General features: G+C 36.3%; 1 pseudogene across 1 annotated transcript; it reads left to right on the forward strand.

Annotated features, from left to right (window-relative positions):
- The first annotated feature begins 25412 nt into the window (after positions 1 to 25412).
- Positions 25413 to 42393, forward strand: LOC308278973 (WW domain binding protein 1-like; annotated as a pseudogene). Its single transcript has 2 exons — positions 25413 to 25529; positions 41332 to 42393. The product of its transcript is annotated as a WW domain binding protein 1-like (transcript).
- The last annotated feature ends 29696 nt before the right edge of the window (positions 42394 to 72089 follow it).

Below are 72089 nucleotides of genomic sequence, written 5' to 3' on the forward strand. Positions count from 1 at the left end.
TGTAATCCCCGTGCTTGGGAGGCAGAAACAGGAAGATCGTGCAGGTTCGAAGTGAGGCTTTCTGGCTTAAGACACCCTGTTTCCAAATAAAAAATATTTAAAAAATAAGAATGGGAGTGTAGGCCGGAGGTAGAATGGTTCCATCCCAGGTACCACCAAAAAATAAATGTAGAAATACAATGAGCCAATAAAAAATTAAAGAAAAATAAAAACCTGTTCCAAGATTGGCAGACTTTAAAATACAGATTTCATAGTCTAAACATGTAGTTTCTTAGTGAAAGGAGCTAGTCCTACTTTAACTCATCCCTATAATTTTTCAACTACATCTCTAGAAACATGTATCACTTATTGATTACAAACACTGAATCCTGGAAGATGGTGCTTTTACCCTTAGTAATTTTTCTATAGTTGAACCTTTAATATACCATTTCTTTGTCAGTAAGTCTAGTTGCTTCCATTAGTAATTTCAACAGATTTTGTAATTAGGCACCCCTGTCATAAATCTTTTACTGTAATATGGAAACTTTAGTCTTGATCTGACATAGTATTGTGTAGAGTACCACACTAGTAAATAAGACATTCTCTAAGCATTTGGATATTGGTTCATCTAAAGACACTAAGGTCCAGAAATGGTAAGTTTATAAAATGAATTAATGCAATGTTCATTAAAAATGAATAACTATTTATTTTTATGTGTAAAGTGGTATAAGACATGGTCTTTAAATAGGTAATATCAAATTAAGTACAAAATATTTTTATTAATTTTTGTACATTGTAGTGGCATAGTTGGATTAGTATAGCTAAGTTCTCTGATCTGGATAAATGTTCCCCACAAGTCCATATGTTAATGTGTGGCAATACTAGAAAGTGCTATTGATCTTTAGATGGTAAGACCTGATGTAAGATCCTTATGCCACTGAGGAAATTTCCTTAAAGGGGACTATTAAATCCTCCTTTCTTTGGTCCACCATGTGCTTCTGCCATATGTACTGCCTTGCCATAGGTCCAAAGCTGTGGAAACAACTGATGAAAAATGGAAACTTCCAAAACCTTGAGACAAAATGAACCTTTTCTCTTTATAAGATTTTATCTCATGTATTTCATTATAGAAATATGAAATTAATATAAAGGATAGTCTCCATGTCTGTAATCATTACTATTCATTTCATGTACTTAGTCATAAAAATTGGAACAGCTAATAAGAATAACTGACATATGAAAGATCATCATATATATGTTGTTGTTATGTGACTCTTTTTCTACTTGATATTCTTTAAGTGTTAGAAATAAGTATTCCCATAATCAGTGCCCATTTTGAAATATTTATTCTTATGCATTTCCTTCAAACTTATGTATTTCAGATCTTCCAGCCCTGCTTCTTCTAGACCAAATATTCTATATATAAATTACCTCAGGCATGCATTCATAGTTTCTCAGATTTGGTATCTTCTGTATTTATGCCAGTATGTTTATTCAGAAGTATTCAAATATATCATCTGAAGAATATGGCTTCAATAGATGTTTCATTTTAGCCAAGAATTGGACATAAATATATTTTTCTAATTTTTTTGTGGTACTGGGGGTTGAACCCAGAGGCTTTCTACCTCCAGGCTATACTCCCAGACCTACTTTCTATTTTATTTGGAAACAGGGTCTCACTAAGTTGCTGAGCATCTCACTAGGTAGCTGAGGCTAGCTTCAAACCTGTGCGATCCTCCTGTCTCAGCCTCCCAAGCGCAGGGATTAAAAGCGTGCGCCACCACACCCGGCTTTTCTAAACTTTTCAATGACTCACTACACTAAATAAATTTGAGAATGATCTTAATGTAACATCTCATCTCACTCACCCTTTAGGGTTAATTTGATAAATAAATTTGTTTCTATTGTTATACACTTTTTTCATCATAGCAAAAAGTGGATTTATTCCTATTCTAAACATACAAACTTCCCAGACAGATGAGGGTCATTGCTCAAGCAAATATTTCTAAATAAATATGTCTCTGATTAATTAAGCCTTCAGTGCACTCAGTATCCCACTATCAATTTTTCATCAGTCTATATACTTTGAATCTTGAACTGTATTTGGATGAAATTTTAAAGTGTACAGTTTAGGAGAATTCTGGATGTTTACATGCAATACATTATTTATAGCTATTATACATCTACAGAAAAATCTTCTCTCTTTGGATTGTATATAATTCATAGATATTGGCAGTAGTCAAAAATATAACAGGTATCAAAAATATAACAGACAGATAAAATAACTAAACTTAGTTCAATGTTTTAAACAAAACTGACTATTCTGTTTTTAAGTATTTTGAGCATATTTTCCCATTACTGACATCATTCTTTCCAATATCATCTTTCAAGTATTCTTCTTTAAGAATTTTACTGTATAACAATTTATTATATTCTGTTTATATCTATATTTTTTATTGGTACACTGTATTCATACATCATAGTGGGATACAAACTTTTGTAGACATACTTGCAAACATCGCCCAGTCAGCCCCCAACCGATCCCCACCCCACTCTCTCCCCATCCCTCCCTCCCATGCTTGGCTTAGTGGTTGACATCTAGTATTATAGCAATTTATCCAAAATTAAAAATGATAATCTCACATAACAGTTTCATTTGTCTGATACCACACATTTGATGACTTAAAGATAACATTTCAATATTTCTTTTTGCTTTCTTTCTTACCAGAGAATATTTTTTTCTATTTTTTAGGTGAAACTATCATATATGTATATATTTATTTTTCAGAAAAAAATCTATCCTAATATGGAATATGGATTCTAGATACCCAAAACGATCTTGAAAAAGAACAAAGCTAGAAGATATATATTTTCTGATTTCAAACCATATAAAGCTATAATAATTGAAACAGTGTAGTACTCTTCCAAATGTAGATATATAAACCATTGGAGTTAAATACAAGCCTAGAGCTAAATTCATCCCTATATTGTCAAGTTATTTTTGACAAGGTTTCCACGAACATTTGGTGGTGGAAATAATAATCTTTTAACTAAATATTGTTGAAACATAATAATTACATGGAAAAGAATAAAATTGGACCCTTACCTAATCCCATATACAAGTATTAACTCAAAATAGATAAAAGACCTAAATATAAATCTTAAGACTATAAACTTTTAGGAGAAAATCTGGGTCATAAAACCTCACAACATTGAAATTGGCAGTGATTTCTTGGTTATGATTTCAATGGCACAGGCAACAGAAGAGTATACAAACTCCCTAAAAAATAAAAAAAAATATTGTATATCCAAAGACAATGTAAACAGAGTTAAAAGTTACTAATAGAATTGGATAAAATATTTCCAAATGCTATATCTGAAGGTATATTAATATTCCAACTAGAAATCCTAAAAATTAACAACAATAAAGGCAAACAATACCATTTAGAGATAGGTAAAAGACTAACATAAATAATGAATCTCCACAGCTAACCAATCTTAGTTGTCTGTTGGATGGAAAATCTTGTTTCTCTAGTTCTGATCTGTGTTACCTATTTCTTCTTTGTAGTTAATCTCTTTGAGTATTTTCTCTAGTGCTGGTTTTGAAGACATAAATTCTTTCAGTTTCTGTTTGTCATGGAAGCTTCTTATTTTTCCATCTAATTTGATAGAAAGTTTTGCTGGGTAGAAAAATTTTGGCTGGAAGTTGTTTTCTTTCAGAGTTTGGAATATGTTACTCCAAGCCCGTCTGGCTCTCATGACTTGGTTTGGGAAGTCTGAAGTGATTCTAATTGGTTTGCATCTGAATGTCACTTGGCCCTTTGTTTTTGTTGCCTTTAAGATTCTCTGCTTGGCTTCCACATTGGTCATTTTGACAATTATGTGGCGTGGGTATCCTCTTCTCCGATCTTGTCTAAAGGGAGTTCTATAAGTTTCCTGGACCTGTGTATCAACCTCTTGCTCTATGTTTGGAAAATTTTCTGCTATTACTTCCTTGAAGAGATTATTGATCCCTTTGGTTTCACTTTCTTTTCCCTCCTCTATTCCAATTATTCTTAGGTTAGCTCTCTTAAAATGGGCCCATATTTCTTCAATATCAGATTCCTGCTGTTGGATATTTTTTTCTAGATTAGAAACTATGCGTTCATTTTTGGAATGATCATCTTCTAAGAGCGAGATTCTGTTCTCCATGTGGTCTAATCGGTTTTTTGTGCTTTGAATTGAGGCCTTTACTTCATTAATTGCATCCTTTATCTCTTTATGGCTCTCTCTGAGTTCTTTTCAAAGCACCTCTATTATTTCTACAGTTATTTTCCTGATTTGATCTTCTAGAAATCTCTGATTTTCTGTTTTATCGGGTTCTGATGTTGTGGGGTTGTGGGCATTCATTATTCCATTGTTATTCCTCTTTCCCATAATTTCAGAAGTTTGTGCCTTCTCTGGGTTCTTCCCTTGGTTCACTATGACTTCACTTAAGGTACTCTGGATCTCGAGTCTGTGGTATCTCAGAACCCACTACTCCTTTACTAGGTTGTATCACAGAGTCTCTGACCCAGGGAGTCGATAGAGGCTGCTTTGAACTATGGGGGGTGCCAGGTTGGGCGTTCTCCTATGGTGTGATATCTCTGCCACCACCACTCCCCCACTGGGTCAAGTCATAGGGAGTACAGTACTGGGATTTCTCCTCTGTGTCCCGCAATTTGACTCACTGCTCTTGAGTTCGCAGATGTAGCTGTACTGGACTCGGTGAATTTGCTGCTGCTGCGCTGGTGGCAATATGGCGCCGCTGCTACGCCCTCAGCCGTGAGGCTGGCTTATTTCTTCTTAGTTTTGAGTTCCACTCTGAGTCCCTGCAGCATGTGCTGAGCTCAGCCACTGGGAGCTTTAGATGTTCCCTGCGCTGAAAAATCCCACCTGGCTGTTCCGCAGCGGCTCACCTCGGCTTTCTGTAGCCTTCCGGTGAACTCGCCGCTGCCGCCGGCAGTATGATGCTGCTGCCGCGTCCTGGGGGGTGAGGCCGGTGTATCTCCTCTGTGGCTCTGAGCTCTGTTCTCAGTCCGCTTTCTCTCTGGAGCCTGGTAATTTTTTTGTTTCTCTGGTGATGGTGTTTTCTGGCTATGAAAGGCGCTGATTTTGTGGTAATGGAGATTGGTTGTTAGCGGGGCTCTTAAGCCCTTATTTTCTCGGTCGCCATCTTCCTGGAAGTCCTCTTTGATTTCTTTTCAGTGCTTTATAATATTTCTTGTGGACGTTTTTTACATCCTTTGTTAGGTTTATTTTTAAGTAGTTTATATTTTTGTGAGATATCATGAGTGGAAGTATTTTCTGCATTTCTTTCTCTGTGGATTTATGGTTGTCATACAAAAAAACTGTTGATTTTTTATTCAAACACTCTACTGAATTTGTTGGCCAGTTTTATAATCCTGTTTATTGAGTTTGTTGTGTCTTTTGCAAATAGGAATAGTTTTAGTTCTTCTTTTTATATTTGTAACCCTTTCATTTTTCTTTTCTTGCATTATTGCTCTGACTAGAATCTCAAGTGCCACATTGTAAAGAAATGTAGATAATGGGCATTCTTGTTTTGTTCCTGTGTTAGGGAAATTCTTGCAGCTTTTTATTATTTAATATATTTTTGGCTGTGGGCATATTGTATATTGCCTTTATGATGTTGAGGTATGGTCATACCATTCAGATTCTCTGCAGTGATTTTAGCATAAATAGGTGTTAAATTTTGCCAAATGATTTTTCAGTCTCTACTGAAATCTTCCTTTTATTTTTGTCTGTGGTTGGTTCTATTTATGTGATGAATTATATGGATTGTTTTTCACATGTTGAACCAGACTTGCATCACTGGTATGAACCCTATTTAATCATGGTATATAATTTTCTTAATGTGATTTTGAATAAATGAATGTTGCTAAGATTTTGTTTAGCAGTTTTGTATCTAAGTTCTTCAACTATATAGGCCCTTAGGTTTTTTTCATGAACTATCTTTATTTGCTTTTGGTATTAATGTGATTTGACTTTTATAATGTACTTGGGACTGTCTTGCTTTTTTATAGGATAAACTGAGTAGTACTGTTATTAGATCTTCTATAAAGGTTCTGTAAAATTCACTTGGGAAACCATCTAGTCCTGGGCTTTATTTTGATGGTAGGCTCTTTATTGCTGCCTCAATATCTTTGATTGTTACTGTTCAATTTAAATTTTTATATATTTGACTCATTTTAGGAATGTTGTATATCTCTAGAAATTTGTCAGTTTCCTCTATTTTTCCATATTGTTATAGTTTTATAATAAAATTTCTGATACTCCTCTACTTTTTATTTCTATGATCTTAACTATTTTAGATTTCACATATAATTGAAGCCATGCAGTATTTAGCTTTCTGTTTCTTGATTAGTTCACTTAGCATTCTGTTCTCCAGATTCACTTATATTTGGCAATAGCCAAGTAATGGAAACCACATACATGCCTTTCAACAGTTGAAAACATAAATTAACTGTAAAATATACACAAAAAACACATACACATGGAAAGTTATTAAGACTTAAGAAATAACAAAACAATCAGGCAGTTTTAAAAGAAGTTTGGGTAGCTTTGTGTAGTGATGCACACCTGTAATACCATTACTACTCAAGCGACTGAAGATTGACCACAATTTTCTGGCCAGTCTGAGCAACATATTGAGATTCTCAATGACTGTTTCACAGTAAAAAGGGATGAAGATCAAGCTTTGACATAGAATCCTCAGTATCAAAAAGTAAAAATAAAATAAGCTTAACTGAGAATGTTAGAAGTCACTTGTTAATATGGTAAATTATATGACTGACTGAATTGTTTTTATAATTGAACATCAAGTTTAGAAATATTCTTGAATATATGTTTTGCAAATAAATCTTCCCAATCTATAAAAATATTACCACCTTCATCCTTAATTTACTGGAACAAATCAATTTAAAAGTGGTCAGTGGTAGAAGTAGAATTATTTTCCCACAGTATACCTTGGTTAGTATCATAATGTTTTTATGATACAGATTTACAAAGGCCTAATATAGAGGTTGCAGACTAGCCATAAGTTACACAAAAAACAGCTTGTTTTCTTGATTCATATAGTTTTGATCTAAGCAACAGTATAATTTTTATTTATTTTTAATTTAAAATTAGAAAATTTTACATAATTGCCTTTTTTTGAAAACAGAATTATTAAATTTGGCATTACTGACCTGCACTTTTTTATAACAATTGGCTAGGACTGGGCATTATCACCAATTCTCTTCAGTAAAATGCCAGAGCAATGAGGCAAGAAAAGAAAATCAAAGGCATACAAATAGGGAAAGAAGAATGCAAACTCTCACTATTTGCAGATGACATGATACTATATTTAGAAAACCCAAGAAACTCAACCAAACATCTTATAGAAGTGATCAACAAATTCAGCAAAGTGTCTGCATACAAAATCAGTCTTAAAAAATCAGAAGCTTTTCTGTACACCAACCATAAATCCACTGGAAAAGAAATTCAGAAAACACTTCCACTCAAGATCTCCCACAAAATTAAAATACTTAGTAGTAAACTTAATCAAGAAGGTAAAAGATCTCTACAAAGAAAATTACAAAACATTGAAAAAAAATTGAAAAAGATGTTAGAAGATGGAAAGATCTTCCGTACTCTTGGATAGGCAGAATAAATATCATTAAAATGGCCATCCTTCCAAAAGTATTCTACAGATTCAATGCAATGGCCATTAAACTCCCAAGATCATTCCGCACAGACATAAAAAATCAGTCCTTAAATTTATTTGGAATAACATAAAGCCCATAATTGCCAAAGTCATTCTAAGCCACAAAAAAACATCCAGAAGGAATCACAATACCTGACTTTAAACTATACTATAAAGCCATCGTAAGAAAAACAGCTTGATACTGGCACAAAAACTGATACATAGACCAATGGAGCAGAATAGAAGACCCAGAAACAAGTTCACACGCTTTCAGCCAATTAATTTTTGACAAAGGGGCCAAAAATATACGCTCGAAAAAATGTTGTTGGCAAAATTGGTTAACCATATGCAGAAAATTGGAAATTAACCCCACTTTCTCACACTGCAAAAGAGTCAATTCAAGATGGATCAAAGACTTGGAACAAACCAGAGACCTTGAAGTTCCTTGAAGAGGACATAGGTCGAACACTGCAAGACATAAGCACAGATAAACACTTTTTCAACAAGATGCCAAAGGCACAACAAATTAAAAGGTGAATCAATACGTGGGATTGCATAAAACTGAAGAGCTTCTGTTCAGCAAAGGAAACTGTCAAGAACCTCAACCAAGGGCCAACCAAATGAGAGAAGATTTTTGCCACCCACCCCTATGATAGAGGATTAATATCTAGAATATATAGAGAACTCAAGAAACTCAAAGTCAAAACTAAAAAAAAAACAAATCGTCCAATAACAAAATGGGCAAGTGACTTAATAGACACTTCACGAAAGAAGAAATTCAAATGGCCAGTAAATGCATAAAAATATGTTCAGCATCATTGGCAATCAGAGAGATGCAAATCAAAACTACCCTGAGATTTCACCTCACTCCAAGAGAATGGCAATCATTCAAAACACAAACAACAACAAATGCTAGTGAAGATGTGTAGAAGTGGGAACTCTAAAACATTGTTGGTGGGATTGCAAATTAGTGCAACCACTTTGTAATAAAGTATAGAGAATCCTCAGAAGAATGGGAAAAAAATCTACCATTTGATCCAGCAATACCACTTCTGGCTATGTAGCCCAAAGAAAGGAAACCAAACTACCAAACTAATGCATGTGTATCTATGTTCATAGCTCCACAATGGATGGGACTGGAGGACATTATTCTAAGCGAGATTAGTCAGTCACAAAAAATAAGAAATCGGATGCTTTCCCTAATATGTGAAGGTTAAGGGGAAATGGTTCAAAGGAGGAACTCTAGATGAAAAAAGATATTCTATAGAGGAGCAAACAGGACAACCTAAGTGACGGGATGGGAGGAAGAAAGAAGAAAATAAATAAATAATAAAATAATAACAAAATAAAAAGTAATAATTAAAAAAATTATATAATTTAAACCACTCAATTGAATTAGAACCCAGTAAAATTATATGTTAAAGTTAACAAGAAGTAAGAAAAAGACACATTTATTTTCTCCCATTGGAGCTTTGTCATTTCAAAAAAAATCAATTATGGGTTAAGTAATAAGATGTAGATTCTTGTTACAATTATGCCCTGCAAAAAAAGGCAGTCAAACTTTAAATAAATTTACCAATTCACAAAAAAGAACACACTTTTTCTATCCCCTTGGCGATAGTTTTATCTTTGAAACTTGAATTCTACCACTTTGATAATACATGTACTAATAAAATCTTCATTCTCAGAAAGCCTTACCAAAGGCAGCAATGAATGCAGTACATAAATGAGGTGAGATACATTCAGATACTTCAAGTTGGTTTTTCAAAGTAGCAGGTGATAGTAAGGGTGAGAAAAATGCAATGAAGACAAACTCTATAAAGACACATAAAAGCTCTGTGACACAGATTGGAATTGTTATGCATGACTATGGTTTCATGAATGCCAACTTAGAATGTTTCACTCTAAAAGCCCTACTAAAGAAGAGACTTAAAAATGAAATAAAGTATACAAGAACAAAAACATTATAAAAACATATTCAACTGCTAAAATGTAGAAAACAAACATGTATATCTCTAGAATTAGGTGCAAATAATAAATAATTAAAATTATACCAAATTAAACATTGTTTGTGTTTTGAATTATTGCAATTGGAATTGGAATTAGGTGATATCTCATAGTAGTTTTGATTTGAATCTCTCTGACCGCTAGTGATTTTGAGCATTTTTGCATGCATTTATTGGCCATTTAAATTTCTTCCTTTGTGAAGTGAGTATTTAATTTACTTGCCAAATTTTGATTGGGTTATTTGTTTTCTTAGTGCTGAGTTTCTTGAGTTCTCTTTATATAGTTATTAGTCCTCTATCGGAGGATTAGTTGGCAAAAATCTCACATTCTGTTGACTCTCAAATGAGTTCTTTAGAGTTTCCTTTGCTGTACAGATGCTCTTCAGTTTCATGAAATACCATTTATTGGTTTGTCTTTCAGTTTCTTGTGCCTTTGGGGTCTTGCTGAAAAAAGTTTTTTTTTTTTAATCTCTGCCTATGTGTTGCAGTATTGAACCTATGCTCTCTTCAAAGAGCTTTAAGTTCTCTGGTCTAATTTTCAAGTTTTTAACCATCTTGAATTGACTCTTGTGCAGGGTGGAAAAGTAGGATTTATTTCCATTTTACTGCATTTGGTTAACTAGTTTTGCCAAAACCATGTTTTGAAGAGGCTATCTTTATTCCAGTGATGTTTTTAGCACCTTTGTAAAAAATCAGTTAGATGAAAGTATGTGAATTTGTTTCTGAGTCTTCTATTCTGCTACATTGGACTATGTATTTGTTTTTGTGCCAGGTGCATGCTGTTTTTATTATGATGGCTTTGCAGCATAGTTTAAAGTAATGTATTAGTATTATGATTTCTCCTGCATAGTTTTTGTTGTGTAAAACTACTTTGTATATTCTGTTTTTTTTTGTTGTTGTTATTGTTGTTCCAAATGAATTTAAGGACTGCTTTTTTTACGTCTGTGAGAAATGATGTTGGTAACTTAATGGGAATTGTGTTGAATTTGAAGATCACTTTTGGAAGTAAGGCTATTTTGGTAACATTTATTCTGCCTATCCATGAAAATGGAAGATCTTTCTATCCTCTATGGTGTTCTTTGGTTTCTTTTTCAATGTTTGTTTTTTGTAGAGGTGATTTACCTCTTTGGCTAAGTTTATTACTAAGTATTTTATTTTTGTGAAAAATACTGAGTGGAAGTATTTTCTGGATTTCTTTTTCAGTGGATTTTTGTTTGGTGTACAGAAAAGCTTCTGATTTTTTTCTTTTTTTTTTTTTTTTGTGGTATTGAGGGTGGAACCCAGGGACCTTCCACCTCCAGACTATACTCCCAGATCTATTTTTTAAAATATTTTATTTGGAAACAGGGTCTCACTAAGTTGCTGAGAGCCTCACTAAGTAGCTGAGGCCAACTTCGAACCTGTATGATCCTCCTGTCTTAGCCTCCCAAGCATGGGGATTACAGGAGTGCGCCACCATGCCTGCCTAAGCTTCTGATATTTCTTTCTTTCTTTCTCTTTCTTTCTTTCTTTCTTTCTTTCTTTCTTTCTTTATTTATTTATTTATTTTCGTGGTACTGGAGTTCCTGGTAACCCTTCTACCTCCAGGATATACTCTCAGGCCTATTTTTATACATTTTTATTTGGAAACAGGGTCCTTAAGGCAGCAAAGCTGGCTTAAAACCTGCGCAGTCCTCCTGTCTCCTCCTCCCAAGCTCAGGGTTTACAAGCGTGCACCACCATGCCAGGCAAGCTTCTGATTTTTTAAGATTGATATTGTATCCATACAATTTGCTGAATTTGTTGATCACTTCTATAAGCCTTTGGTTTATTTTATTGAGTATTTTAAGTAGAGTATCATGTCATCAGCAAATAGTGAAAGTTTGTGTTCTTCTTCTATTTGTCTTAAGTACTATATTGAAGAGAAATGGTGATAATGAACATCCTTGTCTTGTTCCTGTTTTTAGAAAAAAAAATCTAGAGTTTTTTTTTCCATTTAATATGATGTGAGCTGTGGACCTATTGTAGATTTTCTTTCTGATTTTGAAGTATGTCCCTTCTATTCCAATTCTCTGCTGTGCTTTTAGCATAAATGGATGTTGAATTTTATCAGATTATTTTACAGCATCTGTTGAAATGACCATGTAATTTTTGTCTTTGGTTCTATTTATATGATGAATTACATGATTGATTTTTTTTCAGTGGAACTAGGTTTACTGGAAACCCTTCTACCTCCAGGCTACACTCTCAGACCTATTTTTTATGTTTATTTGGAAATAGGGTCTCTTAAGTCAGTGAGGCTGGCTTTGAACCAGCGCAATCCTCCTGTCTTTGCCTCCTAAGCACAGGAATTACAAGTGTGCTCCACCACGTCTGGCATGGATTGATTTTTGTATGTTGAACTAGCCTTCAATTAATGGGATGAGCCCTACTGGTCATGGTTTATGATTTTCTTGATGTGGTTGGAATGCATGTTGCTAGGATCTGTTTAGCAGTTTTTCATCCAAGTTTGTCAATGATATAAGCCTGTAGTTTTCTTTCCTTGAGCTGTCTTTATTCATTTTTTGTATTAATTTGACATTGACTTCATAGAATGTATTTGGAACAGTATCATTTTTGCTATTTCATGAAATATATTGAGGAGTATCAAGATTGGCCCTTCTATAAGGCTTTATAAAGTCACTTTTGAAACCATCTGGTCCTGGGTTTTTATTTGATGGTAAGCTCTTTACTGCTGCTTCTACCTCTTTAATTGCTCTTCATTGATTTAACTTTTCTATATATTTTAGACTCAGTTTAGGCAGGTTGTATTTTTCTAGAAAGTTGCCAGTTTTCTTCATATTTTCCATTTTGATGGAATATAGTTTTTCAAAGTAGTTTCTGATAATCCCTTGAAATTCTACACTGTCAGTAGTGATATCTACTTTTTTTCTCTTTGTAATTTGGGTTGATTCCCTCCTTTTTGTTTAAATTGGCTAGTAGTTTATATATCTTGTTATTTTTTTTTGAGAAAGCAGCTTTTGGTTTTGTTGATTTTTATATTTTTTATTCTCTACTTAGTTTATTTTAATAATGTTCTTTATTCTACTAGTTTGGGGGTTAGATTATCACTGTTTTTTAAGGGCTTTGAGGTGTGTCATTCGCTTATTTATTTGATAATTTTCTATTTTTCTTATATGAGCACTTGATGCTATTAATTTTCCTCTTAATACTGCCTTCAACATGTCTCAAAAGTTTTTATATCTCTATTTGTCTTTGTTTCTAGATATTTCTTGATTTCACTCCCTATTTCTTATATGACCCATTCTTCAATCAACAGTGTGGTATTCAGTCTGCATATGTTTATGTTGTTTTTCTGCAACTTCTTAGAGTTGATTTTTACTTTCATTCCATTATTGTGTAAAATGACACTAGGATGTATGTCCCATTTTTTAAAATTTTCTAGTGCTCAATTTGTGGCTCAGGATGTGATTTATTTTGGAGAAGGTTCTGTATGCAGCTGAGAGAAAATGTAAACTCTGCTGTATTTGGATGGAATATTCTATGTGTATCTAACAGTTCCATTTGGATAATGGTGTTATTTAGATCTGAGGCATCTTTACTGACCTTTTGTCTTTAAGAATGATCTAATGGTGTGAGAGATGTGTTGAAGTTTCCAAGTATTACTATATTAGGATTTATTTGTGACTTAATGTCACAAAGAGTTTGTTTTATGGAAGTAGCTGCACCTATGTTTGGGTCAAATATGTTGGTTATCATTATTTTCTCTTGCTGGATTGTTCCTTTTTCCAGTAAAAATATAAAAAAATCCTTCTTTGTCTCTTCTAATAAGCTTGGACTTAAAGTCTAGCTTGTCTGATATCATATTTGCTATTACTGTTTGTCTTTGAGTTCCCTTGGTATGGATTATCTTGCTCCAGCCCTTTACCTTAAGCTTCTTACTATATTTACTTGTTAGTTGTGTTTTTGGCAGGAAGCAGATACATGTGTAACATTAAAATTGAGTTGGGTGTTGTAAAAGATATATCTAACAAAAGAGTGTGGGATTAGGCCTTTTTATTAAAGGAGTGTTGTTACCAGTAGAGGTCTGAAGATTGATAATAGTACTGGTCTTCAGAGTTGCACTACAGAGAGGTAATGAGGGTATTTATTTAGCTGTGGTCCTGTGGTGGGGCTAGTGGTCTGGGAATGCCAGTCCTCTTACAACATCTGGAGTCTCATGACCTCTGGGGTCTCATGATATCTGGAGTGTACCCTGTGACATTGGGAGTTTTGTGGCATCTCTTCTCTGGCTTTTGTGGTTCTGCCTCTTGTCCCCTCTGGGAGGTCCCATGGGGAAAGGGAGGAAGCCTACCTATCATCCCAGCCTTTTGGTGATATTGGGTGATGACCAAGTAAATAACTACTTTCTTTTGTCAGAGGGGATGTCTTAGGGAGCTCCTTGGCCAGGAGAGGTTGATTCATTTGGAAGTAGGAAGGTGGGAGTATGGTTGCAAAAGGAGTTGATTTAGGTTACTCCAAAAAGCTTTGTAATGCACATTTATTAATGTTAGCAGAAAAGTGGCTATTAAAAAGAAAAGGCAAATTATGAAAATGAGTCCTAGGAGGGGCAGGATCTGAGCAGCTACTGGCTTTTGACAGGAGGGGAGAAGCCCAACAGCTACTGGCTTTTGGAGCTCTTCCAGATATGGGGTAGACTGTCAATATTGTGTTTTTATATTCTCACTTTACCTGGTCAGAATTTAGATATTTTCTTCCATTATAGCAGATTCATTAATATAGTAAAATTTTCCCCTGAAAAAGAGACACACACCACTCTTTTCAGCATTTTTCTTCAGTAGTCCAGATTTATTAATATAATTGTAGCATTTTTCCCTGAGAAAGAGACACACACAGACTTTTTCAGCAGTGAGTAAGTATGAAGCAATCTGGTCAAATGGAAAACGTGTTATTTGTCAGGACCATCAGTAACAGATTTTAAAGAGCAATACTTATGACTGTCTGACATCCAGAGAGGTAGAGCACTGCACTGACACCACCTTGTGGTTGGTCCAACATTTAAAGAGGGGGGCAAATAGGTTGCTTGCACAGTGAACTTCCAGACATAAACAGGTGGACCTGCATAAATAAAAGTATTAAAGAGCATTAAAGAGAGTCATGCCAAAAAAATATGAAGATTGGTGGGCCCTGACATTGTACAGAAGAATTTGTCCTGGGGCTGTTGCAATGGAGCCCTTCTTAGATGAGTAAGATGATGTCAGTTGGGGTCACCAAGCAATTTGCCTGCAGTAAGTGTGGTGAGGATCACAGTAAAAGTCCCAGTCCACTGTGGTTGGAGATGTTTTGATTGAAGTGACTTCAGATGTACTTAGTCTCCTGGCTTAAAGGTGTGGACCAAGGTGTGGAGCTGCTTTTTTGGTCCCAGGTTGGGGACTATATCAGTCAGCATGTTCCATAAGAAGGTGCCTGATAAAATACAAGTAAGGGAGATAGGAATCCAAGGGAGGAGGATTCAAAGGGAGAGAGTGACTAAGCAGAAAAGGGGTTCATGAAGATGTGGCTTCAAATGGTGGCCTGTACTTGGGCCATAGCCAGTGGTAGGAGTTCAGACCACAACACATGCAGCTCCAGGGAGAGTTTTGTTAGATGGTTTTGAAAAATCTCATTCATTTTTTCTACCTTTCCTGATGACTGCAGTTGATATGGAATGTGGAGCTTCCATGAAATGCCAAGGGCTTGTGCTACCTGTTGAGTAACAATAAATTATTATCAGACTATAAGGAATTAGGTAGTACAAACTGAGAGATAATATCTGAGCACAGAACATTAACCACTGTGCTTGTTCTCTCATCCTTTGAGGAAAAAACTTCTACATAACCTGTTAGGGTGTCGACCATGATAAGAAGATATTTTAGTTTTTCTGTGAGGGAATATGGGTGAAAAATCAATTTGGCAGTCCTGTCCTAGAAAATGTCCTCTCATTTGGTGGGTAGGAAAAGAGGGGAAAGTTCTCCTTGGGGAGAAACAATGGCACAAGTATAACAGGAGGCACTGACTTTACTAATCAGTGGTTGCAGGAGGGGAGAATAAAACAAGGGTTTAGGAAATGTTTAAGGACTGTAGGCCCTCTGTGTAGGGAATTATGTATTAGGTTCATAACTGCTTCGGCCTGAGCCTCAGGCAGGGAAATTTTGTCCTGTATCATGAGCCATTCATCCCCTGTGCTGGATGCCCCAAGTTTGGTCAGGATTTTGTTCAGCCAGGTTGTAGTTAGACATCATTGTGGGAAGAGTTAAAAATTATACAGGGACCAGTGGGCTCGGTTGGGGTTGTTGTGACAGCTGGCTTGCTGTGTAATAAGCTTTATTGTTTCCTTTGGCCACTAAGAAGTAGGCTGCCTGGTGGCCCTGAGAGTGGATGATGGCCAGATGAGAGTGCAAGGAGAGATAGTCTACAAGCTTTTTAAGTAAGGTGGCATTAACAATGAGTGAGCTCGTCGTGGAGAGAAATCCCTGCTCTCTCCAAATTGAGGCATGGCAGTATGCTTTTAAAAAGAAATATTTATAATCAGTATATATGTTTGCTTACTTGTTTTTTGCTAGGTGTAGAGCTTGGGTTAGGGCAATGAGTTCAGCCTTTTGAGAGGTGGTGCCATCAGGTAACCTGTTAGCCTCAATGACTTGAGTTAAGGTGACCACTGCATTGACTACTCTACTCTTATCTCTGGCATCAGAAACAAAGCTGCCATCAATAAAATAAGTAACATCTGGATTAAGAAGGGAAGTCTCCTGAAGGTCTGCCCAAGGTTTAGTAGGGCCTCAATAATATCTACACAGGAGTGAAAATCATTAGGTGAATAAGAATCAGAGCCTGAATCCTGGCCTAGTTGTAGAAGAGTGGCCGGGTTAAGGGCTAGGGAATGAGATAATCTAATGTCCAGATTCTCAATGAATAATAAATAGAATTCCTGAATGTGAGAAGGGTACAGAAGGAGTGTTTGAGAAGAGAGTAAATCCTGGAGCCTATGTTGGGAAAAAACCTGCAGGGGCAGCCTTAGACAAATTTTGAGATCCTCTTTCATGAGCATGGTGGCTGCTGCCAATGCCCTAAGGCAGGGTGGCCACCCATGAGTAGTGGGGTCAAGCTGTTTGGATAAATAGGCCACAGGTCTCTGGGTTGGTACCAGGGATTGAGTAAGCATACTCATGGTTATACTTTCCCTTTCATTGGTGTAAAGCAATATGTTCTTAGTGAAATTGAAAAGTTCCAGGGCAGGGGATTTAAAGAGCACTTCCTGGAGAAACAGGAAGGCTCGGTGAAGAGCTGAGGGTGAAGTGAGGGGGTCAATCAGGGTTTGCTTGGTTGCCTCATATAGTGGCTTAGCTAAAATGGCAAAGTTGGAAATTCAATGCCGAAAACATTCCACAAAGCCCAAGAAAGATTAGATTTGATTAGCTGAGGTGGGCAGCTGCAACACTTGTAAGGCCTTGACCCAGTCAATAGTTAGTTCCCAGGTGTTTGGAGTGAGATATATGCCTAGGTACTTCACCTTTGGTATCAATAACTGGGATTTGTGTGGGGCAACCCTGCAATCCCTGCTTTCAAAAAATTAAGGAGAAGGGCAGTATGCTGCTTGGACACTTAAAAAAAGGGCTACAAAGATCATCCACATATTGTAAAAAGGAACTATTATCCAAAGGGCACTGGAGGAGGTCATGTGCTAGAGTCTGGCCAAAGAGGTGTATGATTTCTTGGAAACCTTGGGGAAGAACAGTCCAAGTTAATTGTTGAGTGACCTGTGTGTCAGGGTCCTCCCATGTAAAGGCAAAGGGGGGTATGACTCAGAATGCAGATAAATAGTATAGAATACATCCTTGAGATGATTTAAAAAATGGGTGATAGTGGCAGGAATCTCATATAAGAGGGTATAGGAATTAGGGACAACTGGGTGGATTAGACTATTTCATCAATAATTAAGCAGAGGTCTTAGACTAAACAATAAGTCTGATTAGGCTTTTTCACTAGGAGAATAGGAGTACTGTAAGATAAATCAATGCGGATGAGTAATTCCTATGCCATAAGGTTTTTCAAATGGCAGAAAAGAGGGCCTGTAGTGTTTGGGCAGGAGGGCTTCCCATTGATCCCCTGTATCAAGATTGGAGAAGTAGCCGGGCATGGTGGCACACACCAGGCTGAGCAGGGCCAGCATTGAGACCTGGACTAGAACAGTGGGCCCCCTTTGTTAATACACCTGGTCTCACTGCTTTTCCAAAGGCAATCACTTTCCAGTGTCCCTTCTAGCCACACTCTGGGGCACGGTCTTGTTGGTAGATTTGGCTGAGGGAAGTGTTTGGCCCAATGACCCTGTTAACTGCATTTAAAACAGGATCCTGGCCAGACGTGGTGGCACACGCTTGTAATCTCCATGCTTGGGAGGCAAAGACAGGAGGATCACACAGGTTCGAAGCCAGCCTTGCTGGCTTGAGATCCTGTTTCCAAATAAAAAATAAAAAACAGGTCTGGGAGTGTAGCCTGGAGGTAGAAGGGTTTCCAGGAACCCCAGTACCACACACACACACACACACACACACACACACACACACACACATGACTCCTGGAAGTACTTGTCATTGCTGTCTTTCACTCTTAGGTGGCACTCATCATCCAGAGGGCTGAGCCTCCATCGCTGGCCACTGGGCAGATACTAGGGCTCAAGCTTGCAGATCCGCCTTTTGGCAAAGTCAGATTGTACACTTCATTTCAGACTGCTTCTCTCGGGAATTAACAACTTAGAATGCCATGTTCACCAAATCTTGTATAGGGGTCTGAGGGCCATCCTCCAGCTTTTTAATTTTTTCCAAATATCAGGCGCCAATTGATTAATGAAATGAGTTGCCAACACCACAGATCCTGCCTCTTTAGATGGATCTAAGCGGGCATAGAAGGAGAAAGCCTCCTGAAGCCAATTAAGAAAAACATCCTGGTTTTCATCTGGACCTTGGTTGATTTCTTTAAGTTTATTGTAATTAACCACTTTATGGGAAGCATCCTGCATGCCATCAAGAAGGCATAGTATCATATGGTCTCTCATTTTTAATGCCTCATCCCCACCATTTGGGGCTGGCTGGTAATACCAGTGGGTATCTTCAGAAGGTACCACAGTTGCTCCTGTAGGGAGGGCTGAGTTAGTTAAATGAGACTTGTTTGGCCCATTCTAGGGCAGCATTTAAAATATGATCCCGTTCATCTGGAGTTAAGGCAGAGGTTAAATAAAATGAATATCCCACCATATGAGATTGTATGCTTGTAAAAATATATTATTACTTAATAAAACAAGATGGATTGGCAGAAAAAAGAAACCCAGTTTTTTTTTTTTCAATTTGGGCAAGGTTTGAGAGGGAGAAAGGGACATAGACATGGACTAGACCTTCTGTAATGGCCACCTCGCAGAGTGAGGCCAAGTGAGAAGGGGAGTCATTGGAGTGAGTATGATAAATTATAGGGGAAGACAAGGAGGAATAAGGGTTGGTCCCTTAAGTAAGGATGGCAGGGGGAAAGGAGCAGGTTAGAGTGAGAGGCCATCCTAGGGCAGTTTAGTGGTCAGGGTGGTGAAGAGAGATACTGGGGATCAGGGTCCTCAGAAAATAGTGCCTGTAACTCAGTAAGTTCACAAGATGGTGACTGCACCAGTAATCCGGCAAAGTCACAATATGGCAAATGCATGCCATCACAAGGGAACTTCCAAGATGGCAAATATGTAATGTCACAATGTTGCGACTGTGTGCCATCACAATGGGGTGACCAAGATGGCGACTGTTACCTAGCAGAGTTAGAAAATGATCACTGCTGGAAACAGAGTGGCAGCCAGAAAAATGTCAGCTGAAAGGAGTCCCTAACTATTAGGTCTTGGGCGATAGAGTGTGTGTGTGTGGGGGGGGGGGCTGCAATGCATAAAAAAGAAGGCCTAAATATAAAGAACTTATGGCCATTTACCAAACCACTTACAAAAGTTGCTGATATTGGTCAGAATATTAAATCCAAAGTTTAGTTCTTGGGCCACTGTCACCCATTTTCTAATTTGTACTGAGGCCACACCCTACTGCAATAGAAATATAGGTGCTCAGGGCATAAGTCTTCTGGAATTCCCAGAATCTGGAAATTAGCGAGGAGACATCCCAGCTGGGACTGGAAATCTATTTTGGAATTTTAGCTTCTCATAATTGGTCCATGGGTAAGAAGGAAGAACAGGAAACAGGCATCTCAATTTTTCCTGATCAATCCTCTGGAAACAGCGCCAAGAGAGTGAGAGGAACATCTCCATTCTCTTCTCAGGGTCAAAGGAACCAAGAGGATGGATGACCTGGTCATCCCGGAGGCAACTCTGATACAGCCATGCATTTGGATAAACAAAGAAGACAGAGGCAAGAAACTGGAAAACAAATAGCCAGAACCCACTGACCAGGGGAAGGAAAAAGAACTTACCCTGTCTGAAAGAAAGCAGTTAGTCCAATCAAGGGCTTGAGAGTCTGGGCCTCAGGGAGGGGTTTAACAACAAAACAAGAGAGAAAAAATAGAATCTCTTTTAAAATGGGCCAATATTTCTTCAATATCCAATTCTCCAATTGGACATTAATACTAATTGATTCTAATACCCCTGAGTATTAGAATACCCAGGGGTATTCTAATTCTGAGTTATATTCCCAGACTTTTATTTTTTAGTTTTGCTTTTAAAAGGATCTTTCTAGGTTGCTGAGGATCTCACTAAGTTGCTGAAACTGGTTTCAAACTTATGATCCTCCTGTCACAGCCTCACAAATATTGGGATTGCAAGGATACAGCATGATGCCCAGGATTAAGAGTAAATTTTAAATATTTTAACTAAAATAGATAAATATTTTAGGTAATCAATATGTTCATCAGTTTTGTTTAGTTCTCAAGTTGAATTCATTGTTAATATATAAAATGACATTACATAATCAACTATAATTTGTCAATATATAATATTTTTTAAAAGTGGCTATGAGATGTATACAAAGGAAAAAAAGATAAAAAAATAACTCAAGAAGAAGAATTTAAGAATATATAGTGGTTGTTCAGATGCACAGAATGTGTAAGAAAATATTAACATGGGTGACATTTTATTTTTGGTGGTACTGGGGGTGGAATCCAGAGGCTTTCTAACTCTGGACTATACTCGCAGACCTTTTTAATATTTTATTTGGAAACAGGGTCTCACTAAGTTGCTGAAAGCCTCACTAAGTAGATGAGGCTGGCTTCGAACCTGCGTGATCCTCCTATCTCAGACTCCCAAGCATGGAGATTACAAACATGTGCCACCATGCCCAGCTACATGGGTGACTTCTTAGGGCCTAAGAAATTAACTTCAGAAATTTTATCCTAAGAGAATCTTATTTTTTTTTATCTAATCCAGGATTATTTCTTAGAAAGAGACATATATTGAGCTTTGCAGTAAATGTCTATGTTAATTATAAAAAGACAACTAACTTCTCTTAATGACCAATTAAAGAGTATTATTTACAAATAATGTCAAAGTAAATTAAGATTATATTTGCAACATAATATTATTTTTAGTGTACTATAGTGGATTTTGCTTCTTTGAAAAGAATTTGGATAAAATTTATGTTATCCAAAACTTTCAGAGAAATCTTTTTTTCAAAAATTTTGAGATTTTGTGATCACATTGGTCTCTCCAATCTGTATCTTCATTTACAGCTAAATAAGACATAAACACTTGCTACTGTTTGGAATAATTCAAGGAGATGAATTACTGCAGAAAATGTAAAATAGGATTGTCATTTTTTTATTGGTGCACCATAGACTCACATCATAATATGGATCATGCTGACATTGGCATATATTCACACTACTTATTTCCCCCACTGCTTCCTAATTTTCTTCCCTCCAAATACTGAACAGCCAGTTTAACAATCTTATATTCACATGTTTACACATAGGCACATGTCCATTAATGAACCTCAGCTTTCTTCCTCCCCTACCATTCTATCCTTACTTCTCTGATGTTTCCCCTCAGTTATCTGCAGTCCCTCTGATATCCCTAATAGTCTCTAGCTTGAGCATATTAGAGAAAATAAATGGCTCTTCTCTTTCTATGCTTGGCTAATATCATTTAAAATAATTTTCTCCAAGTCTTTCCATCTTCTTGTGAATGACAAGATTTTGTTTTTCTTTGCTGTAGAGTAGAATTCAATTTTGTGTATGTCCCATAATTTTGTAATTCATTTATCTATTGATGGATACCTAGGTTGGTTCCATATTTTGGCTATTATGAATTGTGCTGCTATAAACATGGGTATGCATATGTTATGTAGTTCTCTAATTTCAACATTTTTGGGGAGATGCCAAGTAGTGTTATAGCTACATCATATGGTGGACCCATCCCCAGCTTTTCAAGGAATCTCCGAATTGATCTCCATACTGGCTGAACTAGTTTCCTATCCCACCAATAGTGTAGAAAAGCATATGCTGCTTTAAGATTAAAGGTAAAACATGTGTATATATATATTGGAGTGTGGCATTTATATGCTCTTCTAATAGTTTCAGAGTCTCTGACCTGATTTCCAGGTGTCTGATCCATCTCAAGTTGGAGTTAATTCCTGTGCATGGTGAGAGGTAGTGATTTTCTTTCATCTTTCTACAAATGGATAGCCAGTTCTCCCACCATCATTTGTTGAAAAGGCTGTCTTTTCTCTAGCATATGAGTTTGGCGCCTTGGTCAAAGGTCAATTGACTATAAGGGTGTGAGTTTGTTTATGTATCGTCTATTCTGTTCCATTGTTATGTGTGCCTTTTGTTCTGCCAATGGCATGCTGTTTTTAATACTATTGCTGTGTAGCATAATTTTTTGGTTGTACTTAGGGTGGAACCCAAGGGCTTTCTACTTCCTGGCTATACTCCCAGACCTATTTTATATTTTATTTGGAAACAGGGTCTCACTAAGTATCTGAGAGCCTTGCTAAGTAGCTGAGGCTGGCTTTGAATCTGTGTGATCCTCCTGTCTCAGCCTCCCAAGCATGGGGATTACAAGTGTGAACCACCATGCCCGGCTGCTCTATAATATAATTAGAAATCAGGGATTGTGATGCCTCTTGCATGGTTCTTATTGCCAAGGATTGCTTTGGCTATTTGAGGTCTTTTCTCTCTCCAAACATAATTCATGACTAATTTTTTCTAGGTCTTTGAAGAATGTCATTGGTATTCTGAGAGATTTTGAATTGAATCTTTAGATCACTTTGGGCAGAATGGTCTTTTTGATGATATATATTCTGCCTATTTGTGAACAAGGGAGATGTTTCTATCTTCCAAAGTCTTCAATTTTTTCTTTAATACTTTATAATTTTCACTATAGAGGAATTTTACCTCTTTGGTTAGGTTTATCGCTATGTATTTTATTGGTTTTGAAGTTATTTTGAGTGGAATTGTTTTCTGTATTTATTTCTTCATGGATTGTTGGCATATAGAAAAACAACTGATTTCTTTAGGTTGATTTTGATCTCACAAGTTTGCTGAATTGGTTAATTAGCTCCAGTGGTCTTTTGGTTGAGTTTTTTTTTTTGTTGTTGTTGTTGTTGTTGTTGTTGTTTTGGTTTGGTTTTCTGAATATATAATCTTATTGTCTGCAAACAAGAAAAATTTTAATCTTTCCTTTCCTATTTGAATTTCTTTGATATCCTTATCACTATGGCAACAGTCTTGAGGACTTCATTGAAAAGGAGTAGTGATAGTGGACATCCTTGTCTTGTTCGTGATTGTAGAGGGAATTCTTATGGGTTTTCATGATGCAATATAATATTGGCTTTGGATTTATTGTATATTTTCTTAAAGATGATAAAATACATTATATCTATTCCAATTTTCTGCAGTGTTATTTGCATAAATGGGTGTTGAATTTTGTCAAATGTTTTTTCAACAACTATGATATAATCATGTGTTTTTTGTTCTCAGTTCTATTTATGTGGTGAATAACATGCATCACTTTGGATATTTTGAACTAGCCTTGATTTCCTGGGATGAAACCAACTAGGTCATGATGTAAAATTCTCTTGATATGGTTTTGAATGTGTATAGCTAGTATTTTGTTTAGAATTTTTGAATCTATGTTCATCACAGATAGTCTGTAATTTTCTATTCTTGAGGTATGTTTATTTGTTTTCAATATTAATGTGATCCTAGCCTATGATAGAATGAGTTTGGAAGAATTCCATCTTTTTGTATTTCCTGTAACAATTCGTGAAGTATTTGGATTAGTTATTCACTGGAAGTTTTGTAGAATTCAGCTGGAAACCAACTTGGGTCTGGACTTTACTTTGATGACAGAATTTGTATTGCTGTTTCTATTTATTTTCTTGCTATTGGTTGGTTTAAGCTTGCTATTTCATCTTGGTTTTATTTAGGTATGTTTTATGTGCTTAGAAATCTATCCATTTCTTTCACATTTTCCAGTCTATTTGAGTATAATTTTTCAAAATAGTTCCTGATAATCCTTTGAATTTTCATACCATCTGCGGTGATGTCTCCTTCTCATTTCTCATTTTAATGATTTGAGTCGATTCTCTCTTTCTTTTGGTTAGGTTGGACAGGGTCTTGTCAATCTTACTTGCCACACCTTGCTTGTCACGTCCCTAAGGCTCCATCCTGCAGAGCCCCAGGAAAGAACACACAAAAGCCGAGTCTGTTGATGATGTTTCCTCTTTAATGCTTCCCCTTCAATGCACAGAGCAGGCAAATATAAATCAGTCTCATAACCCCTCCCTCACCACTCCACCAACCCCAAGCTTCCCACAGCTAGGGCACGCACATTTCTAACCCTCTCATAGGCAAGCTGGTGGTAGCACGAGGCGCTGCGTCACTGATCATCCGTAGGGCACCTGATAGGGCTCACTGCGCAGGCACAGGGCACTGCCAGCCTAGTGAGCCTTGTGACTTGGCAACATGCCTAGGCGCCATCTTGAGCCACCGCCCCATCCCGGTCTAGCCAAGTGGGCCCCAACATCTCCCCCTTTTTGTTTTATTAAAATTAAGGCTCAGGACCGTGCCTGTCTTAGGTTGTCGAACCTCAAGCATCATTCTTACCCATCATCGGGAAAGCAATAGCATGATTACTCCCCTGTCTTAGGTTGATATGATCCTGGGGACATTCGTACCTGTCTTTGACTACCGATCCAGCATATTGAGCCATATGTGAGGAGATGAGCCAGCTTCAAGGGCAGCCAGAGCTTGCAACAGCATGTGCTATTGTTGCACAGTTTGTTGTCAAATACGCCTGATATATCCAACCAGGACACAGCATACTACCACCAGCAAAAAATGCCCAGAATGCCATGCCACTCCAATCTCTTAAGAAGCCCAGTGTCCCCTGTATCAGGTCCATCCATTGTTGTACTGAGGCAATCTCCATGTGGGTAGATTTGATCGCGACAATGGACGCTCGAAGTTCTGTCATAGTCTGTTCAAATTTATGGCTCCAATTTCCCAGAAGCATTCTTCCTATCTGTTGGGGTAGATTGCCTGCACTGGAAAAATTCTGATACTGCAGAGAGGTTATGCATAATCCAGACAATTTTTGAATACATGATACCATGGCCATCTGTCCCAAGATGTCGACCTGTTCTTGTAATAGGTCCACTCTTTGATTTACCATCATTATTCCTGCTTTAAGCTGCCCATTTAATCGAGCTTGTTACGCTATGGCAGTAGCTGTACTTGAGGATATTGTATTTACAGCAGCAGCCGTATTAATTGATGTTGCTAAGGCCGCGACAGCAGTTGCTGCTGCAGCCACGGAGGCCATAATTATTAACAGTGTTAAGAAAATTTTTGATGGTGGCTGCTTTCACTTTCACTCCTCCCTTAAAAAGAAACTTACAGAGAGCCTCTTTGACTTTCATAGCAGTAACCTTAGACCTCATGATAAGTCTTGCTTCATCGCAATCTGTGAGCTTTCTACTTCGTTGCTAAATCCTGCAAACCTATACAGTGCTGTCCCTTTGTCGCTTACCTGTGAACTTACCCCACGGCATTCCCGGGTTTCGGCTCCACTTGTCACGTCCCTAAGGCTCCATCCTGCAGAGCCCCGGGAAAGAACACACAAACGCCGAGTCTGTTGATGATGCTTCCTCTTTAATGCTTCCCCTTCAATGCGCACAACAGGCAAATATATATCAGTCTCATAACCCCTCCCTCATCACTCCACCAACCCCAAGCTTCCCAAAGCTAGGGCATGCACATTTCTAAACTTCTCATAGGCGGGCTGGTGGTAGCATGAGGCGCTGCATCACTGATCATCCGTAGGGCGCCTGATAGGGCTCACTGTGCAGGCTCAGGGCACCGCCAGCCTCGTGAGCCTCATGACTTGGCAAAATGCCTAGGTGCCAACTTGAGCCACCACCCCATCGCGGTCTAGCTGAGTGGGCCCCGACACTTCTTCCCAGTCTAAAAATGAGCAAGGCTCATTTTAACAGGAATGCTGTATGGCAGACATTCCCAGAAACAAGTGTGTGACATCTTCTTCTGGGGAAGAGTATTAGGCATGGGTATTTTGGGAATTTTTGAAATTGACCTTGTTACCAAAAAGTTACTTAAGACTTATGTTATTAATTCCCCAAAATTGTTTAAAATAATTTAAGATTTATCCCTTAAAGCTCTAACATTTATGTATGGCCCCTGAAGCTTTAACATTTATGTGTGGGTTGCACTTGAATTTCCAAATGAATGACCTAAGAAAACATTCTATAAAGACTCAGACAATTACAATCAAAACAAGCCATAAAGGCAACTGATCCTCTCCAGGCTTTTCCCAAGGAGACATTAACAATAAACCTAAAACAGAGCCAAGACAAGCTATTCCCACCATCATGAGTTCTTGGAGGCCAGTATATGTTAACAGCGGTAGGCTATGATAGAGTGCTTACTGACCCCCCAGTAACCCTACCCCCTTGATCGTATACTGGGTATGTGGACAGCAGCAGAATAGACGGGTACCCAGCCACAGCCTTTGGACATGGAAAAGTATAAAAAATTCCTCTCCTCAGTAGTGCCTAATAACTAAAAAACAATAATGTACATCAATAAGACAATTTAATGAGTATTATAGAATATTGCTATAATATTGCATTAGTAGTCAATAATAAACTTCTGATCTTTTCCTTAGTTGTTTTTAAGAGTAAATATTCCCTTAAGAAAATAAACTGGAATTCTGGGAAGATGGTGACCGAGAAAAGCAGGGCTGAAGAGCCCCGCTAACAACCAATCTCTATTACCACAAAATCAGCACCTTTCATTGCCAGAAAACACCATCACCAGAAAAAAAAAAAAAAATCACTAGCCCCAGAGAGGAGGGAGTCTCATAACAGAGCTCAGAGCCACAGAGGAGATACGCCGGCCTCACGGCCGAGGACACAGCAGCAGCACCTTACTGCCAGTGGCAGTGGCGAGCTCAATAGCCCACCAGGCTCCAGAGAGGAGTGGCAGACAGCGAGCCGAGATGAGCCATTGTGGAACAGCCTGGCGGGATTTGGCAGATTTTATGGCGCAGGGAGCTTCTAAAGCTCCCAGTGGCTGGGCTCAGCACACCCTGCAGGGACTCAGAGTGGAGCTCAAAACCAGAGAAGAAATACACCACCCTCACGGCCGAGGGCATGGCAGCGGCGCCATATTGCCACCAACGACAGCAGCAGTGAATTCACCAAGTCCACAACAGCTCCATCTGCGCACTCAACAACAGTGAGTCAAATTATGGGACCCAGAGGAGAAATCCCAGTACTGACTACCAGGAACTTGACCCAGTGGGGGAGTGGTGGTGGCAGAGATATCACACCATAGGAAAACGCGCAACCTGGCACCCCCCATAGTCTAAAGCAGCCTCTATTGACTCCCTGGGTCTGAGACTTTGCGATACAACCCAGTAAAGGAGTAGTGGTGACTGAGATACCACAGACTCGAGATCCAGAGCACCTTAAGTGAAGTCGTAGTTACCCAAGGGAAGAACCCAGAGAAGGCACAAACTTCTGAAATCATGGGAAAGAGGAATAACAATGGAGCAATGAATGCCCACAATCCCACAACATCAGAACCTGATAAAACAGAAAATCAGAGATTTCTAGAAGATCAAATCAGGAAAATAACTGTAGAAATAATAGACGTGTTTCGAAAAGAATTCAGAGAGAGCAAAAAGGAGATAAAGGATGCAATTAATAAAGTAAAGGCTTCAATTCAAAGTACAAACAACCGATTAGACCACATGAAGAATAGAATCTCGCTCTTATAAAATGAACAATCCAAAAATGAACACATAGTTTCTAATCTAGGAAAAAATATCCGACAGCAGGAATCTGACATGGAAGAAATATGGGCACATTTTAAGAGAGCTAACCTGAGAATAATTGGAATAGAGGAGGGAAAAGAAGGTGACACCAAAGTGATCAACAATCTCTTCAAGGAAGTAATAGCAAAAAATTTTCCAAACATAGAGCAAGAGGTCGATACACAGGTCCAGGAAACTTATAAAACTCCCTTTAGACAGGATCGGAGAAGAGGATCCCCACGCCACATAATTGTCAAAATGACCAATGTGGAAGCCAAGCAGAGAATCTTAAAGCCAACAAAAACAAAGGGCCAAGTGACATTCAGAGGCAAACCAGTTAGAATCACTCCAGACTTCCCAAACCAAGTCATGAGAGCCAGAAGGGCTTGGAGTAACATATTCCAAACTCTGAAAGAAAACAACTTCCAGCCAAAAATTTCCTACCCAGCAAATTAGATGGGGAATTAAGAAGCTTCCACGACAAACAGAAACTGAAGGAATTTATGTCTTCAAAACCAGCGCTAGAGAAAATACTAAAAGAGATTAACTACAAAGAAGAAATAGGTAACACACACCAGAACCAGAGAAACAAGATTTTCCATCCAACAGACAACTAAGATTAGTTATCTGTGGAGATTCATTATTTATGTTAGTCTTATATGTATCTCTAAATTGTATTGTTTGCTTTGATTGTTGTTAATTTTTAGGATTTATAGTTGGAATATTAATATACCTTCAGATATAGCATTTGGAAATATTTTATCCCATTCTATCAGTAACTTTTAACTCTGTTTACATTGTCTTTGGATATACAATATTATATTTTTAGGGAGTTTGTATACCCTTTTGTTGCCTGTGCCATTGAAATCATATCCAAGAAATCACTGCCAATTTCAATGTTGTGAGGTTTTATGACCCAGATTTTCTTCTAAAAGTTTATAGTCTTAAGATTTATATTTAGGTCTTTATCTATTTTGAGTTAATATTTGTATATGGGATTAGGTAAGGGTCCAGTCTTATTCTTTTTCATGTAATTATTATTTTTCAACAATATTTAGTTAAAAGATTATTATTTCCTCCACCAAATGTTCGTGGAAACCTTGTCAAAAATAACTTGACAATATATAGAATAATGAATCTCTAGGCTTGTATTTAACTCAAATGGTTTATATATCTGCCTTTAGAACAGTACTACACTGTTTCAGTTATTGTATCTTTATATGGTTTGAAATCAGAAAATATACATCTAGCTTTGTTCTTCTTCAAGATTGTTTTGGGTATCTAGAGTCCATATTCCATATTTGGATAAATTTTTTTCTGAAAAATAAATATATAAATATATGATAGTTTCACCTAAAAAAAAGAAAAAAATATTCTTTGGTAAGAAAGAAAGCAAAAAGAAATATTGAAATGTTATCTTTAAGTTATCAAAAGCTTGGTATCAGACAAATGAAACTGTTATGTGAGATTATCATTTTTAATTTTGGATAAATTGCTATAATACTAGATGTCAACCACTAAGCCAAGCATGGGAGGGAGGGATGGGGAGGGAATGGGGCGGGGATTGGGTGGGGGCTGACTGGGCGATGTGTGCATGTATGTCTACAAAAGTTTTCTTTGTGTCCCACTATGATGTATGAATACAGTGCACCAATAAAAAAAATTAAAAAAAAGAAAATAAACTGGCCATCAACCTCCTTGCCTTGATGTATTAGTTCTTTATATATTTACCACTGTATTAATTCTGAGGAAAAATTGTAAGAGTAAAACTTAGCCAAAAAAGAAAATATAAAATGCTTTCCAAATCTGAAGATGAAGAGATCAGCTTCATGCTCCATTGAGTCTGTGTGCTATTTCTCCACTGTACTCTGCCAACTCCTCACCTCACTGCTCAGGGACCCCTGACTCCTGCTAGGGCTGGGCCCCAGCACTTATTTATCTGTTCAAAGAATAAAGTTTTTGTTTTGGTGATCCTTTGTATTTTTTATTCTCTATTTTATTTATTTCTGCTCTAATTTTACTTATTTCTGCCTTCTGCTGGTTGTAGAATTAGACTGTTGCAGTTTTTCTAGGTCCTTGGGATGTATCATTAGGTTGTTTATTTGATGACTTTATGTGATTCATGTGTGAGCTCTCAGTGCTATCAACTTTCTTCTTACCACCGTCTTCAAAGTTTCCCATATATTTGGCATGTTATGTCTCTATTTTCATTTAATTCCAGAATTTTTTATTTCCTCCCTTTTTAAGATCTTATCAACTCATCATTCAATATCATATCATTCAGTCTCAATGTATTCATATATTTTCATTTGATCTTCATATTGTTGATGTCTACTTTCATTGTTGTGATCTGGGAAGATGCAGGCAATTATATTACATCTTTTGAATTTGCTGGTGCTTGCTTTGTGAGCCAGGATATGATATAATTTGGAGAAAATTCCAGCTTAGAAAAATGTATACTCTATTTTTTTTGGTTAAAATATTCTGTATATTTCTTTTAGATTATTTTGGCTTATGTTTTCTTTAGGTCTGAAGCATTTTTACTTATCTTTTACCTTGAAGATCAATCTAGTGGTGTGAATGTTGTTTTAAAATCTCACAATATTATTGAATTTGGGTCTGAGACCTGATATCCTGAAGAGTTTGTTTTTACAAATGTGGTTGCATCCATACTTGGGGCATCAACATTTACTGTCACAATAATGTTACTATTTTATTAAAATTTATTAATTGCTTCCCATTTATATTCCACACAGTCCACACTCTTTCCATTGAATGGAAAATTATATTTTAATATTCCTGCTTCCATATATTTCCAAACTTATTTTATGCCATAGACTTGAAATTTTTTTAAACTTAGTCACACTAATCTTTTCCTAGTTACTCAAGAAGTTCTTTTAAAACAGAAGGCAAATTACAATGAAAACAGTATTGAAAGACCCTTTAAAAAAGAAGGCAAAACATTAGAAAATAGTGTTTATGTACAATTCTAGCTGATGCCTGGAGTGTGAACTTTGATCAAATTATTATTTAACTATAGGTATCCAATTCAAGATATATATCAAGAGGCAACAAAACTGCATTATAGAAAGTTTCATTTTACTGACACATTATTGATCAGATATATCCTTTACATTTTCATCATAATAGAGTCTTTATAAACTCCAAATATTCTTAACAATATGGGTCTAATTCAGACTAAACTTATGTCTCTAAATTTACAATTGTTAATACCCTTAATAATGTTTTTTTAACTTTTGTATTATTCAAGTTTTGACTGATCAGAATGTCAAACTATGTCTAAAGTTTTCATATGCTATTTTTAACTGTCTTCCTCTGACTATTTCCATAGGGCTATCCCCTTATTATTTTGACCTGCTTTTGCTAGAACCTTCTGGAGATATTCTAAGATATCTTCCAAAAAACAAACAAAAAATAAAATATATCTGCTAATGTAATCCTATCTCAGCCATTTGAGTGTTTACTCATAATCCTTAAATTGTTTTAGTTGTTTTATTTGTTCTATAAAAATAAATTTTATTGTGATTATTTAAGAGATATAACATGATGTTATATAGTAGTAAGAAAGATGAATAGTAAAATGGTTACTTTAGTAAAGACAATTGTATGAGGGCAGAGACTATATCATTGATCGTTACTATTGTATCCCAGTACACCTAGACTAATCCTATCTATCAGAAATGGCATATTCCTGAATTAATATTTTGAATAAATTAGTAAATTATGAATAACAGGAGAAAAATTTACTGTCACAATAATGTTACTATTTTATTAAAATTTATTAATTGCTTCCCATTTATATTCCATACAGTCCACACTCTTTCCATTGAATGGAAAATTATATTTTAATATAAACTGGGTATGATGATCATCATGGCATAAACAATATATATGTGTATGTAAATACATATATAAGTGGAAATGTATAAATGAGAATGACATAGATACTTTTATTTGATAGCACATTTTACTAAAATGGAGAAACAATTTCACACACTTAATTATTTATATATTTACTGGTTTTATTATGACTCTCAAAGAGCTTTATATTTTTTCTTACTATTTTAAGTTTTAAATAATTTTTGTGTTTATATGTATGTGGGGGGCTATGGGGAATTGAACACAGGGGCTCTCTACCACTGTGCTGCATCCTCAGCTCTATTATTTTGAAATATGGTCTCATTATGTTGCCCAGGACTCAAACATGCGATCCTCCTATCTCAGCCTTTCAAGTACTGGTATTACAGGTGTGTGCAACCATGTCAAGCAAATACCAAATAATTTTATAAGTAAATTCTGTCAAACTTTTAAGGATTAGATAATTCCAATATAGTTAAATTTTAAGAACACACAGAAAAGTAGAAAACATCTGAATAATTTTTTGCTCCCTTCCTGTACAAAACATATTGTAATGTGAATATTGATGCAAAAATCATGAATAAAATAATAATAAATATAATTCCAATTTGTGGTAAAGAAATTACTTACCAAAACAAAATGATTTTTACACAACAATAAAATAATTCCATATAAAGAAATATATAAATAAAATTCACTCTATTCATCATAAGGAAGGGTGGGAAATGTACTTATTACAATAAATTCCAAAAGCCATTCCATAAGACCCAGCATTCATTTTATAATTGGAATAAAAAATACAGACAAAATAAAGAAAAAAGGTAAAAGGAAAATATTTGGTCAAATGATGTATACATATTATAAAGTATATGTCTAATATATATATATATATATATATATATATATATATATATATATATATATTATCACAATTAATGCTACAGAACTAGAATTTTTTAAGATAATAAATAGATGAGAAGGTTCATCATTATTTTTATTATTACTCAAAATTATTTCAAAATTATTGTCATTATTTCAATAAGTTTGCAGAAAAGAAAGTCCTAGCTCTTTCTTCTCCACAAAACACTGACAAAACAATGATATATGGGCCAAAATGTATTTAGAACAAAGCCAGAATCTAGTTAATAAAGTTCCAGTAAGCCTGGCATGGTGACACATGTGTATTTGGGAGGCTGAGCTGAGAGGATCACAGTTTGTGGACAGCCTCAGCTACTTAGTGAGGTACTCTGCAATTTAGTAAGACCTTGTTTCAAAAACAAAGAATAAAAAATAGGGCTAGGGATGTAGCTTGGAGATAGAATGCCCCTGGGTTCCATCCCTAGTACTGAAAAAAAAAAGTTGCAGTACCTCAGATAAGCACAGAACTAAGAAATACCACTTTGAAGTTAATAAGAAGGGTTTCACTTTAAACATGTCAGTCTATCACCCAAACTGGCACAGATCATCATTGAGAGAAATTCGCTGGGCCTGCAAATTCTCCCTCAAAAGAAAGAGTGAGTAAAATGTGATCTTGACAACTCTACCTTTTTAGGACACTGACTAAAGAACCTTGTTTTCTTTTATACCTCACACAGAGTCATAAGGCAGCTGGCCATTGTTGATATGTCTGAAGGCAGAGAAGAACAACAACAAAAAAGTAAGTCTGCTCTTACCAACCTGGATACATTGTAGAATTGGGTAAAAGGTTAATAAACTGGAAACTAAAAAATATTGAATTAAATTAAATGAGCTACAAATAAATAAAAACATTTTGTTCATAACTTGGTAGAATTAATATTTTATATGTCTAAACAAATGTAGGCTATACATTTACTGCTATCCCCCTTAAAATTTCAATGGTACATTTTATAAAAATGTAAATAAAAATTTCTAAAATTCACATGGAACAGCAAAAGAATAGTAATATTTAAATTAACTGCCCAGCTGGGTGTGGTGGCACATGCTTGTAATCCTCACACTTGGTAGGCAGAGACAGGAGGATCACGCAGGTTCGAATCCAGCTGCACTGGCTTAAGAGTCCCTGTTTCCAAATAAAAAAGTATAAAAATATGTCTGGGAGTGTAGCCCGGAGGTAGAAGGGCTTCCAGGAACCTCAGTACCATAAAAAATTAATTAATTAATTAATTAATTAATTACCATTTCTTGATTGGGCTATTATTTTAGTGTTGCGGAGTAATTTGTATATTCTAAATGTTAGTCCTCTACTGGAAGAGTAGTTGGCAAAGGTCTCTTTTTGTGCAGGCTTTCTTTGTAGACTCTTGATAGTTTCCCTTGCTGAACAAATTTTTTTTAATTTAATACTATACCAATTATTAATTCTCATTTTAATTTATTGTCCTTTAGGGATCATATTGATAAAATTTTTACCAGTGCCTTTTTATTGAAGCATTGGTACTATACTAGGAAACTCTAGTAACTTCAAAGTTTATGGATTACTTTACAGTTGAGTTTATAGATTGCAGTTGAGTTGACTCTTTTTTAAGTTTCTGTTGTTATCTTTTGTTTTTATTTTAAGAAATATTACAGAATAGAATTGTCATTTTTCTTCTCTTGCTATTGAATTAACCTTACATTTTTCGCAACTATAACCAACTATAACCAATATAGAAGCAAATTCTAATTTCATTTGCATCCTATCATTTTTACTTATTTATTGTTTACTGGTGTATTATAATGGCAGACCTTACACACTTCTTACCTCATTTTCTCTTATTCCCTCCTTCTAATTTTTGGCTTGGTGATTGATTATGAAATATTTCTAAATGTACATCATTTACATTAGGGAATTACTTCATTTCTCCCTCTCATCACCCTCAGGTCATCTTACTTGCTCATCTATGGTTTTCCTTCTTTGTCTAGAGTTCCTTCTATGACCCATTTTTCCTTAGCTTTTATATATTAGGGAAAGCATCAGATTTCTTTTTGTGACTGACTAATCTCACGTAGTATAATGTTCTCCAGTTCAATTTATTTCTCTGTAAATAGTATAATATTGTTCTTCTTTGTGGCTGAGTAAAATTCTATTGTGTATATATCCCATAGTTGGTAATACATTTATCTGTTGATAAACATCTTGACTGGCTCCATAGTTTGTCAATTGTGAATTGTGTGACTATGGACATAGATGTGCATGCATTTATTTGGTAGTTTGTTTTCCATTCTTTTGGGTAAGTTGTATTGCTGGATCATATAGTATATTCACTCCCATTCTTTTGAGGATCCTCCATACTGTTTTCCAAATTGGTTGCGCTAATTTGCAATCCCATCAACAATGTATTAGAGTTCCCACTTCTCCACATTCTTGCCATTATTTGTTGTTATTTGTGTTTTAAAAGATTGCCATTCTAATTGGAGTTAAATGAAATCTCATGTTACTTTTAATTTGCATTTCTCTGATTGCTAAAGATGCTGAACTTCTTTATTGGCCATTTAAACTTCTTCTTTTGTAAAGTGTATGTTTATTTCACTTGCCCATTTTTGATTGGTTTACTTTTATTTATCAAAAAATATCCAGATTTTCCATAAGCATTTGTTGAAAAGGCTGTCTTTTCTTTACAATATGATTTTAGCATCTTTGTAAAAAATTGACCTACTATAAGTGTGTAGATCTGTTTCTATAATATATCTCCTATTTCATTGATGTATGTGTCTATTATGTGTCAATATCATACTGCTTTTTTATTATTATGGCTCCGTAGTATATTTTGAAGGCAGGTATTGTTATCCTTTTATACATTTTTTCTTTTTCTCTTTTAAATATTTTATTGGTGCATTATATTCATACATCATATTGGGGTAAAAATCTTGTGTGGACATACATGTACACATCACAGATTTAACCCCCACCCAATCCCACCCCATTCCCTCCCCATCCCTCCTTCCCTTGCTTGGCTTAGTGGTTGACTTTGATATGTTTAAGTACATTGTGTGTTTTAGGGAATTTTCTTCTTCCCCCCACCCATCCCTTCATTTAGGTTGTCTTGTTTGCCCCTGTATAAGATTTCCTTTTTCATCTAGAATTCCTCCTATGACCCATTTCTCCTTAGCTTTCAAATTACTGTGGTGATTCTAGGTCTTTTATTTTTCTCTATGAAATTTAGGATTGATTTCTCTAACTATGAATAATTATATTTGTATTTTGATAGAGACTCTTTTGACACTGTATATCAACTTTGGTAGAGTGGCCATTTTGAAAATATTTATCCTGTTTATTTAAAAGAATGGAAAATCTTTATGTTTTCTAAAATATTCCATTTCTTTAGTGTTTTATAATTTCCATTGTATAGATTTTTTTACCTTAATGGTTACATTTATTTTTGGTATTTAATTTTTTAAGACTATTGCAAATGTAACTGTTTTCTGGATTTCTTCTAATTAAAAGGTCAGTAAAAATGCCTCGGACCTAAAGACCAACATAAACCAAATAAACCTATTAAATACTTGCAAAATATAGCACCTAACTATAGTTGAATTTATGTATTTCTCAGCTGTTCATGTAACCTTCTCCAAAATGTGCCACAAAATAAGCATTAGCATATTAACAAAATATTATAAGACCCATGATTCTTTTCAGACCACAATAAAATGAAACTAAATATCAATTATAAGAAGGCCCAGAGTAACCACATAAACACATAGAGATTGAACACCACACTGGTGAACAACAAATGATTCATAGAAGAAGTAAGTGGTTAAATTAAAAATTTTTCAAAAAAAATAAAAATAGAGAACATATTAAAACCTCCAGATCATTTAAAAGGCGGAATTAAAAGCAAAAATCCTAGTACTGAGTGCTCATATAAGAAGTCCAGAAAGTCATAAAATAAATAACCAAATAACAAATCTCAAAGCCCTTGAAAAAGAGAAACAATCAAACACCAAATTCAGTAGAAGACATAAAATTATTAAAATCAGAAAATAAATGAATGAACTAGAAAAAAATACAGAAAATCAACAAAATAAATAGCCGATTTCTCAAAAGTAAACAAGATAGACATACTACTAGCCAACCCATCCAAAAGAAAGAACCAATCCAAATTTCTAAAATGAAAAATGAAAAAGTAGATATTATCACTGACAGCATAGAAATACAGAAGATTATAAGAAATTACTTTGAAAATGACCTCCCAATAAAATGAAAAATATAGAAGAAACTGATCAATTTCTAGATACACAGAACCTTTCTAAACTTCGTCAGCAAAATAAAAAATAAACTAACCAATAGCAATCAAAGAGATTGAAGTAGCAATCAAGAAAACAAAAAACAAAAACCCAAGACCAAATGGATTCCCAGGTAAATTTTTAAAATCTCTACAGAAAAGCTAATTTCAATACTCAATATGTTCTATAAAATGCTAAGATATGGGACTCTCCAAAACACATGCTATGAAGCCAACATCAAATTAATATCAAAACTAAATAAAGAGATCTCAAGGAAAGAAAACTGTAGGCCTATATCATTGATGAACTTAGGCATAAAACTGCTAAACAAAATACTAGTCATGCTCTTTCAAAACCATATCAAGAAAATAATACACCATGACAAAGTTGACTTCATTCCAAGGATGTAAGGCTGTTTCAACATATAAATATCGATCCATGTATTTCACCACATAAACAGACCCCCCAAAATTCACATAATCATTCCAAAAGATGCCTAAAATATTTGATAAAATCCAATAGCCATTCATGGATCAAAAAATTGGAATAGAAGGAACATACCTCAGCATTATAAATGCAATATACAATATGCCCACAACCAACATCATATTAAATAAAAATGTGAGAATTGCCCTTTGAAACATGAAAACAAGAATGCCAATTATCACCACTTCTTTTTAATACAGTATTATAAACTCTAGCCAGAGAAATAGGTAAGAGAAGGATATCAAAGGGGTACAAATTAAAAAAAAATTCTAAAAATATCCTTATTTGTAGATGCCACAATACTATATTTAGAAAAACCAACAAACCCAACCAAAACTTTATAGAACTTATCAACAAATTTAGCAAATTGTCTGGACACAAATCAATCTTAAAAAATAAGAATTTTCAATTATGCCAACCATAAATTCACTGAAAAAGAAATCCAGAAAATATTTCTAATCATGATATCCCAAACAAATAAAATACTTTAAAATAAAAATAACCAAGGAGGTAAAAAAACACACTACAAAAGTTATTATAAAACATTGAGAAAAACAAAGAAGATCTTAGAAAATGGAAATATCTTCCATTTTCTTGGATAGGCAAAATAAATATCATCAAAATGGTTATTCTCTCAAAAGTGATCTATAGAGTTAAATCAATACCACTTAAATACCAAGGTAATTCTTCACAGACTTGTTAAATTAATCCTTAAACTTATTTGGAACAACAAAAAACTATAATAGACAAAGTATTTCTTATCAAAAAGAACTGTGCTGAAATCATCCCAATATTTGACTTTAAACTATACTACAAAACCATAGTAGTAAAAACAGACACATAGACTAATTCAACAGAATAAGATTCACAAACAAATATGCACATTTGTAGCCATTTGATTTTTGACAAGATGACAAAAAAAGAAAGTGATATCATCTTCAACAAATGGCATTGGCAAAAGTGGTTAATCATATGCAGAAAAATTAAAATAAACTAAATTTTTCTCTGTGCACAGGAATCAATTCAAGATGAATCAGAGACTTGGAAATCAGACCAGAGATTTTGCAGGTCCTTGAATAAGGTCTAGGTCCAACACTTCAAAGCATAGGCATAGGTAAAATCTTTCTCAACAAAACCCCAAATGCACAAAAACTATAAAGAACATCAATATGTTGCATTTAACTGAAGAGATTCTGTACATCAAGGGAAACTATCAAGTACTTCAATAGAAAGCCAACAAAGCAGCTTCCCTTTTGATAAAGCACTAATATCTAGAATATACAGGTAACTAAATAAAATCATTGCCAAAAAACAAATAATCTAATAAAATGTAGGTAAGTGAATTAAATAGACACTTTACAAAAGAAGAAATTCAAATGGCCAATAAATGTACAAAAAATGTTCAATGTCATAAGCAATCAGAGACTGAAATTAAGACTATTCCGAAGTTTTGTCTAACCTCAGAATGGTAATCATTCAAAACACAAAGAAAAATATTTTTGAGGGTGTGGAGAAGTGATAACTCTAATACAGTATGGTATGATTGCAAATTAGTTCAAGTACTTTAGAAAACAGTGTGAAAGATCTTCCAAAGAATGGGAATGAACCTGCCATTTAATCCAGCAGTACCACTTATGGGTATCTACACAAAAGAATGAAAACAAAACTAATGCATAGGTATCTATGTTTAAAGTCACACAATACACAATTGCTAAACTATGAAACCAGGCAATATGTCCATCACAGTGGACGGCTTTAGAGTTAATGGGAATTTATTTTGTCTTGACTGTGGTAGTGTTTATATAGGTATATGAAGTTGTCAACTCATTGAACTGTGGGTTCATTGAATTTGTACATTTTACATGAATTTTTACATAGGTATGCATCATGTAGGTATATGTATCCAAATTCATCTATTTTCTTCTCCCCTAATTTACATTATATACATTCAGAAACATATCAAAATTAATCACTAGTCCAAACATAGCAGGAGGGAGGGGGAAGAAAATAAGGTGGGAAGTGGGGAATGGTTCAATGAGTGATGTGTGCATGTATGCCTCTATCATCTTTTATCCCATTAAGATGTATGACCATAATGTACCAATAAAAACATGAAAACAAAAAATGCAAAACAAAAGAAAACTGCTAAAAATATAGACAATAAATAAATATTGAAACTAGAGATACTATATAAGGAAAATATGAGAAAAAATTTGGACAAAATTGAGAAGCTGGTAAGCAGTATATATTTCTGTAGGTGTAATATATGTAATGTATGCCCAGGAATAAGTTGTAGATTATAAATTATCTAAATAATGCTTGGTAGTTTTGGTAAATAGCTGGAGAATCATAAAACTAGTTTGTGAGTGTGAAACTCTTGGGGCCTGACTCTTAAGAATGTCCCCATTGATGGGTGTGGTGGCGCATGCTTGTAATCCCCATGCTTGGGAGGCAGAGACAGGAGAATTGTGCAGGTTTGAAGCCAGCCACGTTGGGTTAAGAGACCCTGTTTCCAAATAAAAATAATATAATATAGGTCTGGGAGTGTAGCCCGGTGGTAGAAGAGCTTCTAGAAACCCCAGTATCACACAAAAAGAAAAGAATGTCCCCATATTTTGGTAAATTTTATCATCAACAATTTCACACAGTTTTCATAGTGAGATTGTCTCACACTGTAGGCAGTGGGAGAAGAAAAGTTACATTTTGAATTACACTCAAAATGTTCTCCATAACAAAGGCCAACTAACCAAAAAAAGATATGAAAGCCTTATCCAAATTGTGAGAAGAAAAATTTAGGCAAGCTCAATTAGATGTAGTGGATAAAAAATTACTAAATTTTCAAAGTCACCAAAGACTCATGACCACTGTAAGTCTGAGATTTTTTAATAATGAGATTATTAAATCTCATTTACTGCAGGGTTGCAGTAAAATGAGAGTGAATTACAATTGATTTGAAAAACACAGACTATATAAGGGAGAGATATTATACATAAACAGAATTAAAGCAAAAAGAAGAAAACTAGAGAACTATGAGGACTCTGAAATCCATAACTAAAGAAAAACATAAGTATATAGCCAAGCATGGTGGCAAAACTTGTAATCCCAGCATTCAGGAGGCTGAAACCTGAGAATTCCGGTTCACAGACAGCCTCAGCTACTTAGTGAGGCCCTCCACAACTTAGTGAGACGCTGTTTCAAAATAAAAGAATAAAAATAGGGCAGGGGGTTTGGCTCAGAGGTCAAATGTCCCTGGGTTCCATCCCCAGACCCACAAAAAACAAACAGAAAAAAAAACACATAAGTACAGCCTCTAGTCACCTTAAACAGAAACTCACATTAAAGATTCTTTAACTCAATTTTTATTATTAAATGGCTAATAGCTGGCTTTCAACAAATATAAAAATGTATAAAACACAAAAAATAAAATACATTGTAAACAAAGAAAGCCAAAGTAGCAAACTTTATATGGCAGATTTTAAATAAGCAGATATTTAATTTAAATAATTATTACTAACATGTTAGATATTTCAATGGAAAAAGTGGAAAATAAGTAATTTGGTATAGTCATTCAAGAATTAAGATGGAAGTTCTAAGCAATTTATCAAAAGGTAATACTAAGGTCAGGTGTGGTGGCACACACCTGGACTCTCAGTGATTTGGGAGAAGGAGACAAGAGGATCACAGGTTTAAAGACAGGCTCAGCAATTTGGGAGTCCTTCAGTAACCTTGTGAGATCCTCTTTTAAAATATGAAAACAGGCACTGCCTAGCTCCATTTCAGCTAGTGCTGAACCCCCAAAGGATAAGGAAGCCTGCGTGGATACCAAAAATCAAAGCTACATCTGTGACACGGGACACTGCTGTGGACACTCTCAGAGCTGCAACTACTAATATGAACTCTGGTGGTTCTGTCTGGTGTAGACCATCATCATTATCCCGAGCTGCTGCTGTGTTTGCCAACACGCGGAGCCAAGCATCAACTGCAGGCCCAGCAGTGACAACACAAGATCAACCTGATCATGTACCAGGAAGTCCACAATTACTTCCTAAGAAAAAGTGTTGAAGAGACGTCCAACTCCTCCCCCACCAATCAGTGCCTTCCAGCTACAGCAACAGCAGCTGCCTCCTCAGGATGGACCTGCAGGTGGTAGACCCTCTGGAGCTAATCCCTGCAGGGATTCTCAGGGGGTGCAGAGTAGCCCCTTTTCTGGGCCCAGCAGAAGCAGCACAAGACTCCCAAGTATCGCCAACCCCGAGCCCTTTGACCTGCCAGCTGACCGATCTCCATCCTTTGGAGCCCAGTGGCTCAGTGGCCGGCCTTGGGAGAGCTAGATCCTGGATCCTTCCCAGTCAAGGATTCAGAATATAAGGAAGAGCTGCTGAAATATTCCAGCTCTGGGCACAGCAGCGCACTCCTTGACAGCAAAAACAAGACCCCCGGCTGCCATCATTACTTCACAAGGGACTCAGGCATCGAGGTGTGTGTGTGCAACAGGGACCACCATGACGACGACTTCAAAAGAGTTCAGCACGCTCATCGACTATGATCTGAACGGGCCCCTGGCCTTCTGTGACAGCTTGCACTTGAGGCTTCCCAGCTATGAGGAGGAAGGGCTCTGCAAGCACTCCAAGGATCAGGTAGGCCCGCTAGCCTGGCATGCCCACCTTCCTCAGACCCCCGAGTGCCTGCTGCTCAGTGCCATTAATGAGCAGGACTCGCCAAATTCCCAGAGCAGCAGCTCTCCCAGCGAGAGCAGGCCCTGCCAGCACCCGTGGACTCAGCAAAGCAACCAGGCGGGGAGACACCCAGAGATGCATTAAGTGACTTTCTAAGGAAGTGGTTCAGCCACTTTGGGTTTTTATTTTTCTTCTTTTCTCCTGTGTTTTTCTTTATCTCCAGACACAGTTTATGGTGTAGATGCCTCTCCCCCACAAAAGCACAGTCTTGTGAAGGGCTAAGAAGTTGTTTCCATAACTCATCCTCATCTCCCCCCACCCCATGCTGACTTTATTTTATTTTTTATTGGTGCATTGTAGTCATATATCTAATAAGATAAAAGACTTGTGGAGACATACATGCACACATTACCCAATTAGCCCTTACTCGATCCACATACCATTACACTTTTAAAGTCATATTCCACCTACCTGATTGGTTAGTGAGAAGGGCTTTTAAAGCTCCAGGGGACTGGGACTGCTCTGAGATGATTCTTGGTGATGGAGTGGATCTATGCTCAGGTTTTAGTCTAAGAGAACTCTGCAGTGTCTCAGCCAGGAGAGGCAAATGATCTTAGCCCTGAGTGAAGAGGGAAGCACAGAGGCCCAGGATTTGTCACCTATGGCTGACAATAGTCCACAGAGCAGGCTTTGGGCTCATCCTAACAGAGGGAGAGCTGATGGACCAATTGGCAGAGTATTTGTTGAGCTCTCCACTCCCAGGGGAGAGATCAGGGAACCCATGCAGCCTTACAGGTTTCTTTGCCCACAGCCTGGGTCGGATGTGGAAGATGCTGCTGCCTTCTCTTTTGAATTTTGCTTGTTTGTTTAAAAACAACAAAAGACAGCTAGAAACAAGAACTTTACAAGTGGACTTGCAAGAATTTTCTTCTGTATAAGGGAATTTCATGACTCTTTCCCAGTTGAGCCTTCTGAGAGCCTGGCTGCAGTTGATCCAGAAAAAGATTTTATGTGTGTGGGTTTAGTGAGTAGTCCTAAGCAGGAGGCCCTAAGCCTGGGGTTGGAGAAAGGTGACCAGTGTCCCTATCCATCACAAGCACACTGTCTACAGGACTTGGCTTCTCCCTGTCCTCTATGAACAGACGACTGAGAAAGCTGTGGGTCCTGAGGAAGGCACCCCCATAGATTGATTGTCACACTGTATTTTCTCTTTGATTTTTTTGTTGTTGACTGTCTTCTGTTTTAAACTGAACACTTGGAAGAAAATCCTTGGTTATCTGTATTTCTCATACCCTGTCCCTGTCCCTAGCTCCCTGGGGTGGGGAATCTCACATTTCTGTAGCCTACGTAAAGAGTCTCCATGGCCCAGGTGGGAGGGTGAGTTGGCCTCAAGAGGGGGCCCAGGATCCTTATTACCGTCAATATGTTTAGGATAACCAGTTAAGCTTCAATAGAAAAACTCTGAACAGAGAAAGTAATCAGTGCAAACGAATATTCCCCATCCAGCCCTGTACCCATGAAGAGTTTGATTCTTCCCCCATTTTTGAATGATGTTATCCAAATTAGACATTAATGTTACAATAAAAAAATAAAAAATAAAACACACACACATACACGCAAACACACACATAGACAAATCCATAGCTGTGAGGTGAATGAATACTTAATTTCACAAAACCAAAATTCATAATCCATGTTGAACGAAGTTAAGTATGTATATGATGACTTTTTGGATGATGATGTGTGTTTTCTTGCTTATGTGTGTGCATGTGTGTGTGCACCCCGACCTCTGTGTTTCCGTGAAGATACTTTGAATGACAGCCATCTTGCTGATAGTATATTTGCTTGGAGCAAATATGGCCCTCTAAAGGTAACTTATTTTACATATTAACTGTTTACTGAACAAACCTCTGTCTGTACTTGGGTGTATTCAGCAGTAGTGTTGCAGGCAGCCTCCTGTGTTTGCCAGACAGGCTGCGCTCAAGGTAGAAATTTCTGTCTGCTCATCACTGCAATTTGCACATTGCTCTGTGGATACTACAAGCCTGTGTTCTGTTCCCTGTGAATAGAAATATAATCTGAACCCATCTGCCTCCCATAAGGCTGCTCCTCAGCCTCCGTATCAGCCCCAGGAAGCTATCCACAACCACTTGGAGCAGGATGTCACAGAGGAATTTCATACCAAAGCTTGGTTGGCTCTTGAGTAACAAGTTTGGACTCACCATGGTCCAGAGTAGTCAGGAGGCATTGGCAGACACCACTGTTCCCAGAATTCTCCTGCTTCTGCTGAGGGCTGGTGGATGATGGAGGGCTGGTGTATGACCAGTGCAGGAGAGCATTAAAGTCTTTAGTGATGTTTACTTCCACCACTATTGTAAAAATCACAACTCGGCCGCCTGGCCCCAAACCTGGGCGGATGAGCAGACGCTGGCAGGGCACCCTTAGGTGACCCAATCTCCATCAGGAAGGACCCTGAGGTCTGGCTGCCAGGCCCCAACCCTGGGCACATGGGCAGGCATGGGTGGGGCACCCTTAGGCGACTCCCACCTGACACACCCGGAATGAAAAAAAATTTTCATCATTATGGAGTGCCTGAACCCACATCTTCCCCAAACCACACATACTCTCTTCTCTTTTTCTTTTAAAAAAATAAGGGAAAAGAAAAAAAGAAAAATATTTGATGGCCAAGGTGGCAGCTAGAATATTGGAGATGCAAACAAAACATATACATCTGAACTGGAACTTTTGGAAAAATTTCACGCAAAGGAGGACTGAGGCTTCTTTACATCTTTAATAATCCTGGACATCACCTGTAAGGAAAGAGTCTAGCAGAGACCTAGGAGGAAGGCAGCAGTGGCAGCAGTGGCCGAGATAGCAGTGGAGACTTGTCTTTGGGAGAGGCATACATCTAATCCAACCCACCCTGATCCTCTGAAGAAATTACCACAAAGGTCGAATGCTACCATCACGCATGCTCTGGAACACTGGACATTGTGTGGTATGGGAAAAGAGCTTGGGAAAGATTTGAAATGGTGGAGACAGTCAGATTGGCAGTGGCAAGTACTCAGGGGAGTCAGAGATCTGACGTAATATGCCTGGAACTTTTGAAGAAATTACCTCAGAGGTGGAATACTACTACCAAGCACCACAGGAACATGGGACAATCTGTTGGGTGAAGAGGGGGCTCAGATCAGAGCCTGCTGTGAGGCAAAACAGGTGATGGGGACTTCAAGGCTGGGATCGGAGCCTGCCGAGGGGTTAAGTTGGTGCCAGGGCCAACGAGGCTGGGATTGGAGCATGCCGTGAGGCAAGGCCAGTGCTGGGGCCTCTGAGGCCAGGTTCAGAGCCTGCCAAGGGTTTAGGCTGGTGCCGGGGCCAGCAAGGCCGGGATCAGAGCCTACCATGAGACAAGGCTGGTGCTGGAGCCTCCGAAGTCAGGATCAGAGCCAGCTGATATGTTTAGCTAGTGCTGGAGCCAGCGAGGCTGGTATTGAAGCCTGCTGTGAGGCAAGGCCGGTGCTGAGGCCTCTGAGGCTGGGATCCGAGCCTGCCAAGAGGTTAGGCCAAGGCCAGGGCCATCGAGGCTGGGATTGGAGCCTGCTGTGAGGCAAGGCCAGTGCCGGGGCCTCCAAGGCCTGGATAGGAGCCTGCCGAGGTGTTAGACCAGTGCTGGGGCCAGCAAGGCCGGGATCAGAGCCTGCCTTGAAATACGGCTGGTGCTGGAGCCTTCAAGGTCAGGATTGGAGCCTGCCGAGGGGTGAGGTCAGTGCTGGGGCCAACCATGTTGGTTTTGGAGCTTGCTATAAGGCAAGGCCGCTACTGAGGCCTCAGACAGGGATCAGTGCCAGCTGAGGGGTTAGGCCAGTGGTGGGACACGCAAGGTCAGTATTGGAGCCTGCCATGAGGCAAGAATGATGCTGGGACCTCCGAGGCTGGGATCAGACTCTTCCAAGGGGTAAGGCCAGTGCCAGGGACAGCGAGACCCGGATCGGAAACTGCTGTGAGGCAAGGACAGAGCTGGGACTTGCGAGACCAGGATAGGAACCTGCCAAGCGGTTAGTCTGGTGCCAAGGTCAGCAAGATCGGGATTGGAGCCTGTTGTGAGGCTGGTGCTGGGGCCTCTGATTCTTGGAGTGGAGCCAGCCAAGGGATTAGTTCTGTGCGGAGGCCAGCGAGGCCAGGATCGGGGCCTCCCATGAGGCAAAGCCGGCACTGGAGCCAGCAAGGTCAGGATAAGAGTCCCCTGAGTGGCCAGGCCACTACTGGGGCCGTCAGGAGTGGGATCAGAAATTGCAATGTGGCATGCACAGAGAAATAGCACAGAAAATAAAATCCAGATGCTTCCCCTTATTAGCAAGAACTAGGAGGAAAGGGGTAACAGGAGGAGGTCAAGTAGTAGAAAAGGCCCTATTGAGAAGCAATTAAGGTGAACAACCAGAGGGGAGGGGATAGGGGAGGATGGAATCTTTTTAAAACAAATATGTGCGTAAACAAATATATCAAAGATGATTACCAATTAAGCATGGGATCGACTAAGGGGGAGGGAATGGGATGGGGATTGGATGAGGGCTTATTGGATGATATGTGCTTGTATATCCTCTTAAGTCTTGAATTCCAAAGTGATGTATGATTACACAAAATAATAATAATAAATAGCCAGGCATGGTGGAGTACGCTTGTAATCCCCGCGCTTAGGAGGCAGAGATAGGAGGATCGCGCAGGTTCAAAGCCAACCACGTGCACTGGCTTAGGAGACCCTGTTTCCAAATAAGAATGTAAAAATAGGTAGCATTTGCAAACGTAGCCCGGAGGTAGAAGGGCTTCCAGAAACCCCAGTACCACCCAAAAATAATAGTAATAATAACAATAATAATAATAACAATAATAATAATAATAAATAAAGCCGGACAAAATAAAAAAATTAAAAAGTAAAAAATTAAAATCACAACTCACTGAAGTGCTCCAAGAACAAGTTTAACCAAAATGAATCCTTCAGTTAATTGATCACATGAATGGATCCTGACCTTTCAGTTTCTTTCCCCAGTCACACTGGGAGCTGGGCTGAATGATAACTGTGGGCTTCACTGCAGCATCCTATCCTGAAGGCCTGAGAAGGAGATGTGACAGCTGAGTTACTTCAGCCCCTGCTGCTGGGGCTGACTGCTATAGAGTTGGAAATGGGACCTGAAGGAATAACCAGGAGATTCCACTGGGTCTGGGTTAACAGAGAATGAGAAGGAAGGGGTTGGTGGAGGGTTTGTTGCTATAGTTGGGAGATTTGCAAATGCTACCACATTCCTGTGTGAGGCACATCACAATTTGTCAGTTATTGTTAGTGTGTATACTTTAAGCAATAAGAATCACCTGGTCAGACTTTTCTGGGCAGTATCCATGACATATCGTCTATTCTGTGATTTTTCTGAAGGCAGAGTGGATCTAACCACAGTGAGAAACCCAAATAAAATCAACCCCCTCCAAAAAATAAGAAAACAGAAGACTTCTGGGAGAATGGTGACTAAGGAAAGAAACTTATAACAGTCCTGCTGACACCCAATCTCCATTGTCTTAAAAACAGCATTCTATAAAGCCAGAAAATACTACCAGTAGAGGAAAAACAGAATATGTACAAGAGAGCAGAAAAAATGTTAAAAGACTGATCAGAGAGCAAAAATGGAAACCACCAAGCCTTGCAGCGGTGGGCACAATGGCAGTGCCATCTTACCTTACTATACCAGACTCCAGAGATAAACAGAAAAATGACCAAGGACCTGAAATAAGCAGCTGCAGATCATTGGAGTTGTAAGCCATCAGTTTTTTTTCTGTACAAATCTGGATACAACTTCCAAGAGTGGCAGACAAGCTCACCATTCCCTCTAAGGATCCAGAATGGCACTCAGAAACACAAGAAAAGAAACCCACTTGCCTTATGATCATAGGCACCACACCAGCACCATCTTGACTAACTGGACCTGACTGCAGAAATGAACAGGAAAACAAACAAGGACATGAAGTAAGCAGCTGTAGGTCACTGGAAGTATAAGTCATCAGTTCCTCCTGTGCAAATTCCAGCTACAACTTGCAGCAATGGTGACCAATCCCACCACCCCTTCCAGAGATCCAGACTGGTGTTCAACAACATGGTTAAGTAAAGCCATGGTCCCCATGGGAGAATGTCAAGTGAAGCTCCCCCAGGGACTCGTACAGCCACACAAAAAAAAAAATACCCTGGGTCTGAGACTTTATTGCTCAATCCAGCAAAGGTGGTGGTGAAGTATGCTGTTGGACATAGCAGAGGGCACAGACAGACTCAGGCTCTGCATCATTAGAAAGTATGGAGGGAGACCAATGCTTAACACCAGACACAACTAATAGTATTTCTGGGATCACCACAGACCACCAAATTGTGATGAATAATGAGAGGTCAGACCAGACCAGCTCTGTCTGGGGAGAATAGAGACATTTACATTGAGTTTGGTCTCAGAGGCATCCCCCACCAAAGGAGAAAGTGAGAGAATTAATCTCTACATCCGTGGAAAGTGTAGCAGGTAAACTGCACTTAACACTTGATCCAGCTCCATTGATATGGACCATCTGCATAGACTTAGAAAGACTAGAGAACCAGGGTTACAACAGAAAAGATGCCAGTGGCAATTGGTATCTTCACAGAGAGACTGCAGAGGACCTATCTGCTGAATAGTCATTTATTTGTAGAGTTGCATTCATTGTTTTGGGGTGTTTTTGTTTACTGGGTGTTTTTGCATGTGAGTGTTTATGCCTGTTTGTTTCACCCTCTTCACAAACCTTCTTCCAAGTTTCTTCCCTTGTACATAACTACTATCTTCTCTCTATCCCTTTTCTATATTATTTTCTTCTTTTTCTCTTTTCTTCTCTTTTCCATATCTTGTATTAAATCTACTTCATACCACTATATCAGAAACTCTACATTGGTTACTAGAATACTAATACATTTACACTATCTCTAACCTCTAATATATACTGCCTTACCAAACTCACATTCTCATTCTATTCAATCCTATTTGAGGCTTTACTCTATTCTTTCATTTACAACTTTACTTCCCTCCTCACTGAACCATCACTGTTGAATACAACAAAACTTGCCCTTAAATATACCAGCTGACACCTAGAGTCTGAGAGAAATTTATCAAAAGCAACAGATACAAACTTCTGAAAGCATGGGGAGGAATATCAAGGAAGCAATGAGCTTCCACAATACCACAATAATAGAACCTGACAACACAGAATTGCAGAGATCTCCAGAAAGTCAAATCAGGAATGTAACTGTAGAAATAAGACAGGACTTCTGAAAAGAACTTATAGAGATTCTGAAAGAAATAAAGTATGCACTAATTGAAGTGAAATGATCAATTAAAACTATAAACAATGGATTAGAACACATTGAGAATAGAATCTTGCTTCTAGAAGATGATCACTCTAAAAATAAATGCATAATATATAATTTAGAAAAACAATTCCACAGCATGAATAGGACATTGAAGAAATATGAGCCTAATTTAAAAGAGCTATGCTAAGAATAACTGGCATAGAGGAAGGAAAAGAAGGTTAAACCAAGGAGATCACCCGTCTCTTTAAAGACTTTATATCAGACAAAAATCCAAACATAGACGAATAGGTAGATACACAGGTACAGGAAATTTATAGAACCTTCATTAGACAAAATAAAAAAAAAGATTCCCCACATCACATAATTGTCAAACTGGCCAATACCAAGGAGAGAATCTTAAAGGCAACAAAAGAAAAAAGACCAAGGACATTCAGAGGCAAACCAATTAGAATCACTTTAGTCTTTCCAAACCAAGTCATGAAAGCCAGAAGGGCCTGGATTAGCATATCCCAAACTCTGGAAGAAAATGACTTGCAGCCAAAAAGTATCCTACACCACTAAAATATCTCTCAAACTAGTTGGGGAAATTAAAACCTTTGATGACAAAAAGAAGCTGAAGAAATTTATGTCTTTCAAACCAGTCTAGAGAAAATACTCAAACAGATTAACTTCAAAGAAGAAACAAGTAATACAAACCCAAACCAGAGAAACAATCCATCAAACAATTAAGCAAAGAAGAACAAGCACTGCCTCAAATCAAAGTTAAATCTCAATCAATATGTTAGGAATTAAAAATCATCTCTCAATAATCACACTGAATGTAAATGGCTTCAATCCACAATGAAAAGATAAAAAGGGAAAAATGGAATAAAACTAGAATCCATCTCTTTGCTGCCTATAAGAAACACGCCTTACAAATAAAGATAGTAACAAACTTAAAGTAAAGGGCTTGAGCAATTTAATCCAAGAAAGTAGAACTCAAAGATGAGCAGAAATAGTAAATATGATATTAGACAAGTTAAACTTCAAGCCCTACCTTATTAATAGAGACAAAGAAGGACATTTTTACTGGTAAAAGGAACAATCCAGTAAAAAAGATATAGCAATAGTCAATATTTATGCTCCAGACATAGGTATAGCTATTTTAATAAAAGAAACTCTTTGGACTTCCAGGAAGATGGCGACCGAGAAAAGCGGGGCTTAAGAGCCCCGCTAACAACAAATCTCCATTACCACAAAATCAGCGCCTTTCAAAGCCAGAAAACAACATCACCAGAGAAACAAAAAAATCACCAGGCTCCAGAGAGAAAGCGGACTGAGAACAGAGCCACAGAGGAGATCCTCACGCCCGAGGACACGGCTTCATGCCAGAGGATGCGGCAGCAGTGCCATACTGCCGGCGGCACCGGCGAATTCACGGGACGGCCACAGCAAGCCGAGGGGAGCCGCTGCAGAACAGCCAGGCGGGATCTCTCGGTGCACAGGGCATCTAAAGCTCCCAGTGGCTGAGCTCAGCACACTCTGCGGGGATTCAGAGTGGAAATCAAAACCAAGAAAAAAAAAACGCCAGCCCCATAGCCGAGGGCTTAGCAGCGGCGCCATATTGCCACCAGTGGCAACAGCACCGAATTCACCGAATTCAGTACAGCTACATCTGCGTACTCAAGAACAGTGAGTCAAATTGTGGGCCACAACGGAGAAATCCCAGTACTGTACTCACTGGGACTTGAACCAGTGGGAGAGGGGCGGTGGTAGTGATATCACACCATAGGAGAACGTGCAACCTGGCACCCCCCCATAGTCTAAAGCATGCTCTATCGACTCTCTGGGTCGGAGACTCTGTGATACAACCCAGTAAAGGAGTAGTGGGGTCTGAGATACTACTGACTCGAGATCCAGAGCACCTTAAGTGAAGTCATAGTGACCCAAGGGAAGAACCCAGAGAAGGCACAAACATCCGAAATCATGGGAAAGAGGAATAATACTGGAGCAATGAATGCCCACAACCCCACAACATCAGAACCCGATAAAACAGAAAATCAGAGATTTCTAGAAGATCAAATCAGGAAAATAACTGTAGAAATAATAGAGGTGGTTCGAAAAGAACTCAGAGAGAGCCATAAAGAGATAAAGGATGTAATTAATGAAGTAAAGGCCTCAATTCAAAGCACAAACAACCGATTAGAACACATGGAGAACAGAATCTCGCTCTTAGAAGATAATCATTCCAAAAATGAACGCATATTTCTAATCTAGGAAAAAATATCCGACAGCAGGAATCTGATATTGAAGAAATATGGGTCCATTTTAAGAGATCTAACCTAAGAATAATTGGAATAGAGGAGGGAAAAGAAGGTGACACCAAAGGGATCAACAATCTCTTCAAGGAAGTAATAGCAGAAAATTTTCCAGACATAGAGCAAGAGGTCGATACGCAGGTCCAGGAAACGTATAGAACTCCCTTTAGACAGGATCGGAGAAGAGGATCCCCACGCCACATAATTGTCAAAATGACCAATGTGGAAGCCAAGCAGAGAATCTTAAAGGCAACAAAAGCAAAGGGCCAAGTGACATTCAGAGGGAAACCAATTAGAATCACTCCAGACTTCCCAAACCAAGTTATGAGAGCCAGAAGGGCTTGAGTAACATATTCCCAATTTTGAAAGAAAATAACTTCCAGCCAAAAATTTCCTACCCAGCAAAACTTTCTATCAAATTAGATGGAGAAATAAGAAGCTTCCATGACAAACAGAAACTGAAGGAATTTATGTCTTCAAAACCAGCACTAGAGAAAATACTCAAAGAGATTAACTACAAAGAAGAAATAGGTAACACACATCAGAACTAGAGAAACAAGATTTTCTATCCAACAGACAACTAAGATTGATTATCTGTGGAGATTCATTATTTATGTTAGTCTTTTACCTATCTGTAAAGGGTATTGTTTGCCTTTATTGTTGTTAATTTTTAGGATTTCTAGTTGGAATATTAATATACCTTCAGATATAGCATTTGGAAATATTTTATCCCATTCTATTAGTAACTGTTAACTCTGTTTACATTGTCTTTGGATATACAATATGTTTTTTTTATTTTTTAGGGAGTTTGTATACTCTTCTGTTGCCTGTGCCATTGAAATCATAACCAAGAAATCACTGCCAATTTCAATGTTGTGAGGTTTTATGACCCAGATTTTCTCCTAAAAGTTTATAGTCTTAAGATTTATATTTAGGTCTTTTATCTATTTTGAGTTAATACTTGTATATGGGATTAGGTAAGGGTCCAATTTTATTCTTTTCCATGTAATTATTATTTTTCAAAAATATTTAGTTAAAAGATTATTAAACCCACCACCAAATGTTTGTGGAAACCTTGCCAAAAATAACTTGACAATATAGGGAAGAATTTAGCTCTAGGCTTTTATTTAACTCCAATGGTTTATATATCTGCCTTTAGAATAGTACTACACTGTTTCAATTATTGTAGCTTTATATGGTTTGAAATCAGAAAATATACATCTTCTAGCTTTGTTCTTTTTCAAGATCGTTGTGGGTACCTAGAGTCCATATTCCATATTAGGATAGATTTTTTTTCTGAAAAATAAATATATAAATATATGATAGTTTCACCTAAAAAATAGAAAAAAAATATTCTCTGGTAAGAAAGAAAGCAAAAAGAAATATTGAAATGTTATCTTTAAGTCATCAAAAGCTTGGTATCCGACAAATGAAACTGTTATGTGAGATTATCATTTTTAATTTTTGATAAATTGCTATAATACTAGATGTCAATCACTAAGCCAAGCATGGGAGGGAGGGATAGGGAGAGAATTGGGTGGGGATTGGGTGGGGGCTGACTGGACAATGTGTGCATGTATGTCTACAAAAGTATGTATCCCACTATCATGTATGAATACAGTGCACCAATTAAAAATTAAAAAAAAAGAAACTCTTTGTGATATTAAGTTACACATAAATCCCTGCACAAAAATCCTGGGAGACTTCAACACCCCTCTTACATCATTTGACCAATGATCAAGACAAAAGGTCAGTAAAACTGCCACAGACCTGCAGAAAACTATCAATAAAAGACCCGTTAGAAATATATAGAATATGACACCCCACTACATCAGAGCTTACACTTTTTTCAGCTGCTCATGGACCCTTCTCCAAACTAGATCATATCCTGGGCCACAAAGTGAGAACTAGCAAATTCAAAAAATGTGACATATGTCCCTCTGTCTTTTCAGACCATAATGGAATAAAACTATAAGAAGACCCAGAGAAACCACATAAACATGTGGAAATTGCTGAAAACCACACTGCTGAATTAAAAAAAAAGAGTCATACAAGAAGTAAGGGTTTAAATAAAAAAAATTCTAGAAATAAATGTAAATAGTGATACAACATATCAAAACCTCTGGGACACTTTGAATACAGTATTGAGAGTAAAATTCATACAACTGAGGGCTCACTTAAGAAAAACAGACATTCACCAAGTATATCACAAATTGCCATATCTTAAAGCCCTTGAAAACCAGGAACAATATAACCCCAAAGCCAATAGAAGACAGATCATTATTAAAATCAGAGCATAAATAAACTAAGTAGAGACTAAAAATCAATATAGAAAATCAACAAAACCAAAAGCTTGTTACTAAAAAAAAATTCACAATATAGATAAAGCATAGCCAACCTAACCCAAAAACAGAATCAACTCAAATTACAAAGAGAAGAGATGAAAAAGGAGTATCACTACTGACATTCTAAATATCCAGAGGATTATGAGAATCATCATTGAAAAACTATACTCCAATAAATAAAAATATCTGGAAGAAATTGTTACTTTGTAGATAAATAAAACCTGCCTAAACTAAGTAAAGAAGATATAGCAAATTTAAACTAACCAATAACAAAGAGAGTGAAACAACAATACAGAGCTTACCATCAAAGAAAAGCCCGGGACCAGATGGTTTCCCAAGTGAATTTTGTAAAACCTTTATAGAAGATATAATTCCAATACTTCTCAAATCTCTTTTATGAAACAGAAAAAATATGAGACTCACCCAAATACATTCTATGAAACCAACATCACATTAATACCAAAACTAAATAAATACGGCTCTAGGAAGGAAAACTACAAGCCTATATCTTTGATGAGCTTCTATTAAAAACTGCTAAACAAAACACTAGCAACATTCATTCAAAACCACATCAAGGCAGAAGGGCGTGGAGTAACATATTTTAAACTCTGAAAGAAAACAACTTGCAACCCAAAAAATCCTAGTCAGCAAAACTCTCTTTCAAATAAGATGGGGAAACTAAAGTTTTTTATGACAAACAGAAGGTGATGGAACTTATGTCTTTCAAACCAGCAGAGAAAATACTTGGTTTAACTGCAAAGAAGAAATGCTTAATACACTCCAAAAGTAGAGCAACAAGAATTTCCATTCAGTAAACAACTAAGTAAAGAACAAATGCAACCTCATAAAGAAGTTATATCTCACTATGTTAGGAATCAAAAATCATCTCTTAATACTCACACTGAACATAAATGGCCTCAACTACCCCAAAAGAAACATAAAGTGGCAAAATTGATTAAAAACCAAAATCCATATATTTGCTGCCTATAAGTAATGAGAGTAACAAACTTAAAGTATAGGGCTGGAGCAAGATAATCCATGCCATTGGAACATGAAGACAAGAGGAAATAACAACTATGATATCAGAAAAGTTAGACTTCGAGCCCAAGCCTATTAGAAGAGACAAAACAGGTCATTTTTTCTGGTAAAATAAACTATCCAGCAAGAGAAAATAATGATAGTCAACATTTATGCCCCAAACAAAGGTACAACTACTTTCCTAAAACAAACATGACATTAAGTTACACATAAAACTCAATACAATAATACTGGGAGACTTCAGCACCCCTCTCACACCATTAGACCGATCTTTTAGACAAAAGATCAGTAAAAATGCTTCAGACCTAAAGAACACCATCAAACAATTGGACCTATTAGAAACATATAGAGTATTCCACCCAACTACAGCAGAGTTCACATTTTGATCAGCTTCTCATGGAACATTCTCTAAAATAGAACATATTTTGGGCCATAAAGTGAGCAGTAGCATAATCAAAAATTATGACATACTTCCCTCTTTGTTTTCAGACAATAATGGAATTAAATTAGAAATCAATTAAAAGAAGACCCAGGGAAAGTACATAACCATGTTGAAACTGATCACCACACTACTGAATGAAGAATGGTTAATAGAATAAGTAGGGGGTGAAATCAAGAAATTTATAGAAACAAATTCTGGTACCCTTTGAAGGTAGTATTAAGAAAAAATTTCATAGCACTGAGTGCTCACATATGAAAAACAGAAAATCACCAAATATGTAACCAAATGACACACCTAAATCCCTTGAAAAAAAGGAATAATCTAACCCCAAAGCCAGTAGAACACAGGAAATTGTTAAAATCAGAGCAGAAATCAACAAAATAGAGAATGGAAGAAAAATACAGAAAATTAAAAAAAGCAAAAGTTGGTTTCTCAAAGAAATTAACATATTAATCCACTAGAAAACTTAACCATAAAAACGAGTAACAACCCAGATTACAAAGATAAAAAATAAAAAATGAGATATTGCTGCTGATAGTGAATAAATCTAAAGGATTATCAAAAAATACTTTGGAAAATTATATTCCAACAAAATAGAAAAGCTAGAGAAAATTTTCAAATTTCTATATAAATACAATCTTCCTAAACTGAGACAAGACTATATAAAAAATGTAAACTAACCACTAACAATGAAAGAAATTGAAACAGCAATAAAGAGCCTACTACTAAAAATAGATCCCAGGAGTGGATGGTTTCCCAAGTGAATTTTATAAAACCTTTATTGAAGAGCTAATCCCAACACTCCTCAATCTATTTCATAAAAAAGAAAGAAACGGGACTCTTCCAAATACATTCTATGTAACCAATGTCACATTAATACAAAAAACAAAGACAGCTCAATGAAGAAAAACTACAAACCTATATCTCTGATGAACTTAGATGCAAAACTGTTAAACTAAATACTAACAACTCCCATTCAAAACAACATCAAGAAAAGCATACATCATAAAAAGTAGCCTTTATCCCAAGGATGTAAGGCTGATTTAACATACAAAAATCCATCTATGTATTTCATCACATAAACAGAACCAAAGACAAAAGTCATGTGATCATTTCAATAGATACTGAAAAAGAATTTGATAAAATCCAACATCTATTTATGCTAAAGCATTGCAGAGAATCGGAATAGAAGGAACATAATTCAATATCATAAAGGCAATCTACCTTAGGCCCACAGTCAACATCATATTAAATGGAGAAAATATTTAAGAATTACTCTTAAAAATAGAAACAAGACAAGGATGTCTACTATCACCACTTCTTTGCAATATAGTAATTGAGACTCTAGCCAAAGCAATAAGGCAAAAAAATAAGAAATCAAAAAGTACAAATAGGAAATGAAAAACTTAAAACATTCACTATTAGCAAATGGCATGATACTATACTTAAAAGACCCAACAAACTCAACCAAAATGCATGAGGAGGTCCTGTTTTGATCTTGTTTTAATGGTGTTCTGTACATCTCTTGAATGTGTAAGTCCAAGTGTCTTTTCATTTTTGAAAAATTATTTGAAATTATTTCTCTGAAGAGAATATGAATGCCCATGTTTCTGTACCTTTATTCTTTCCTCAATAGTCCCTTCCTCAATACCTTTTATCCTTAAGTTAGGACATTTCAAATTGTACAATAGTTGTTGGAACTTTAGGTTTTGTGGCTGTAATTACTTCTGTATGCTGTTGACTGTGGTTTCAGTTTTCAGTGAGCTATCTTCTAACAATGATATTCTATTTTCCATTTCATCTAATCTTCCAGAATTTCTTTCTATTGTTGTCTTCATTTCATGTATTGGCTCTTTCATTTCATTCCAGACCTCATTCTGATTCTTTCTTAGTGTTTCCATTTTCTATTTTATTTTCTTTATACTTAATTTGAGGCCTTTTATCATATTGTAAATATTTTAGATCAGGATTAGGAATTCTCCTTCTTCCATTTCTTGTAGGTCAGTATTCTTTATTTCTGTTGTTTCTTCACTATTTTTAATTTACATATTGCCAAGGTTCTCAGGCTTTTCAGGGTAGTTTTGATTTGCCTATCATTGATTGCTAATGATGTTGAGCATTTTTTATGAATTTATTGAAGATTTGAATTTCTTCCTTGATAAGGTGTCTGTTTAGTTCACTTGCCCATCTTTTGACTGGGTTATTTGTTATTTTAGTACTTAGTTTCTTGAATTTTCAGAATATTCTAGATATTAATCCTTTATTGGTGGAGTAGTTGTCAAAAATCATCTTTCATTCTGTTGGCTCTCAGTTGAGGTTCTTGATAGTTTCCTTACTGTACATAATCTCTTTTGTTTCATGCAATCCCATGATTGATTTGCCTTTTAATTTCTTGTGCCTTTGGGGTCTTGTTGAGAAATATTTAGTCTGTGCCTATGTTTTGTAATGTTGGACAGATACCGTGTTTAAGGAGCCTCAAGGTCACTTAAGTATGTATTAAATGGTGATCAAGTGGAATATTTATCAAAAACATAATGTTGACTCCATCTTAGCATTCATTATTATGACTTATCATATTAATAAGATGAACATAGTTATCCAAATGAATTATAATATAAAATTTTATTTAATTTAAAATGCATTGCTGTTTTTAAAAACAAACCTTGCGAAGATACTTATCAGTGGGATGCACTAGAAGCTTTTCTATTAATACTTTTCTATTAAAAGTAGATATTAAAGAGTCTTTTTTCTATCATTTATGTAATTTTTAAGAATTTTGGAAATACTATTCAGTGTAATTAAATTAAAGCATATTTGAAAATAAACACTGGAAACATCATTATTTTTTTAATTTTTTGTATTGATGCATTGTAGCCATATATCTTAATGGGATAAAAGACTTTTGGAGACATACATGCACACATCACCCAATTTTCCCTTACCCAAACCCCATCCCATTCCCTCCACATTGCTCCTTCCTGTGCTTGGCTTAGTGATTTATTTTTGATATGTTTGGTTAAGTACATCATGTGCTTTAGAGAGGTTCCCTCTTTCCCCCTTCCATCCTTTCAGTTAGGTTGCTGTATTTGCTCCTCTATATAATCTCCTTCTTCATCTAGAATTCCTCCTGTTACCAATTTCTCTGTAGCTTTTGTATATTAGATAAAGCATCCAAATTCTTATTTTTGTGACTGACTAATCTCACTTAGCACAATGTCCTCCAGTTCCATTTATTTCCCTGTAAATGATATAATTGTGCTTTTCTCTATGGCTGAGTAAAATTCAATTGTGTACATATCCCACAGTTTTGTAATCCATTCATCTGTTGATGAACATCTTGGCTGGTTCCATAGTTTGACAATGGTGAATTGTACAGCTATAACCATAGATATACATGCATTCTTTTGGTGGTTTGGTTTCCTTTGGGGGGTATATAACCAGAAGTGGTATTTCTATATCAAATGGTAAGTTTATTCCCATTCTGAGCATTCTCCATATTGTTTTACAAAGTGGTTGCACTAATTTTCAATCCTACCAACAATGTTTTAGATTTCTCACTTCTCCACATCCTCACCAGCATTTGTTGTTTGTGTTTTCAATGACTGCCATTCTAGTTGGGGTTAGGAGAAATCTCAGGGTATTTTGATTAGCATCTCTCTGATTGTCAATGATGTTGAGCATTTTTTTCATGTATTTATTGGCCATTTGAATTTCTTCTTTCATGAAGTGTCTATTTAATTCACTTACCCATTTTTATTGGCTTATTTGTTTTCTTAGTGCTGAGTTCCTTGAGTTCTCACATATTCCTGATAGACAATGACATTGAGAATTTTTCATACATTTATTGGCCACATGAAGTTTATCATTTATGAGGTCTTTTTAATTCACTTGCCCATTTTTTGATTTCTTTATCTGTTTTCATAGTGCTGAGTTTTTCAGGTTCTCTTTATATTCTAGATATTAGTCCTCTATCAGAAGAGTAGGTGGCAAAACATCATTATTAACAAACTATAACATTGCATATTCTGGTAATGCAAGAGAATAAAATAAAAATCTCTTAAAAACAAGGGGATGCAGTACATTACCTGTTTATAAAATTAACTTATAAAGTCAGTATGTCTTATGAAATTACTAGTTTGAAAATATTATAAAGGGAAATATCTTTCTCAACATCAACAAAGTCTCTCTGTATAACATAGACTATTACATAATTTGTAAAAAAAATGCAAAATTACACATTTACTTGAAAAGCTAGCTAGCTACTTTGTTCTTGAACAAGAAGATATTCTATTTCAAACATTTAAAGTATTTTAGACTAATAAGAAAGTCTAATATTATCTTATTAAATAATAGAAATATTTTTGTTTTCTTTCATCCATAAAAATTATTTAAATTATTTTTAAAAATTAATATATAAAGATATCCAGTATGAAAAATAAAATTAATGAGACATTACTATTATATATTATATATAGTATATATAGTATATATATATATATATATATATATATATATATATATATATATATAATATATATTATATATTATATAAACTATTATATATCACTTTGGTAATGATCCAAGAATAGATAAAATAGTGGAACTGAGAAGCCAGAAATATATTCATTGATTCAGTAAATTCTAAATGTATAGAAAAGATAGATATTATTCAATGCATTTGTTTGAGACAACTAACTATATAGGAAAAATGTTAAAAATTAAATTTCTATCTTAAACTTTATAATGAGAAAATTCCATATTTTTGAAAAATTAAGTTTAAAATATGATTCCAGATAATCTCAGATGGGATAAGGATTTTGTTTTTTTTTAATTTTTTGGTGGCACTGGGGTTATTGGAAACACTTCTACCTACAGGATATCCTCCAAGACACCTATTTTTTTATATTTCTATTTGGAAACAGGGTTTTCTAAGCCAGCACTGCTGGCTTCGAACCTGCAAAATCCTCCTGTCTCTGCCTCCCAAGAGCGAGAATTACAAGTGTGCACCACCATGTCCAGTGAGGATTTTCAAAATAGACATAACAAATGTTATTATATATAAGGATTAATATTTTTTCATATTACAAAATTTCAAAAATGGTATAATCAGAAGACATACAGTAATGAAAATATAAATATTTGTTATATATATATATATATATATATATATATATATATATATAATTTTTCTTTAAATTTTATACTGATGAATGCATAAATGTTGAACAGGTTTGTACAAACTGGGCACAGTAGCCAGGCATGGTGGTACAAGCCTGTAATCCCAGTCTTTGGAAGATAACTTAAGAAGATTGAAGGTTTGACAATAGCCTGGTCAACCTAATAAGACACTATTTAGAAATAAAAAGGAATGAGTATATAGCTTAGTTCTACAAACTATATTGGCTCAATTTTCAATATTACAAATATAAAACAAATTAGACTATATGAATAAAATGTGAACAGCAAAACTAATAGAAGTAAAAATTTCCCATTCTCTTGGCTCTTGGTTGAGGTTCTTGATAGTTTCCTTTGGTGTACAGAGCTCTTTAGTTTCATGTAAACCCACATGTTTTTTCACCTTCTAGGTTTCCTTTGCCTTTGAGGTCTTGTTGAGAAAGTTTTTGCTTATGCCTATGTGTTGCCGTTTTGGACCTATGCCCTCTTCAAGGAGCCTCAAGTTCTCTGGTATAATTTTCAAATCTTTGGTCCATCTTGAAATGACTCTTGTGTAGAGTGAGAAAGTGGGATTTATTTCCATTTTTCTGCATATTGTTACCCAGTTTTACCAACACCATTTGTTTAAGATGCTGTTTTTTTCCAGTGTATGTTTCTGGCTTTGTGAAAATTAAACTATCTGTAGGTGTGTGGATTTGGTTCTGATTCTTCTATTCTGCTCCATGTGTTTATGTATCTATTTTTGTGCTAGCTGGTTTGATTACTATGGCTTTGTAGTATAGTTTAAAGTCAGGTATTGTGATTCCTTCTGCATGGTTTTTATTGCTGAGAATTACTTTGGCTTTTTGGGGTACTTTTTTTTCCAAATGAATTTAAGGACCGAATTTTCTATGTCTGTGAGAAATATTCTTGGTAATTTAATGAGTGTTGCATTGAATCTGTAGATCACTTTTGGAAGTGTAGCCATTTTTATGATATTTATTCTGCCTATCTGTGAACATCAAAGATCACACCATCTTCCAAGGTCTTTGATTTTTTTTTCAATGTTTTATTTATTTATTTTGTATTTTTTTGGTGGTACTGGGGTCCCTGGAAGCCCTTCTACCTCAGGGCTACACTCGCAGACCTATTTTTACATTTTTATTTGGAAACAGGGTCTCCTAAGCCAGCGCGCGCGGCTGGCTTCAAACCTGCGCAATCCTCCTGTCTCTGCCTCCCAAGCACGGGGATTACAAGCGTGTGCCACCACGCCCGGCCTTCAATGTTTTATAATTTTCTTTGTAGAGGTCTTTACTTCCTTGGTTATGTTTATTCTTAAGTATCTTATTTTTTTAATCCTGAGTGGAAGTGTTTTCTGGATTTCTTTTTCAGTAGATTTATGGTTGGTATACATAAAAACTTCAGATTTTTGAAGACTGATTTTGTATCCAGACACTGTGCTGAATTCTTCCATAAGCCTTTTGGTCAGTTTTCCATAACCTCCTAAAATAATTATATTATGCAGTTTTAGGTTATAATGTTTTATATAGATCAATCATGTCATATCATTCAATATTATTGTATTTTTAAAATTTTTATCTGGTTATACAATTTTCTGAGAAATAGATGTGAGAATCTCCAACTGTGGTTTTGGATTATCCATTTTCCCTTTAATTTGTTCAAGTCTGCTTCATTTATTTCAAAGCTCTCTTATCAAATGTACATACTTAAATTTTTTAAACTTATACTGAGGTCAGAATCCAATTCAATATGGTGACTGCAGAATGCAGTACATCTCAGTAGCTGGAACAAATAAAGTTTAACTACCAAGAAGGCAGTATCTTGAGAAACTGATGGAGGACATGAAAGAAGCCTGAGGAATGAAAGATACCAAAGGATTTAAAAGGGGGGCTGGTGAAAGGTCAGACTCCCCCAAGACTCCAGGCAGAACTCCAGTCTCCTCCAGAATTCACACCCCAAGGCTCCCCAGTGAAAGAGGGAGCTTATCTTCATCCTTTACTGGGCCACTCTGTCCTCTACTGTGTTTAGTTTGTTACTGTGTGTTTGTTAGTTTTCTTTGATGGTTGTACTTTAGTGATTTATAGCACCTTCCTATCTCTAACATTCCTCATAGTATTGCAGTGTCTGGTTTTTCCCATGACAATGTGATACTTAACTTAGTTGAAAAAAGGGTTAATCTATTTTGAGTTAATACTTGTATATGGGATTAGGTAAGGGTCCAATTTTATTCTTTTCCATGTAATTATTATTTTTCAACAATATTTAGTTAAAAGATTATTATTTCCACCACCAAATGTTCATGGAAACCTTGTCAAAAATAACTTGATAATATAGGGAAGAATTTAGCTCTAGGCTTGTATTTAAATCCAATGGTTTATATATCTGCCTTTAGAACAGTACTAAACTGTTTCAGTTATTGCAGCTTTATATGGTTTGAAATCAGAAAATATATATCTTCTAGCTTTGTTCTTTTTCAAGATCTTTTTGGGTATCTAGAATCCATATTCCATATTAGGATAGATTTTTTTCTGAAAAATAAATATATAAATATATGATAGTTTCACCTAAAAAAATAGAAAAAAAATCTCTGGTAAGAAAGAAAGCAAAAAGAAATATTGAAATGTTATCTTTAAGTCATCAAAAGCTTTGTATCAGACAAATGAAACTGTTATGTGAGATTATCATTTTTAATTTTGAATAAATTGCTATAATACTAGATGTCAACCACTAAGCCAAGCATGGGAAGGAGGGATGGGGAGGGAATGGGGTGGGGATCGGGTGGGGGCTGACTGGGCGATGTGTGCATGTATGTCTACAAAAGATTGTATCCCACTATGATGTATGAATACAGTGCACCAATAAAATAAATAAATAAATTAATTAATTAATTTTAAAAAAAGAAAAAAGGGTTAAAAAAATCAAACTAGTTTCAGAGAATAAAATTGTTAGTTGCACAAAGGCAATTGTCCATGTCCTTCATTTCAGGTGTCTCCCTCCCAAGAACTGGAGAGGAATCTCCAAAAGAAACAAAATAAACAAAACAGTGGAAGATACAACAGGGAACCATAGTGGAAGGAAATCCAGTTCTATCAATGCAAGATCCACTGCAATAAGCCCAAGTGTGATTTACCTGGTATGGTGGCTGGATGCCATCTCAGGCTGCTAGGCAAAACTGTGATTGTCTGCTTTGAAACAGCTTCGATTATTGTAGACCAGGAAATCTCACTGGCTACTGAGCTTCAACATCTTAAGTAACCCCCACCATAATTCAGGGACACAGGAAAGATCCAAAAGCCCATGTACTCACCAGAGAGGGCACCCTCAGTGCCCTTCAGAGACTCTGTGCCCTCCAGACACTGCCCTCCAGAGACTCTGCACAAACTGGTTGACACCACTTCTTTAAATTTCTACTGCTACAATTGGATCAAGCAGATTAAACACAAAATCACAAAAAATAAGATGCCAAAACTCAGAAAAACAAGCCTGAAAACCCTGAAAATTTGAGAACTAGGAACAGTGAGAAATTAAGAAAAATCATGAATACTGACCTACAAGAAATGCAAGAAGAAAAATTCTGTAACTTGTTCTTCAATATAGTGAAAGGCCTCACAGCAATATACAGACATTGAAAGAAGAAATGGAGACATTAAGAATCCTAAAGAGTTCAGAGGGACTCCGACGGATGCCTGGATCAAGGAAGCCAGGTATCTGAGTGCGTCCAGGGAAGCTGCACATTCTAGCGTGCGCCCCAGGTCCAGCACTACAAGTTGGAAATATATTACAAGTTGGAAATACACAGAACCTGGGAATTGTACAGAATTTATTAAGTGACACCAGACATCCTGACACCTAAACCCAAAGCTGTCAAAGGGAAAAAAAGGTGACCAAACACACAGAGAGTGACTTAAGAAGAGGAAAATAGAGTACAAAGAAAATTAAGAGACACTGGTCTATATTCTGAAAACTACCACAGCAAGCCGACATTCAAATATTATATGGAACTGACCCCATATTCATAAATAGGTAGGACTGTTTTTTTTTTTTGCTGTTGATGTTTTATTTTGCTTTGTTTTTATATTGCTTTTGTTTTGTTATGGTTGTTGATGTTTTGTTTTTTCCCCCATCCTTCTTTTACTTTTACTTTTTTTTTATATATATTTGATAGTTTGCTTTGTTTTCTGGTTTCACTTAGCCGCTAGTTCCTTTTATTTTATTCTTGTCCTTTTTTCCTCTTTCTTCCTCTTTCTTTTCTTTTTTCTTTTTGCTCTTTTTGATTGGTTTTTTCTTTGATTATATAATAGTTAATCTTGGTGTCCTGTGTTCATATTTAATTTATGATTGTTTGCTCCTTCCCTCACCCCTCTTACAAATTTCCCCACACTAACCTACTCTTTTCCCCCAAAACTTTTCCCCATAATATACCTCCTTCTTTAATACTCAAAGTATTTCATATCTCCATAATTATGCTACTAACTACAAGAGTCCTACTAATTAACACTCTCTCATTCTCAGCAAGATATTACCTTATCATACTTAAAGTCTTGCTCAACCTAAACATATCCTCTACCTAATCCAACTCCTTTACCCATCACCCAAGCTCTGCTAACCAGCTGATACCTCTAAATTCCTAATAATAAGATTGGACTAAACATAATACTCACAAATGATGGGTAGAAATCAGAAAAACAGGACAGAGAATGCTATAAATACGAGAACTAGGAATAATGAAGGGACACCAGAAATCACGACTACTGACCTACAAGAAATGCAAGAAGGAGAGTTCAGAATCCTGATTTACAATATGATGAAAGGATTTTTAAAAAGTCTAGAGGAAATTAAAGATGAGTTAGAAACACTAAGAAAGAATCAGAAAGATGTCTGGAATGAAATTAAAGAGTCATTAAGTGAAATGATGACAGCAATAGAAAGAAATTCTGGAAGATTAGATGAAATGGAAAACAGAATATCACTGTTAGAAGACAGTACATCCAAAATCGAAAACACAGTCAGTGATATACAGAAATCTTTAAAGCAGCAAAACCTAAACATTCAGCAAATATGGGATAATATAAAGCATCCTAACTTACAAATAATAGGCATTGAAGAAGGAATAGAGATAGAGACCAAGGGCATATGTAATCTCTTCAAAGAAATAATGTGAGAAAATTTCCCAGACATGGAAAGAGACTTGGATCTTCATGTCCAGGAGGCATACAGAACTGCATTGAGACAGGACCAAAGAAGGGCCTCCCCATGCCACATACTAACCAAAATAATCAACATAGAGTCCAAGGAAGCAATCGTAAAAGCAGTGAGAACAAAAGAACGGGTGACATATAGAGGCAAAACAATAAGAATCACCCCAGACTATACAACCCAGGTCTTGAATGCTAGGAGAGACTGGTATGACATGATTCAGACCCTGGAATAAAATAACTTCCAACCAAAACTAATCTATCCAGCAAAACTACTATTCAAAATCAATGGGGAAACAAAAATGTTTCATGATAAACAGAATCTTAAAAATAATCATGAATTTAAAGCCTACACTGGAGAAAATTCTTAAATAAATAAACCATAAAGGAGAAAAAAGAAACAGACTTCAGAACCAGAGAAGAGAGAAAGATAATAAGTGGGTCATTTTAGTAAAGAAGAAGTACCATACCACCCAAGAGTAGACAGAACACAAAATGGCAGAAAACAAAAATCATATTTCAATAATATCTCTTAACGTCAAAGGACTTAACTCACCAATCAAAAGACATAGACTGGCAATGTGGATTAAGAAACATAATCCAAATATATGCTGGCTGCAAGAAATACACTTTACAGCCAAAGACATTCACAGACTGAAAATGAAAGGATAGAAAAAATATACCATGCTATTGAAGACCAAAAAAGAGCAGGGGTAGTCACCCTGATATCCAACAAAACAGACTTTAAACTAAAACACATCAGAAGAGACAAAACAGGGCACCTCCTTTTATTAAAAGGAACAATACACCAAGAAGATATAATGATAGTAAATATTTATGCCCCAAATGAGGGTGCAACAACATTTGTAAAAAAAAAAAAAAAAAAAAAAAAACTTCTGGACATCAGATCCCAAATAGACCCAAATACAATAATTCTGGGAGACTTTAATATGCCTCTCATACCACTGGATCAATCTTCAAGGCAAAAGATGAGTGAAGACTCTTTAGAACTAAAGGAAACCATAAACCAAATGGACCTAATGGACATTTTCAGATTATTTCAGCCAGGAACAACAGAATACACATTCTTCTCAGCAGCCCATGGAAAATTCTCCAAAATAGACCACATCCTGGGAAACAAAGAAAGTGTAAGCAAATTTAAAAGATGTAATATAATTCCTTGCATCTTTTCAGATCACAATGGGATAAAAGTAGAAATCAACAACAGTTAACTCAAACGAAATTATTCAAATATATGAAGATTGAATAGTACAATACAGAATGATGAATTGGTAAGAGCAGAAATTAGGGAAGAAATAAAAAAATTATGGAAACAAATGAAAACAGAGACACAAACTACCAAAATCTATAGGACACTCTGAAGGCAGTATTAAGAGAAAGGTTTATTGCATTGAGTGCCCACATAAGAAAGGCAGAGAACCACCAAGTAAAGAACCTAATGACACAACTCAAGGACCTAGAAATTCTGCAACAGTCTATTCCCAAAGCCAGCAGAAGGTAAGAAATCATTAAAATTAGAGCAGAAATAAATGAAATAGAGAACAAAATAACAATTCAAAGAATCAATAAAAGAAAAAGTTGGTTCTTTGAAAAGGTTATTAGAATTGATGAAACCCTGACCAACCTAACCAAAAGAAAAAGAGAATCAACTCAAATTATCAAAATTAGAAATGAAAAAGGATATATCACCACAGATAGTGAAGAAATTCAGAAGATTATCAGAAACTACTTTAAAAATTTATACTAAAATAGACTTGAAAACATGGAAGAAATTGATAGATTTCTAAGCACAGTTAACCTGCCTACACTCAGCCAAGAGGATATAGCAAGCCTATACCAACCAATAGCAACCAAAGAAATAGAAATGGCAATAAAAATTCTTCCACCAAAAAAAAGCCCAGACCCAATGGGTTTCCAGCTGAATTCTACAGAACCTTCAGTGAACAACTAATACCAATACTTCATAACTTGTTCCGGGAAATTGAAAGAGATAAAATTCTCCCATATTCATTCTATGAGGCCAGTATCACATTAATCCCCAAACCAAATAAAGATACCCCGAGAAATGAATATTACAGACCAATATCCTTAATGAACATAGATGCAAAAATTCTAAACAACATACTAGCTATATGCATTCAAAACTATATCAAGAGAAAAATACATCATAACCAAGTTGGTTTCATCCCAGAAAAACAAGACTGGTTCAAAATACGCAAATCAGTACATGTTATTCACCACATAAATAGAACCAAGAACAAAACCACATCATCATAGCAATAGATGCTGAAAAAGCATTCGACAAAATCCAACACCATTTATATTAAAAACACTACAGAAAATTGGGATAGAAGGAATGTACTTCAACATCATTAAGGCAATATACTGTAAACCCAAAGCCAACATTATATTAATTGGGGAAAACCTGCAAGAATTTCCTCTAAAGTCAGGAACAAGACAAGGATGCCCACTATCACCACTCCTTTTCAATATAGTCATTGAGACTCTTGCCATAGCAATAAGACAAGAGAAGGAAATCAAAGTAATTCGCATAGAAAGAGAGGAATTAAAATTATCCTTATTCACATATGATATGATCCTTTATCTGGAAAACCCAAAAAACTCAACCGAATGACTTCTGGAGCTGATTGACAAATTCAGCAAAGTCGCATGATACAAAATCAACCTAAAGAAATCAGTAGCTTTTATTTATGCCAACAATGATTCCCCAATGAAAGAAACAAAGAAAACAATTCCAGTCACTATAACCTCAAAACCAATAAACTACCTAGGAATAAACCTAACCCAAGATGTAAAAGACCTCTACAACAAAAACTATAAAACATTAAAGAAAGAAATTGAAGAAAACCTTGGAAGATGGAAAGATCTCCCGTGCTCATGGATAAGCAGAATAAATATCATCAAAATGGCCATTCTGCCAAAACTGATCTATAGATTAAATGCAATTCCCATGAAAATACCAGCGACATTCTTCAGAGACCTAGAAAAATCAATCATGAACTTTATATGGCATAAGAAAAGACCCAGAATAGCCAAAGCAATTCTCAGCAATAAGAAACATGGAGGAGGCATCACAATCTCAGACTTGAAATTATACTATAGAGCAATAGTAGTAAAAACAGCATGGTACTGGCACAATAACAGATACACTGACTAGTGGATTATAATAGAAGATACAGAAACAAACCCACATATCTTTAGTCAATTAATCTTTGACAAAGGGGCCAAACTCATACGCTGGAGAAAAGACAGACTTTTCAACAAGTGGTGCTGGGAGAACTGGCTAACCATTTGTAAAAAGATGACTCTAAACCCCTATATCTCACCAAACACAGGAATCAACTCAAGATGGATCAAAGACTTAGAAATTAGACCTGAGACTATGAGGTTAGTAGAGGAAAGCATAGGTTCAACACTAAAACATATTGGCACAGGCAGTAACTTTCTCAACAAAACCTCCAAATCTGAAGAAATTAAAGCAAGAATGAACAAGTGGGATAACATCAAATTAAAATATTTATTCTTATCAAAGGAAACTATCAATAACTTAAAGAGGAAGCCTACAGAATGGGAAAAGTTCTTTACCAGCCACCACTCTGATAGGGGGATAATATCCAGAATATACAAAGAGCTCAAAAGACTCTACACTAGCAAAACAACCCAATCAAGAAATGGGCAAATGATCTAAACAGACACTTCACAAAAGAAGAGATACAAAGGGCCAATAGATATGTGAAAAGATGTTCTACATCACTGGCCATCAGGGAGATGCAAATCAAAACTACACTGAGATTCCATGTAACCCCAGTCAGAGTGGCAAGCATAAAGAAATCAAATAACAAATGCTGGCGAGGATGTTTGGAAAGAGGAACTCTTTTACACTGTTGGTGGGAGTGCAAACTTGTTCAGCCACTATGGAGATCTGTGTGGAGATTCCTAAGAAAGCTAGGAATAGATCCACTATACAATCCAGCTCTACCACTCCTGAGTATTTTTCCAAAGGGGTTGAATTCAGAGAACTATACCACCATATGCATACCTATGTTCATAGCAGCAGAATTCGTAATAGGCAAAATATGGAATCAACCCAGGTCTCCATCAACAGAGGAATGGATTGCAAAACTCTGGGAAATACACCCAATGGAATTCTACTCAGCCATAAAGAAGAACAAAATAATATAATTTGCAAGACGATGGAAAGTCCTGGAGAGCATTATGTTAAGTGAGATCAGCCAAGCACAGAAGAAGAAGGTACATATGTTTCCTCCTATATGCCCAAACTATGGAATGTAGAGGATACCAGTGGTACTCCAGGTAATGGAGGGGAAATACCAGCAAAGCTTGAATGGAAAAATAGGGGAGGAGGAAGACTGAACTTGATTAATGAGGGTCTACATCCACATATGTGTAAAATTATAAATATGGCATTGTTACCCTGGACAATCTTTGGTGGCAGGGGGGAAGGGTAAAGCGGGGCAGATGGGGAGAGGGCACCATGTAAAGTTTAAATGTATACCATTTATGTTGAAGAAAAATTAAAAATAAATAAAAGCAAATAAAAAAATAAGTAAAATAAAAACCCTGAATTAGGAAAAAAAGAATCCTAAAGAGTTCTATAATTAAATGAGTCAATTAATGAAATGAAAAGAGCAATAGAAAGATATTCTGAATGATTAGATGAAATGCAAAATAAAATATCACTGTTAGAAAACAGTTTATTAAGAACAGAAAGCAAGTTCAACAACATACAGAAGTCACTACCACAAAAAATACCTAAACATCCAATGACCATGGGACAAAATGAAACGTCCTAATTACAGACAAAACCCACTGAAGAAGGACTAGAGGTATAGATCATAATATTTATAATCTCTGCAGATAAATAATTTCAAAGAATTTTCCAAATATGGAAGGAGACTTGGACCTACATGTACAGGAGATATACAGAACATTATTAAGACAAGATCTAAAAAGGACCCCCCAATGCTATGTAATAATCAAAATGACCAACATAGCAGTGAAAGATAGAATCTTAAAAGCAGTAAGAACAAACGAATGGATGACATATGGGGACAAAAATAAAAATTACCCCAGATTTTACAATTCAATTTCTGAATGCCAGGGGAAACTGGTATGATGTGATCCAGACTCTGAAAGAAAACAACTTCCAACAAAAACTGCCATATCCAGCAAGGTTTTCACTCAGAATTGATGGCGAAACAAAAGTGTTTCAAGATGAGTAGAATCTCAAAAAATTCATGAGTACAAACCAACACTAGAAAAAATACTTTCAAAAATAAATGATAAAGAAGAAAAAAGAAGCAAATTTCAGAACCACACGAGATGAAGTTGATTAGTGGGCAAATAAGCAAAGTAGAAATAACATTAAATCAAGCAGAAGATAGAACAGAAAATGGCAGGAAACAAAAATCATATTTCAATAATACCCTAAACATAAAAGAATTTAACTAACCAATTAAAAGACATTGACAGGCAATGTGGAGAAAATACATAATCCAAATATATGCTGTTTGCAAGAACCTCACCTTACAGTCAAACACATTCATATGCTAAAAGTGAAAGGATAGAAAGAGATATATCATGCTAATGGAGACCAAAAACGAGCAGGGATAGGAAGGCCAATATCCAACAAAACAGACTTTAAGCTAAAAAACATCAGAAAAGACAAAGCAGGGAACTTTCTTTTATTAAAAGTAATCCACCAAGAAAATATAATTTTATTAAATATTTATGCCCCAAATGTGGATGCACCCACATTTGTAAAACCCTTCATGGTATCATATCTCAAATAGACCGAAATACAATAATATTGGGAGAATTCAACACACCACTCACACCACTAGATCAGTCTTCAAGTCAAAATATGAGTAACGAGTCTTCAGACCTAAAGAAGACTATAAATCAAATGGACCTAATAGACAT

The sequence above is a fragment of the Muscardinus avellanarius genome, assembly GCF_963383645.1.
Source record: "Muscardinus avellanarius genome assembly, chromosome: X".
Taxonomy (NCBI): domain Eukaryota; kingdom Metazoa; phylum Chordata; class Mammalia; order Rodentia; family Gliridae; genus Muscardinus; species Muscardinus avellanarius.